Here is a 60948-nt window from a genome sequence, read left to right as displayed (position 1 = left end):
TGTCTCTGCGTCAAGGCTGTTCCAGAGGTTCATGGCTCTATACACAGTACTATGTTTGCCAACGTTTGATATGATCCTGTTTGGTCTATTAGTGAAGAATAGATTGTTTTAAGTGATTTGGTATGTAGGATTTGTTGAAGCTTCCATAGGATGTAACTGCTTTTGGCAACTTTGTTTTTAACTATTTGTATATGTTTTTTCCAGGTCAGCTTGTCGTCCATCCACACTCCTAGTGCCCTATATTCTTTTACTTGTTCTATTGTTTCCATGTTTAGTTTCAGTCTTATATCTCCTGTTTTTTTTCTCTTTCCAAAGTTAATGAATTTTGTTTTACTGACATTTAGGGCTAGTTTATTTACATCTAACCATGTTTGAATTTTTAATAGTTCTTCATTTGTTGACTCTATTAGAGTTTTAATGTCTTTGCATCTGCAAACAACGTTAGTTTGAGGCAGTTTGTGACTTTGAAAATGTCGTTTATGTATAGAATGAACAGTTTTGGCCCTAAAATTGAACCCTGTGGAACACCACATTGTATGGTTTGGCATTTTGATGTGTGTTCTTCAAAGTCAACATATTGTCTCCTATTTGTCATATAGCTTTTAATCCATTTTAAGGCGTTGCGCTTTATTCCGTAATTTTGAAGTTTTTCTTGTAGGATATCATGATTAATTGTGTCAAAGGCTTTTTTTAGGTCCAGAAAAATTCCGAATACAAATAGTTTTTTTTCTAATGCTTCTCTTATATTCTCCGTGATGTCAATTATAGCAAATCTATACAAAGTAGAGATGTAATCCTTAATGTCTTCAAAATTTGCATACATACTGCGACAATTACAGTGAACAAGTGACAGACCTTTTTCCTTCTTATTTTCCACTTTGAAGTCATTCTCTGTGTAGTAATGGCTGTTCGTGTATTGTTTCCAATGTGAAAAGTTGTTTGGGTCCACTTCGTCTACTTGATTAATCTCCCGTTGTTGATGTTGATGATGTTGCGGATGATTTTTAGTGATTCTGTCCATATCCATGACTTTTATCAGTCTTCTTGACTTTTAGGCACCTCATTCGTATTTTTCCAGGTCTTCCATCCTTTGGACTAGAACGGGTTTTCCATTTTCTCCTCCTGGGGGTGTGATGTAAATCCTGCAGCCTCTGGTCCAGTTTTTCACAATTTTCCCTCCTTTCTTCAGTTGGCGTGCTTTCCATGCGATGCTTGCATTCTGCTTCGTCAGGTTCTCGTTCATAAACACCATCGTTCCCACAAGTTTTCTGCCTTGTCTTTATATTTCACGTTGGTGAATGTAATTTTCACATCTCTGGTGTCTTTGCGTTTTGGCAGCAGCTGGCAGTAGTTGATGTTGTCTGGGTTCACTTCAATGCCTTTCGAGTCCAGGTAATCAATCACCTGTTCTTCAATCGATTTTTCGTCTTCGCTGGTCGGATCCTCTGTTTGTCTTGTTGCACTGTAGATTTTTAAAATATCCCAAATTGTAATGCTTTTAAATGTTATTGAAAACATTACAAAACAGAAGTGCTATTAGATTGTCATATTTTAATTTTAATTTTTGTTTAGTTTTTTTTGCTGTTTGGATTTGATGGGGTTGGATTTTCATTATTGATGCCTGATTGTTTTTTTGGTTTTTTTTTTAGATCTACACTGGTGTGATAGTTGTATATGAATGTTAAAATTCTTGTTTGTCAATAAAGTATTAAAAACAGTATCTAATCCTTTAACAGGACTGATCCTTTCAGATCCTTTTCAACACGTTCACGTAGACTACGTCACTTCTTTTACTCAAAATCTTTACGACAGAGCTCCTGGGACGTGATATTTGAATGTAAACTGACCATACAATGTTTATTAAATATTTTAATAGTACACATGTATATATGTGACTGTTTTGTGGTGTTTTCAATTTTTAATAATAAAAAAACTGATAAAAACACAATACACAACATTTACAGTCAAAAACCAAACATAAATAAAATCAAAACCAAAATAAATCAGAATTCACTCAAACATACATTTATACTTATTTTTAAATAGCAGTTTCAACATTTTAAATAGTACACAAAATGTCCAGAGTCGTTTAGAAAGCGTAGTGACAACTCCGTTTACTCCAATGGATCGTTTTTTTACAGAAATGGCGGCTCATTGAGCCTCAATAGTTCTGGGAAGTGATCAGTTTACTATTGCAGCCAATGGTGCTAGAGCGGATTAGACGGTTTGTGATTCACTTTTGATTGGCAAGACGTTTAAATAATCATATTGGATATTATTATTGATTTTATTATGAATTTCCAACAATAAATGATGAGTCGATGCAATTTTTGGTTGTCAACATTCTCAATTATGTTAATGATTTTTGCATTATTGTTTATGTTACACACATTGTGGTCGGTGCAAATCTCTAAACACTCTATATTTAATTCTATTTTTTTGAATATATGTATTCCAGTAAAAATAAATCACGTTTAAAAGTATTTTCTCTAGTTCCACATTTTTGGATGAAATGAGATTAATAAATTTGAACCTTATGGTTAACGCTGTGTTGCTATTTTTATCCAGTTATGTTAGCATATCCTCATCTGTTATCTGCTAGTGATGCCTTAATCTACTATTTTAGCGGGGAATAATCCACTAACACTAATGGGGTTAGACACACTGATAATAATAATAATAATAATAATAATAATAATAATAATAATAATAATAATAATAATAATAATAATAATAAATGAGAGAGTGAGTGGTTGTCTGTGTCGCCCTTCAATGGACTGGCGCCCTGTCCAGGGTGTACCCCCGCCCACTGCCCAATGAGAGCCGGAGATTGGCACCGGCAAACCCCCGTGACCCTGATAAACGGAAATTAGCGGGTCTGAAAATGGATGGATGGATGGATGGATAATAATAATTTTTAAATAAGGCAAACAATACAGTGGATTTAATGTGATCTACAGTGACTTTACTTTCACCGCACAAATTTCCTCTGAAATCCATTAAATAAGCCACAGATTAAATCCTTCAGGCTGTAAGTACTTTATTCATTTTTAAATCACCATTAAACACATTTGCTCTCACTGGTTTGTCATTAAGTTTATAAAAAAGTTGGTTGTGACGTCAGCGCAAAAGTTAGGAGTGGTTGCCAGGTTGAATATTTTCCCGCTGATTGTGAGATTATAAAAGAACTGATTTTTAGTGATCAAACAGTTTAACATTGGTTAAAAGTTATATTTATGTTTTATTTGAATGATGAACGGATGGTTTTTGGGGCATTTCTGTGGATATTCAACATATTTCATGCGGGGAATCATCTACTTTATCTGGCAACCAGCTAGTGTCAGGAACAAAGCAGTGAAATGGCGGACGGACAGAGCTGGATGATGACTACCGTCAAACTAGAAAAAGAAGAAGAGGAACAAATATTATGGAGGGAAGTGAAGCTGAGTATGAGTAAGACGGACAGTGATGATGATGATGAGGATGATGATGATGATGAAGGCTGCAGGAGGAAAGCTGTGCTGGAGGAGCTTCGTCATCCCGACCATGTGTGGGACGGAATGTTTGCTCCAAAGATGGAGAAAAGCGGAGAAGAAGAAACGGAGGAGTTTTCAGATGTGTGCTCTGTGAAGGAAGAGGTTAGAACACTCCTTGTGTTTCCATTCATTCACTCACTCACTCACCACATTCATCCGCTGTTACACACACACTGGAGACTAGTTTAACTGGTGACCCACTTCATTCACACTCACATTTCTCTATCAATATGTGACGATGTAAAGGTGGAACAACCTGTGTGTACTCAGTGGAACACAGAGAACAAACTACAGAAAAACACACTTTATGTTAATGAGCTAAGGAGTGGGCAGGGACCGTCTACAAAGTCACACCCCCAAAGGAAGCGTCGACAATAACACCAATAACCCTGTGGACAGTCTTTATTAGGGCTCTCTATTTACTACAGCAATTATAGTTAAGAAGATACTTTATCTGATTTATGTTTTCATAAATATCCAGTATTAACGTCATTAATTAGCAATAACTTAAAAAATAACTGTAGTACCCTGAGAGTAACTGACAGTCTTTGTTGGGTCTGCCCTTTTAAATATATTTAAATTAGAGATGTAACGATTAATTGTAAGGCAGTTAAATTTGATTCATAGGTATCACAATTGACATCGAGACTTTGAAAATTGAATCGCAGTACTTTTTTTAAACAGCTGAGGGCGCTATATATATTTCATCCCTTCTCTTGTCCAGCAGTGTACACGTCGAGCGGAATCTGCTACTACTTTCTTTCTGGCTGCCTTCTACTCTTAAACATGTTCATAAATGATTCCTTACCCCTTTAACACCGAAAGAATATCTGTAATATTACGTGAATATCTGTAAAAGTCAAGTTTTTCTATTACCTCTGTCTGCTAGCATAGCATTTCTTTTTCACTGCTAGATATCTGCATGCCAACTGACCACTGGGTTACCAGCGCCCTCTTTGTCCAAACAAATATCTGACGTAAATCAGTGCAATGACATTTTTTTTTTTTCAAGTCCAATTGCTAAGGCACAAAATACATTTTCAGTTGCACTTTTAAAAAGAAAAAAAACAATTATGCAGTTTTGCATTGTTTACTATACAACTAGAATTTAAATTAATAGGCTTCTTCTTCATTTGTATTATTTTTTTATTTATTTCATTCAAGATTAATTTTTAGTTAAATTGCATTGTTTTGAATAGTTTATCAAGGGATTCTTTTGACAATGAAAAATAAAAGGAAAATAGTACAGTATTTTCTATTTTTTTTCCCAAAAAAAATAAAGGAATATTTTTCAGTCATTATTTGTCTACAGTCCCATTTTGTAAAATAAATCATGAGAGAATTGTATCGTGAATCCAGTATCGTGAATCGAATCGTATTGGGAGTTGAGTGAACCATTACATCCCTAATATAAATATATGAAACGTGACTTTCTACCATTTTGATAAACTCTGAAAACCACAGGCAATCGTTAATATATCTTTTGTAGCACTTAGAGGGGAAAATATTAACACAAATACTGTTTATTCATTTTATTTTGTTATTATTATTATTATTATTATTATTATTATTATTATTATTTTACCCTGCCCAGTGAGAGCTGGAGATTGGCACCGGCAGACTCCTGCGACCCTGAACAGGAATAAGTGTGTCTGAAAATTAAAATTATTATTTTATTTAAAGTTTGTAAATAACCAATACTGTAATTAAATAGTAATTTAATCTATTATCCTGTAAACCAGGGGTTCTCAACTGGTCTCACCCTTAGGGCTTTTCCACCAAGAGCACGGGCTTTTCGTTCGGCATTATAGTTGGAGCAAGAGCTACTTCAGAGGTAGTCCTATTTGGTTTTCCACCGCAGCAGCGGCAAGTTGGAGCCACGTCCTTGCGTCACCATAATAAGTACGTCACTGATTACGTAGCAGTTTAACCTTGAGCACTTGAGCCATAATGAAGCCCATGTTTTGACTGTTGACATCGTATGAATACTATCTCATCCTATGTAGATTTTCAGCTGAACAACTTTAACCGTCTTCATCAGAGTCACAGGAATCTGCGACAACATTTGTGAACACATGTAATTATCAAAGACGTTTTATTGCTTAACAATGACCGTGTTAGTGTTAGCTTTTACACTTGAATAAGTACAGCAAAAAAAGCAATAAGTTGATTTTGATGTTTATCATTATAGATGCTCTTAATTAGGGATGTAACGATTCACTCAACTCCCGATACGATTTGATTCACGATACTGGGTTCACGATACGATTCTCTCACAATTTATTTTACAAAATGGGACTGTAGACAAATTTTTTTTTTGGGAAAAAAACTAGAAAATACTGTATTATTTTTCTTTTATGTTTCATTGTCAAAAGAATCGATGATAAACTATTCAAAACAATGCAATTTAACTAAAAATACATCTTGAATGAAATAAATAAAGGAATAATAGAAATAAAAATGAAGCCTATTAATTTAAATTCTGGTTCTATAATAAACAATGCAAAACTGCATAATAGTTCTTTTTCTTTTTAAAAGTGCAACTGAAAATGTATTTTGTGCCTTAACATTTGGACTTTAAAAAAAAAAAAAACGTGATTACACTGATTTACGTCATATTTGTTTGGACCAGCAGAGGGCGCTGGTAACACAGTGGTCTCGGTTGGCATGCAGATATTCTTGCAGTGAAGAAGAGAAGCTATGCTAGCAGACAGAGCTAATAGAAAAACGTGACTTTTACAGATATTCAAGTAATATTACAGATATTCTTTCGGTGCTAAAGGGGCAATGAATCATTTATTAACATATTTAAGAGTAGAAGGCGGCCAGAAAGAAAGTATTAGCAGACTCCGCCCGCCGCCTACACTTGTGGATAGTGCCCTCTGCTGGTTAAAGAAAGTACTGCGATTCAATTTTCAGAAAATCGATATCAACCGTGATACCTATGAATCGATTTTTAACTGCCTTACGATTAATCGTTACATCCCTACTCTTAATGCTGACTGTGCGCGTCCGTGATCGCACTGCTGTGACTCAATACGACCAGAATCAGCACAAGTTTGTGTCAAACTAACGTGTCCTGATGTCATTTATTCATCTATATTTTGACCGAGGACCTAATGTGTGTGTGACTGAAGGGATGCTGTATTTAAATGTGTGTGTCCTCATCATGTTGTTCAACTTGTGTTAATAATGATCAATGACACCTTATTTATCCACATTTGTTTTATACATATTGCTGCTGTTTGATTTGTTTCAATACATTTTGAATTGAGGAAATCTTAATTGCATTGTATTTAAATGTCCTACTCATTAGGTGAGTTTTGTATGAACTTTTCAATTCTATAATGTATCAAAATAAAAAAAGTACAAACCTAATAGTGTGTGCTACAGCAGGTTATGTCTATCTTACAAAAAGTGGATGTAAAGAGCAATTAAATTATCTGAATAAAAATAAAATACACTTGTGTGCTTACAAGTAGGCAACAAACTATGAACAAAGTCCTTGTAGAATACAAAATAAGTAACTTTATTTACACAAAGTAAAAATAGATTTACAAACCAACTCAATATATCTTAACATTTATTTAAAAAATGATTGCGGGTTTTCTATTAGAAAGGACCAAAGTCTGCCTCTATCTGCTCCAGAATCAACACCAGTCCAACCAGTGCTGTGGAGTTCATCATGAGCTGGAGGTTATGGACCATGGACGTAGTCCTGGTCCTGGTTCTGGTCCATGAACCGTGTCCCTGACTGCTCCATGGAAGAAAATCTGCATTAACATCTTCCTCCTTTTTCCTGCATAGAAGCTGAGCTTTGCCCTGAGTCGGGGGGCAAAGCTCTTAATTTACTATCTATGTTCCTACCCTCACCTATGGTCATGAGATTTGGGTAATGACCGAATGGACAAGATCGCGGATACTGGCGGCCGAAATGAGTTTCCTTCACAGATAGGGTGAGAAGCTCAGTCACTCGGGAGGAGCTCGGAGTAGAGCCGCTGCTCCTTCACATTGAAAGGAGCCAGCTGAGGTGGCTCGGGCATTTGTTTCGGATGCCTCCTGGTCGCCTTCCTTGGGAGGTGTTTCAGGCATGTCCTATTGGGAAGAGGCCTCGTGGTAGGCCCAGGACACGCTGGAGGGACTATGTCTCTAAGCTGGCCTGGTGTCGCCTCGGGGTCCCCCCAGAACAGCTGGAGGAGGTGTGCGTAGATCGGGAGGTCTGGGCATCTCTGCTGAGACTGCTGCCTCCGCGACCCGGCCCCGGATAAAAGCGGAAGAAAATGGATGGATGGAATTTATTATTTATTTCAGCAGTCTCCACAATAAGAAAATACAAAAACAAACAATTGTGTAATCCTTAAGCCAAAGTGTGTAGTTTGAAGCAAAGCTTATACAAACCTACCTTATCACAACAAAACTAAAGAAAACTCTCTAGATCAGTGATCCTCACTATTTTTTTCACAAGAGCCACATTGGCAGTGCAAAATCAAAAGGCGAGCCACTTTTACGACAACATACTAAGTCACCTTTGCAAATGTAAATTGGACATCCCACAAAAAAGAAATAACACGGCCAATACATTTTCATTTAAGACCAGATTTATTTTAATACTGGGATGAGCGGAAGCTGGCATGCATGCCCTTGACTTTATTCATGTTATATTTGTAGTTTGTAGGATAAGCTGCTCCACCTCTCTTGGAGTTCCTTGGCTGGGCCTCTTCTTTGCTCTTTTTCCTTAAAAATAAACAAATACATTATATATATAAATAGCTTATCAAGTCACTGTTACTTAAATAAGATCATAGATATATTTTAATTAAACATTAAATTAGGTAATGATCAACATTGTCATCACTGATATACCAAGCATTTATAGATACATTTTATTTATAACAGAATGCAAAACAACTTCTGTCATGTTCATGTCAGATGGTTTGGCTGCACTTGTTTCTGCAGGAGATGCTGCTGCAGCATCATCATCATCTCCCTGAACACTATCTGTTCCCTGTCCTTCTCCATCACTCATCTGATTGTTTACCTCTGAGTGACAGCAAACAATATATGAAACACATTACTATACATTTTAAATCATTATACTAGATTTAGATCCCCCACTAGAAAAAGCCCTGTGATGCATAAAGGCCTGAATATGGTATATATTTCTACATGTCTGCACTGATAAACAAACCTCCAGTCTCTGATGGTTGACCATACTTTGCAGTCCTGTCTTCCTCAACCCCCTGCCCCATGTTGCTGCTTGTCTCTCGCGGTGAAAGAAAGGGGTCAACAAAGGACATGACAACAGGGTATTTCCACCGTTTGAAAATAGCTGGTGTTAGCGGCTAATGCTATCATTAGCTAATGCTATCCTCGCTCACTGCCGACTTTCAAAGATGAAAACTACAGAGAGAACATTTACCTGCTGCTCCACCTCCTCGCTGATTCTCCTCCACACCAAATCCTTCCTGGTCCTGGTTAAAATAACAGGCCGTGTCATACAGCTCCCTGTGGTCACACACCGCTACAATTAGCTTCTCCTCAATGGTTGAACGGGTGAAAATACTGGTTTCCGTGTTGCCTGCCTGACGTCATTGCCAACAAGGACTCTGATTGGCTTTCGCGCCTGCGCGTCACGCGAAACAGCCGCTGGAGTTCAATATTTTCAACTCAAGCGAACGGCGAATATCACGAAAATCGGGAGCGCGCTTGCAGCAGCCTGCTTTCCACGCGCGAAACAGTCCGCGACGCCCCACCGGCGAATAATTCGCCTCCCAGCGCGTCTAAACCATTGACTTTGCATGTAATCTGTTCGCTTGTGCCGCAGAAACCGCGTTTGGTGTAAACGCAGCAAGTCCATTGTTGCATTGTCGGTAAACAGTGGAGAGGATGCATTCAAAGGCAAATGGGCATTGTGAAACTGTAAGCTACCATGCAAGTTACAGAGGTGAATTTATATTCACATTTTAACTTACTATATGCCTTGCCTCTTTGTAGTTTGAACATAAATTGATGTGATCAACTGGTAAATGACTGACCATCATAATCTACTATTTACACCCATCTCTTCTTAAATCCAGTTTTCAGATGCCAGAATGGTGTGTGTGAAGGGGAAAGATGTTCCCATGGCAACAGTTACTATGCTAGAGGTAAGTTTCTCTTTGTAATGCAGCTCATCATTTATTGATACAAAAAACAAACTTTAGATGATACACGCAGTCATTCTATCAGCACACAGTACAGTATTCAGTCATTTCTACATAGAATGTATGTTCCACATGCAGTATGTTCTACACACACTTTACTGTGTGTTCTCTATTCATTAAACACAATGTGTATGTATACATGTTCCACATGAGGTCTCCTATAGGGAACATACAGTAGTCATAGTTAAACCTGAGAAGTCCCAGCAGTGTTAAAGTACAACTCGGCACATTTATTTGTGTAGCACATTTCATACACAAGGCAATTTATTGTGGTTTACGTGATTAAAAAGTGCAACAGAAAACAGTTTAAAAATCAATACAACTACACACTTTTAGCACCTCACATGACTTGTATATTATTTTCTTTATTGTTGTGTTGACATGTTCTGCTCCTCTATAGGACACTCACCATGTGACCGTTGTGCTGTGGAGGCAGGCAGCTGTTCTTCCTATAACGATGAATACTAAGATTTGTCTCACACACCTAAAAGGCTCCAACTATGGCTTTTAGCTGCACTACAGCGACCTGACTGCTTTATAGGTGATTTTAAACCTTTTTCTAATCTTTTCCAGACAATTCTAACCAATGACAGAATGAGCCCATTAATAACAAGCCTGATATCAGTCAACATTAGCACATTACCAGCAGCACTGACAAAAACATCAGGTGCATGTTTATAGATGGTAAAGATGAAGCTTTTCTGCTCTACACTGTAGATTGAGCCACATTATTAATGTATCACATTATTATAAGATGGAGTTGTCAGGGAGTCAGGCTCTGTGTTCTGTAGCTGATTTAGACTTAAATGGCAGACAGACACACACACAGTGACACACAGACAGAGACACAGACAGACACACACAGTGACACACAGACAGATACACAGACAGACACACACAGACAGATACACAGACAGACACACACAGTCAGATACACACAGTGACACACAGACAGATACACACAGTGACACAGACACACACAGTGACATAGATAGACAGACACACACAGTGACACAGACAGTGTAACCCCATAGACATCAGCGCCAACTGTTGAAGTCTCACGGTATTTTGGTGCCGTATCTTGATATTTTGTAGGTTACATCATGTGATTTAAACATGGCTGATCAGCTAATCAGGACAGCATTGGCGAAGCCTACAAACGGGCTGCAGCAGGTCAGTGACCATAACACACTCTTTTAGAGAGTTCTTCTGTGTGTATATCCTTTTACATGTTGCCATACCTTTGTAGATAACAATCAGTGATGAACTGAACTGGATCAAAGCGGGTAAAGTGTACAAACAAGTCACTTAAAATCAGTGAGGGATATGCTAAGCTAGCGCTAGCTGAAAACCATTGGTATCAATGTGTAGCTTAGCATCAGTGGTTTGTGACACTTCCTCTGTGGTCATGCAGCACTAGTACTATGACATGGTGTTTTATGATCATTTCTTAACAGTTAAAATGCAATATATATTCTCTACTTTAATGTGATTAATATGCAAAGGAAATAGAAGCTTTTGTTACAGTGCACTGTGGTTGATGTGTTATAATTGCATCTACAGAATTATTGATGGGGAACTACCCAGAACCTGGATTTAACAAACGATTTGCTTCTGATCTACTCCTGTACTTCAGCAGTGCAGTAGGAGACTTTACAGCCCATCCATCAATCACACACACACTGGACTACGTTATGTGAGACACACAGCCCACACTTTAAAAACACACTTTTGACTCCTGGATTCAAGATCTTCATCCTCTCTCATTCCTCCAAGATGAGGGTTTAGATCCCATGAACCTTTGGGGAACTGTGAACTATGGATGATGAATTATGAACTATGAATTATGTACTACAAATTATGGACAATGACCTACAAACTATGAATAATTGATTATTGATGAACTACTGTAATGTTATTTTTTTGTATTATTATTATATATTTCACAGTCATTACCAAATAATGTACACCTCACTGATTGTTGCACTAAACACTGTATAATACATTTTCACTTGCATACACTAGTTTTGCGTTGCGATTAATATACTGGTCCTCAAGCTCCATGTGTGAATTTATCAGAGCTTCTGATTCTAGCCTGGGATTATTACACTTTACTGATTACATTATTATTGCAGCTGTAATTTGGGATGAGCAGTGTTTCATTAGACAGACACAGTGACACAGACAGACAATGAGATGTAGACAGACACAGTGACACAGACAGACAAATGTCCTTTGATTGTTCAATTTTACATTCTTCACTCTGTTCTCTGTTCACATGTTTGTTTTGGTTGCACTGTTTAAATTAGTGCTCTATTCCAAAATGTGTTAATATAAATAAATTGTATATTTCTGACTCTGGCATTTTTAATAAGGTGGGTTACCTTATCTGAAATCAGAAATATTTTATTGGCCAAGTACAGTTTTTAGGACAGTACAAGGAATTTGACTTGGTAGTTTAGTAATATGATAATATATAGTCGACCCTGGGCTACAGTTTCACCTGGGGGAGTGCCCTACTTTTTTAGTTTTACTTTTATTTGGCAATTAGGTTTAGTTTAGGGTGTCTAAATATTTCAATTTTTTTATAATTTATTGTTGGTTTTCATCAAAGGTAGTCGCCCCAACTAAAACTTACTAAAACAAACAGATGAGGATGACTCACCTGGGGGAGGAAAGATGTGTGTGTGCGTGCCTAACCCTAATACCCTCACCCCAAAAATGAATGCCATATCAAGGAAAATGTTTACCTGGGCACCTGTGTCCAGCTTGAATGGTATTATGGTGTCATTCACTTCAATTGGCACAATCCATTCTGCTTTTTCAGGGGCAGCAGCCTGCACAACAACAAAAAACTGTTATCATCCTCATCACCCTCTTCAAATGTGTGAATGTTCTGTTTTGAAGCTGCTTTGCATAATGATTGATTTGATTCCAGCGGTACATGTGACTGACCGTTCCCCAATTCGACGACCTGCTGGGTCGGATTGGCCCACGGATGTCCCGGGAGGATACCAACTACCGGAGCTCCATCTCTGCAGCCGAACGACTGTCTGTCTGTCCCCGGTAATAACCGAAGAAGCCATTTCCATGATTCATCAGACATATCTCTCAAATATGTACACAATAAAGATAGATACTTAATTAAAAGCATAATTATTAAAATGTTTGTCCTCTTTAGACACCTATAAGGCCTGCCTCATTAATATTATTTATTGTTTATAATTCATATTTTATTTAAGTAATAATTCATAAATCATTTATTTACTATGTTTAATTATTGTCCTCTGGAGACGCTTATTGCGGGAGATAAGACTTGTTCTCTCTCTCATCTCTCCCTCTTTTATGCACACACATGCACACACCCACATTATGTATATTTGATCATCAATCGATCTAATCTTTTCTGTGTTGTTCGCTGTGCAGGTATCTGGCCACAGGTGACTCCTTCAGGACCATAGCGAACAGCTTCCGTGTTGGGGTCTCCACCGTCTGCATCATTGTGCCTGAGGTTGCAGCTGCTATTTGGGGACTGCCTCGTGGAGGAGTTCATGGCTGTTCCCACCACAGAGGAGTGGAAGTCCTTTGCTGAGACCTTTGAGGCAAAGCGGAATTTCCCTCTCTGCTGTGGAGCACTTGATGGCAAACATGTTGTCCTTAAAGCCCCCCCAAGTCAGGATCTATGTTCTACAACTACAAGAGAACACATTCTTTAGTTCTCCTTGCAGTTGTAGATGCAAATTCTTATTTCAGGGTGATTGATGTCGGGGGCTATGGGAGAACAAGTGATGGAGGAATCCTCGCCAACTCCACGTTTGGTCAGGCCCTCTGGGCCAGCACCCTCCCCCTGCCTGCAGACCAGACACTGCCAGGAGCAGAAGTGTTTGTTACTGATGAGGATTTTCCACTCCGGATAAACCTCATGAGGTAATTCCCTGGTCGCATCCTCCCAAGAGAGCGGAGGATATTCAATTACCATCCATTGGTGGAAGATTGGAACAAGGTGGGCTACTGGAGCAAGACTGAAATGGGTGAGGTGCGATAACAGGGCTCTGTTGGAATGCTACTACTCCAGCAACCCTAGCCAGAGGCCTTCAGCACAGGGGAAATGATATTGCCTAAGTTGATTAATTGGCCATTTGCATGTAATTGTAATGGACGCTGTAAGAAAAGAAGAACCTCGTGGGAGAGACGAAAAGTTAGTAAAAAACACCTAAAATATGTTTAGAATTACAAATGAACTTTCTTCTGTTGATTGTTTATTTTCTTTATTTTGCCATTGAAAGAAGTCATTAAGTCTCAAAATAACTTCAATAATCAATCAATCTTTATTTGTATAGCACCATTTCATAATACGTGTTATCACAAGACACTTCACAGAAAGCAGGTAAAAGACCTTACGGTTTGTAATCTAATTACTTCACCACTTTGATGCTTTAGACCAGAGGGAGGCAACTTTTGTCACAGCGGTGCCATAAAAATGTGTTTGTTTGATCGGAGGGTCACATGATCAACATTCATGTCAGCATTTAGAATAATGACCAATCTGATCATTAATACAGGAAAGAACAAAACGTTATATAGTAATTTAGTTTGTTTTTCTGTCATTCTGTGTATGTTTGTTGTTGACTTACTCGTTGTGAGGCATTTTATGCATTTCTGTAGTCCTTTTGTGTATTTTTCGTTTTTTGCAGTCACATTGTGTATTTGTGCTGCCATTTTGTGTTTTTTGAAGTAATTTTTGTGTATTTCTATTGTTGTTTTGCTTGTTTGTTAGTACTGTGGGTTTTGCAGAGTCATTTTTTGTGTTTTTCTTGTCTATTGTATACTTTTTTTGTCATTTTCTGTAATTTTTTAGATTTTTCTGGGTAATTTTGTGTGTTACTGTTGTTGTTTTGTTGATTTTTGTAGTAGCTGTGTGTTTTTGGAGTATTTTCTGTGTTTTTTTTCTTGTCTTTTACTGTATTTTCCTGCAATGCTAAAACGTCTGTTAGTTTTTAAGTTTTTTAATATATATATTTTGTTTATTATTATTTTTTATTAATATTTATTCATTTTAATTTTACTTTATCTATACATTTGTATTTTATTTTTTGTGGGGGGGGGGGGTGTTTGCTGGGTTTTTTTTTTTTTTTTGTTTAGTTTGCCTTTAGTTATGGATTAAATGCAAAATATTTTGGCTTCAACACAAACTTATTTTAAGCTTCAGCTTTTCAATCTCAAAAGAAGTTTGTGTTAAACATGATATTTTAAACATTTGCTCTTGTTTGAGTCACAGTTTATGAAGCCTGAGCAGGGGGCGGCAAATCATCAAAAAGATAGATGTTTAACATCCACAAAAGAAGAATGTTCACTCCGTTTTAAAATAATAAATAGTCTTTACTCTTGTGATAATTATTTTTACATCATACAATTAGATTTAACTTAAATGTGAGCGTGTTCTTTTTGTGATTATGATTGTAAATGTACTTACTTTAAATTTGTATAACATTGCATTTGTAAATTAAAAACATTGTTTCCTACATTTAAAAAATAAAATAAAAACTTTTTAAATAACTAATATTAAGATTAATAATGTCAAGTTTATCAGGTCTGAACCTTGTGTCAAGATTTCCCAAACTATTGACATTTTGTTTCCTGAATTGATTGTTTATCTTATTTTATTTAGTTTTATTTGCAGATATTACTCAAAGTATTTTAGATCAGCCTTTGTATATTTGTTTATGCTGTTGTCACATTATTTTGTGGCTGTGGATGTTTTTATTATAATATGAACAAAATAAGAAAAGAGAAAGTGAAATATGCTGCTCGTCCGCTAGGAGGCAGTAAAGCGCGCTTTGAGCACCAGTAAAAACCACCAAAGAAGAAGAAATAACCGTTTCTACGTGTGTTTGTAAAGAGCAGTTTAAAGAGTTCAGATAAACCGAGCACACATCTGTGCTGTACAATAGAGTGTTTAATGAACCATTCTTCATTGGAGGGAAAAGACGTAAACGAAGGTCGTTCACAAGCTAACACGGTTACCAGATTGACCGCGACACCGTCCAGTCTTTAGCTTAGCTTTAGCAACATGATGACAGACTCTTCATCTGAACAACACTCTGCAGGTTTGGACTTTTTTTTTTTTTTTTTTTAACTTTTATCATCAGATAATACTCGGTTAGTCCCACAATGGGACATCTGATCTGGTGATATTGAATAAATGTGCCCCCGTATTGTATTACAGGTATTGGACCGGTTGTTAGAGCAACTATCTTTACCAGGGACAACATATTTATTCCTGATTATTGGTTTCAGGAGGTTATTGGCTTTTATTTACCAGTGATTCGTTTCTAATGCATTCCACCAGGCATCAGCACCGCTCAGAAACACTGGAAACCATCGGTCTCGGACCCATTGAGTTAGAACCCTACTGTTCTTTCATCACAGCACCAACTACAAACCGGTGTCATGGTCTGAGTTTACCTCGTGCTGGATTATACTGATTTTAAAAAATTAAGTTACATGAGGTTAACTGTTATTTACTGCAATGTATATTATAATCATGTTTTTTTGGAAAATAAATTATTTATTTTCGTATGGAGTTTTATTTTAATCATGTTTTTTCCGACATGTGCTTTATTTGTATCCAAACAGAATACAAGCAATAAAAAAACTGCATTGAATAAATTATAAAACACGTTTTTTTTAATACAAAATTAATACATGTAATAACAAAAAAAACAGCATAGAATGAATTCTATAACATATTTCGCCTGACTCGTATATTGAATAGTTGTACATTTTTCCCCAAGAAAAGGAGCCGTTCAGCACTCGTCTAATAACATTAGCTTTGAAATTACATTTTCAATCTCAGCACAGCGGAAATAGAAAAAAGCTAAGCGGAAGTAGCATAAATTCATTTATCGGTAGTGCGCATGCTCATAATCGATCTCAGCACAAGTTAAACTCAGACCGTGACACCGGATGTCTGAGCCGGTGGCTTGAGGTCTGGGACCCATTGGCTTAGGACCGTGATATTTTCACCTAAATTAAAGTTTTAAACAATTTTTTTTATTATTCTTGAAAATAATATGTTTGGTACGTGTGGCATTTAGTTATTAGCCTTATACATAACTCTAAAACCTACCAAATATGTGTTGTCTAAATATAATCTATTTATTTCACACTGTTAGAGCTGTTATTGTATAGAATAATCAAATAAATAAATACATGAAAATACCTTCTTTTTTTATTGTGAACCCAAATCAACATATTAAAACCACAACACTTTGATGTTCACACGCACGCACACTAACATATATACATGTTTCACTAACAATGTAGTTAATCAGTTCACCAAACAATGTCATTATTTCATAAGCAGATTGATTTTATATAAATGGCAAATGATTATTAAAGCACTACGCCAGGTGCAATGTTATTGCATGGGGAGCTAATAATTTTAATGCTTTAATGACAAAAAATTCTGACCATTGCATTAACAGTTCTATTTTTAATTAACCACGAGTTTTTTTTTTTGTTTTTTTTTCACATGGTTAAATGCTGAGTAGTCTGCATCAGAGCTGAACAGTCTGAGTCCCTGAACGTCACCGAAACTGGCCACTGAGGGGCGCTGCGTATCAATACAAATACAATCTATTCATACGTTTCCGTATGAATAGCCACAGCCTTTTTTGTTTGTTTTTTGTTAAATGCCTTAATTTTTTTTTCACATTCAATTAAAAAAAATGTAATTGTACATTTATTTGACCTTTATTGGATGTAATTATTTTGTTAATTGCCTCATTTTTTTTTCAAATATTGTTTTTCTAATAATTAAATTATTATCAGCTGGTTAGATAACGTTAATATTAATAATAATAATTAATACCCAAAGACACTTTACAATATAAAACAGAATTTTTTTAAAAAAAGAACAATGTAGGAGAAATTATGAAATGAGATGAAACATTGAATTACGGAGAATATGCAGATCATGTGAATTAGTATGTACTATGATTTCAATAACAATAATTAAAAAACTGGTTTCCAAGTGTTTCTGAGCAGTGCTGCTGCCTGGTGGAATACAGTAGGAACTACTATCTGGTAAAGAAAGCCTAATGAAACACTGCAAAACAATAACCATAAATAAATATTTTCTCCCTGGTAAAGATATATGAGCTCTAACAACTGGTACAACGATAAACTTGGTGATATTACAGCCTGTGCATGCAATACAGGGCCGCATTTACTCCATCTCTGGTATCCAGAGAGTAATAATCAATAAATTTTTATTAGACACAGAGCTAAGCTACAATGGCCTCATGTAAAGGATTATCAATTCTCACGAGTGGTGAAATAACCCAATGTAAAATTGAGGAAGTCGCATGAAGAAAAATGGTTTTACATCCCAAGGAATAATAACCGTCATACTATAAATTAAAACTGAAATACAGTAGTCCCTCATTTATTGCGTGGGCTACGTTCTAAAAATAACCTGCAATAGGCGAAAGTGCACAGGATCAAAAAATGTCCCCATCAGTGACACATCCAACTGCTGAAGCGAGGAGCTGTGCTCCTTTTTCTCCTCTCATAAACATAAACCACTAGTGAAAAAAAAACGGTGTGATTAGCGGCTAATGCTATCCTAGCTCAGTGCTACAGAGAGAACTTATACCTGCTACTACAACCTCCTCGCTGATTCTCCTCCACACCTAATCCTTCTTAGTCCAGTCCTGGTTATAAAGGCCGTGTCATACAGCTCCAGGTGGTCACAGACAGCTTCTACTCCATGGTTGAATGGGTGAACAGATCGGTGTTGACTTTGTATGTAATCTGGACGTATTTCCAGAGCGTGTGAGCCAAGAACCAAGGAATATCTGTGACTAATCATTAGGGATGCACCGAAATGTAAATTTGTGGCGGAAGCCGATCAAAATATAAATGCTTGGCCGAATATCGAATGCGGTTAAGTTTATCACTATTTTTTTTAACTCACTCAGTGCCATTGACAAGATAACTCGTCATTTCAAATCCAAACGCTCAGTGCCTTTAACTTGTCATTTGTGTTTTTCCACGGGGATTACTAGAAAACACCCTGGCGGAGGTCTCTCATCAATATCTAAGCTGTGGGGTGTTGTAGTGACCAACTGTGTCCTGAAGATGGCAGGGTCTTTAGATGAGAGATTAGCCACTGATGCTACCCACAAAGGAGGAAGAAGCCTGAACGAGTGAGATTATGGCGCCACAGAGTGATATTGTGATGTATCCAGCAGCTCACAGCTCCACATACTAACACACAACATGTGTGGACCTGAGTAGATTATTGATAGATTATTTTCTTCTTCTCAACTCAGACAAGACTGAGGTCATTGTACTGGGCCCGCGACACCTTAGAGAAACCTATGCTAGCCTAACTGCCCTAGATGGCATTACTCTGGCACAAAGCACAACTGTTAGAAACCTTGGGGTTCTATTTGATCAGGACTTATCCTTCAACTCTCACATAAAACAAACTTCAAGAACTGCCTTCTTTCATCTCCGTAACATTGCTAAAATCAGATCTATCCTGTCTCAGGGCGACGCCGAAAAACTAGTCCATGCTTTTGTTACCTCTAGACTGGATTATTGTAATTCTCTTTTAGCAGGCTGCCCGAGCAAGTCGCTTAAGACACTTCAGCTGGTTCAAAATGCTGCAGCACGTGTACTGACTAAAACTAGGAGAAGAGATCACATTACTCCTGTATTAGCCTCTCTGCATTGGCTTCCCATAAAATATAGAATAGAATTCAAGATTCTTCTTCTCACTTATAAAGCCCTAAATGGACAGGCACCAGTCTATCTCAAGGAGCTTGTAGTGCCATACAATCCCCCCAGAACACTACGCTCTCAAAATGCTGGACTACTCGTTGTTCCATTCGTCTCTAAAAGTAGTATAGGAGGAAGAGCTTTCAGTTATCAGGCCCCACTTCTCTGGAACCATCTACCAACCACGGTTCGGGGGGCAGACACCCTCTCTACCTTTAAGGTTAGGCTCAAAACATTCCTCTTTGATAAAGCTTTTAGTTAGGAACCAGCTCATAGCTCATAATTAAGATGCAATAGGCATAGACTGCCGGGGGGGGGGGGGTCTGGCATGCTCGGTTGGAGAGAGGTTGGAGAGGGCGTTAGGAGAGAGGTCATTTAGGTTAGAGAGGGACCGGAGAGGGTCCCATTCCTCTTTCAAACACTCCCTCTATGTCTGCTTCTTCCCTTGTGTGTTTGCTCCTGTACTCCTTCTGGCTTTTGTCTTGCAGGTCCGTGGGATCCTCAGTGTGGAGTTACAGAGACTCAGCGGCTCTGTCTCCACCCTTTTCTCTGCACACACCCAACACAGCATAACGTGGATGGCTGTTCATCATAGGAATGGGATCCACACAAGGTTCCTGCTGCTTAACAGAAGGTTTTCCTTGCCGCCATGATGAATTCATGTTGGGTGTGGGATACATATGTATGTGTATATACGTATATATGCATATGTGTGTATCCATAAAATGAAGAGTCCGTCCTTAAGACTGCTCTACTGTAAAGTGCCTTGAGATACCATTGGTTATGATTTGGCGCTATACAAATAAAGATTGATTGATTGATTGATTGATTGATAATGTTGTGATCGTGAGATAAAATCATCAACTAACCGGGCCAAACGGGTCATCGCTGCATGTCGGGAGGAGGGGTAGTACAAAATACCCCCAGCCTGTGAGCCAGATAGCAAAATAATAGGTGATATGTAGGAGGTAGCAGCACACCTTTGGATGAGAGATCATCCATGCTCAGCAGAGCTAAGAGGGAGAGGAGGAAAGGCGTTTACGAGACAGAAAATGGCACCACGTACGAGAGTTGACGTTCCCAGCAGGCACACTCGACCAGAGCATGTGTGGAACTCATGGATAGTGTGGCGATGGTGAAATAAAACAATAAAAAAAGATTGAAAAACGGGGAACGCAGTGACACTGCATGTTCGGGAGGAAGAGGAAGTTGCGTGTGTGCAGACTGATGGGAAAGAAACTTGGAGGAACGCCAAAATACAGTAAGAAATCCATTCAACTCTGACCCAGATAGCAAAATAATAATACTTTTGTCATCAAAAGCCCTGTCTCATAGTTTTTTTTTTTTTTTTTTTTATTGTTTTATATAAGGAAGCAATGTGCAGATGTTAGAGTTGTCACTAAAGCAAAAAAAAAATTGCTTTAAAGTCTGACAGGGTTTTTTTTTTTCGAAAAAGGCTGTTTTCTCAGCTTTTTGCTCTGAAACTGAAGATTTATGTAAAACTTGCTCTATTCAATGGCTGATTATGGGAGAACAAACCAAGCCAGAAACAAATTATATTTTTTTGATGAAAGTAGAGGCTTCAATCTTTCAGAATCTGGTGTCAGATAGTCATACTAGAAAATATTTTGTGGGTCTTTAAAGTCAGTCAAAATGCTCAAAAACGGCTGGCACTGAGGGGGGTTGAAAATCTGAAAATGGCTGGCTCTGAATGAGTTAATAGTGCATAAATAGCCTAGAATATATTTTTAGACATATTTTTTTTTTTTTCTTTTTTAAAAAGAAAATGAATGTTTATTGAATTTTATGACATTTTTTAAATATCCCAGTAGCCTTTGCTTTTCAAAAAAAGCACAACAAAGTTTTTCATTTATATTAGCCCTTCAAATAAAACAAATCAGGCATTCCAAAAAAAAAAAAAAACTAAAGTGCATTAAAGGGGAGGTATGATGAAAAAAATCTTTAGCCTCCCTTGTTATTCCACATTTTGTAAAAGTCAGATTTAAACGGGCGAGTTGGATTTTGCCCACGTTGGCAGGTGACGTCAAATAACATGCCTCCTAGAATGTGAGCTCCTCCCTCTCCAACTATCTTACAGCTATAACAACACTGTGGTTTAATATAGAATATATATTATACTTTATTGCCATATATGTAAATGCAAAACTGCACTACTATTTCTGCTGCCGATCGTGTTGGGAGTCACTGCTTTGCGCCACGGACCCATTGTTCACACATATAAGCTGTTAGCACTCCGTGCTAATGCTACACCAGCCTATGTAGCGAGACCTGGTTTAGTGTAAGGAGGAAACAATGGGGATTTGTGGCTAACAACGAACTCGGCTGTGGAACCAAAGCAGCAGCAGCCGTCCAGGCTTCCAACTTTTACTTGGTGACGGACGACGGAGAGCGGTAAGCGGAAAGGAGATAGTCTGGCTGTGTTTGTGTACGTAAAAGAGGAGCTGCTGCTGCTTCTGCAGCAACGCGCACATACTTTTCTGACTCTAAATCACTGCACGTTGTTTGATTGCGTCACATGCTACTATTCGGCCTTGCTTTTAACTCACCAAATCGAAGGCCGAATGTTGCCTTTTTTGCAATATTCGGCTGAATATATTTGGTGGCTGAATATTCGGTGCATCCTACTGACCAAACTCTTTTTTTTGTATTTCAAAATATGAATCCATATTTTTTCCTCTTAAATTTGAGCAAAATGAGAATTCTGGCGTCACTGGAGCAAAAAGCAACACAGGCTCTTCTACAGCAATATTAGCATATGACCTAATTTAGTGTGTCTGTGTGTAGCTCAGCCTCCACTATTTAAGCTTTTCTGTCTGAAATTTGGAGCTAAAGAGTTGTATTTGTATAAGTCAGTTTTATAGTAATTCAAAAATACATTCTCAACAAGTTTATATTTTTAAGCGTAAAAAGGGTATCGGTTTGTTATCGGTATCGGCAGATAGTCAAAGTTGTTGCATCGGGATCTGTATCAGAAACTAAAAAGTAGTATCGTGCCATCCCTAGTCACCAGGTTTTATGTGCTGTTTGTTCATAATCAGAATAGATGCTAAAGCAGCCATGTGTTTTACTTCAACCTGCAGTTTATTGGGCTGAACCAAAAACAAAAGCATTGTGAATAGCTGAAGAAAGCTTTTATGTTCATCAGATGTGGATTCTCCTCCTCTGAAACACGGAAGCTGCTCGGCCCCAAAACAAGACAAAGTTTACCGTTTTAAAACATCCAGTACTGTTATTTGAAGCATGGAGTGCTTTCTTTATGACTTCAACTAGCATATTTAGCACAAAATAAAATTAAAATATCACTGATTTCTCATAAATCTAAAGTGTTTGTGCTTGTTTTGACGTGGAGCGTTGCAAATATTAGTACACAAATCAATTAACTCATACACATATTATAAATGTTATTTATAATAATTATTACATAATTAGACTGATATGTAAAGTAGAGCTGAGTGTAATGATGTGAATTATGAGTGTAGAGACGTCTCTGATGGTCCTGGTTGTGTTCAGGGTTTCCTGCAGATGTTCCTGATGGTGTTTCCTGTAAACATGGACTGAAGCTCCAGGATCATATCCACATAAAGAAGGAAGAGGAAGAACTGTGGGAAAGACTGGAGGAAAAGCAGGAGACGGATATCACGGTTGTTACTGTGAAGAGTGAAGAAGAAGAGGAGGAAGCTCAGTGTTCTCTGCTACACTGGAGACTGAGTGAGGAGAACATCAAAGGAGAACCTGCAACCTGCAGCTCAACTAAACTCATGAAAGTAGAACCAAATGGAGACATCAGTGAAGGCCCAGAAGCAGCAAACACATGTAGACAACAAGACAGTGATGGAGAGGAAACGGACTGCTCTGACACTGAAGACAGTGAGAATTGGAGGGAACCTTTGTCCCAGTCTGAAGCTCAGAGTGAACACATGGACATGAGCTGTGAGGGCTTTCAAACATCTGAGAACAACACCAAAGGGACACCACACAACAGAGAGAAACCCCATGGTTGTGACGTGTGTGGGAAACGATTTGGCAACAAAGCACATTTGAAGATCCACATGAGAATTCACACAGGAGAGAAACCCTATGGTTGTGAGATTTGTGGTAAAACATTTATTGAAAAAAAAAAACTGAAGCGACACATGATGGTTCACACAGGGGAGAAACCCTATGGTTGTGATGTTTGTGGTAAACAATTTAGGCACAAGACTTATCTGAAGTCTCACATGTTTATCCACTCAGGAGAGAAACCCTACAAATGTGATGTTTGTCAGAAAAGATTTATTACCAAGCATGAAGTGATTAATCACATGAGAATCCACACAGGAGAGAAACCTTTTACTTGTGATGTTTGTGGGCAAAGTTTTTCTTATAAGAGAAGTCTTTCCTATCACATGAGTGACCACACAGGAGAGAAACCCTATAAATGTGATGTTTGCGGTAAAGATTTTAATAGCAAGTCTGACCGGAATCGACACATGAAAATCCACACAGGAGAGAAACCTTTTAGTTGTGATGTTTGTCAGAGACAATTTTCTCGCAAGTCGTATCTGAAGATGCACATGTTAACCCACACACAGGAGAAACCATATGTTTGTGACGTTTGTCAGAAAAGATTTATTCAAAAGAGGGTCCTGAATCGACACATGAGAATTCATTAAAGAACAGGAGGCACCAAATGGTGGACCCTGGTGCAGGTCCAGACCTTTATGGGGCGCCATGTGGACTCGAACCCACAGTTTGAACAGTATCATGAATGAAAACTTAATTCAGGTCTTCTATATTTTGTCTGTGCAGCTATTGCAGTCTTTAAGATAGAGTTCTGGCGACAAGGAAACTCTCAAACCAATGACATGCGACTTCTCCATAACAAGTGACATGGCTAAACCAATCAGGTTTGTGTATTGTCGTTGGTAAACTTTGTAAGTCAGAGCAGAGACGTACAGGAGAGTATCACACAAGAAAGTGGGAAAAAGAAATATCACATCATGGAGTAAGGGTGTGCAATATGACGATATTAGATCATTAAGGATTAAAACATGACGACGATCTCCCAAATCACGGAGATCGTAGAACCGTCTGTAGTTCACATTCTAACCATTGCGGTGCCGTCTGTGGTCCTTACACATCATATCCAAAGGTTTTTTTCTCTGCCAAATCACACCATTTGCTAGTCAGTAGTGGTGCAACGGTTCATCATTGATCCGTGATCGGCACGCATGTGGTCCACGGATTGGTTGACGGAAGAAAAAATTTTTTTTTTTTAATGATTCTCGCATCATTAGTCATGCCTCGATGAAGCCTTTTCTTTTTGCGACGTCTGTGTGTGTGTGCTTGTGCGTGTCTGTGTGCGCGCGCATGTATCGCTTTTTTTTTTTCTATGTCCCTTTTTTATTTTTTTTGAACTGATATTCACATTTCAATGCAAATTATTTTCTCCTCCAATATTTTTATTTGCTGTATCTAGATTATTTCAGAATGAGTTGTTGATTTTACCACGTTTTATTTTTTCTTTACATTTATTAACTTTTGCTGAAATTAACTTGAAGTCTTTAAAAAATCTAAAAGATGTAAAAGCACAATAAAAATATGATTTTCTAAAATGTCCCACTGAATTAGAGCCAGAATTGATTTGAGTTTCCCCTTGTGTCAAGGATTGCCTAGAACTTTATTTTTATTCTTCTTTATTTTAAATGAATGACATGATTGATATTTGCTTACTATTCTTTAATTTTCTGTGATTTTATTTTTTTTTTTTTGCATAATGCATAAACTATATTTCCTGTTTTGTTTTATTGATTTATTTGGTCTTCTATGATTGCTATATTACTGTTTAATCTTGAGTGAATTGAACAAATTATAAGTTGCTGTTTATTGTTAAGTTCTTAATTTTGGTATTTTGTTGTAGATTGTAAAATACCAGATTTGTTTATTCTTGTTCGTATTTTTCAATAAAATAAATAAATGAAACAAAATAAAAGGAAAAAAAAGTTGACTTCCTGCTTAACATTCCGGAACAGAAGGTGGCGGTAGTGCACCGATATGGATGTTACCCACCGTTAAACACGAACAAGAAATAGAACCAGAAGAAGAAGTAAAAACAGAACAGCTTCGTATCCTTTCCTCAGTTTAAAGAAAATTCAAACGCTCTTTAATCATGCCCACTACTTTAACACTACTGGGGTTTAAAGAACACTGGATAGGAAAGAACCAGAAAGATCCAGCGTCGTCAGAGTGGCTCAAATCAGGAGGTAATACCACTTTATTTCAGACTATTTCATTCATCTAAGAGGACAAAACACCGCGAGTAGAGTTTTAAAATCCACTATACTGTTTATTTGGCGTGATGTGATGTTTTTACCTCGATTTTGGTTTCTGCTCTGAGCCTCTCACGTAATGACGGAAACTAAGTAACGACATTAACAACCATGCAGCTTTTTATTGATGTTTAACATCCGGCATTGCTAACGGCTAATAGCAACACTTTTAGGTCCCCGTCACCAGGTAACACGGACACCAGAATTACCGCAACATGCAAGTTGCTGTTTCTGTCTGATGCCCAAATCACGTTTGTTCTCTTTAATGTCACTTTACGGTTTTATTTTATTTTAAATAACTTGTAAAGCCCTAGGACTGAGGAAAAGGAAACTATTCAAGCTATCCAAAGATCACTTTGATATATGTGATCATGATTAATGGTGAAAATAAAAATCAACGAGTACATGTTGCTTCAGTATTTTCCTTTTATTGCAGGACAAAAAAAAGATTTGGGCAGCAATGTAATTGTATGTTTGACTATGGAGGTAGATTTGTCTCTTCATTATTAATTTAAAAATACCTGTGAATTAAAAAATATTTTCAATTTAAAAAAAACAAAAAAAAAACACGTTTGAACATAAAACACTTTACCTATATATATATGTTGTAAACCTTTTCAATATTTTTGATTGAATGAAAAGTGATTTGTTTTTTACACCCCAAATATTGAATTTGAACTAGGGGTGGGCGATATGGAAAAAATATCACACCACATTTTTTTATTTGTAAAACCACGATCAAGATTTTATTATGATTTTTTTCATTCAAAATCATTTAGACTATTTTAAAATTATTTACTAATAAAACAAACCATTTCACCTACTTAAAATCATGGAAAAAAGAAATAAAAGATAATTTAAGACAAGTTAAAATTGTATGTAAGCAATTTATCAAACTGGTTCCTAGTACAATTAACTTGATTTAACTTAATTCATTATTTTAGTCACACAGTCTTTTTACTTTGTTTAACTAAAGTGGTGAAGCATTAGCAACACTTGCTACATAACAATGCAGTATATTAGTCTGCTGATTTCTATTTGTTATTGAGTTAACACACGCATATTAATAAAATCCTATTTTAAACAGTGTTTGAATGCCTCATTTCACATAGTTTAGACAATCATATCCTTTACAAGATAAAACGTTACTGCTTTGGTTACATTACAGGCGTGCAGGAAAGATTGTGGCCGACCCCTCCCACCCCAGTCATAAACTGTTTCAATCTCTCCCTTCTGGAAGGAGGTTTCGGTCCATCAGGACCAGAACCTCCAGACACAAAAACAGCTTCTTTCCCTCTGCCACCATCCACATAAACACACCCCAAGTCACCCACTGAACCCCCCCCCCCCCCCCCCCCCCCCACCCGATCACCACCTCCATGATGACATTATCTGCTGCACTATATATATATATATATATACATTTATTTATCCTTTATTCTCTATCTATCCTTTATTTATCCCTCATCCTTTATATTTATCATTATTATTATTGTTGCTGGGTTGTTCTTTGTTTATTTTATTTTATTTTATTTTTATTGTTTGTTTTGTGCACCAACTACCTAGACAAATTCCTTGTACTGTCCTTAAAACTGTACATGGCCATTAAAAACATTTCTGATTTTGATTAGGCCTGGGTGATATGGGCCAATGTTCATATCTCTATATTTTTCCTCTAAATGGCAATGGGTGATATAAACTCCATTTTTTATTATTTTTTTCAATAATTTTACAAGAAAAACAATAATGGGTCAAAGTCAGTGGAGCCACAGAGACCCTTTTATTAATCACTAGCAGAACAATAACAACATTTGTGTCACTTTTGACTTTTTCCTTCATTAAGGCTGAAATGTGATTAAATTATGTAGTGTTGCTTTTTTAGGGCAGTTCTGAGTCGTTGAAAGTTGGTGTTAAAGTAAATCCCATTCAGGACAATGTGAACTGCAGACGGTTCTACGATATCTGTGATTTGGGAGATCATTGTCATGTTTTAATCCTTAATGATCTAATATCATCAGATCGCACACCCTCAATTTGAACACACACAATAAAGTGTTCAGATGCCATTACTTGGGGGGTGGGGTTTCAAATATCTGGTGTTTCTTCAATGGTTCAGAGTCCAAGCGATGGGGGGTGACCCTTCATGCTTCTGATTCTTGTGATGACAACAACATGATGGGTGTGACTTCCTGGGGTTTTTGTTTTGTCATTTTCTTCATTGACCTGTCGTCGACTCCTTTTTATGATGCTGTGAGTGTTTAAACATCTAAATTAGACTACGTCTGATCTAAAATGATCCTAAACTAGCAAGCAGGTTACATATAATCTTCAATACTTCAATCAATGTCCATCATCTGACATCATTTATTTCTGATTTTTTAAGACCTTTCTTTGCAGACGACCACCAAACATCACGACTTTGGGGTGAATTTGGGACACTTCCACAAGCTGTTGTTTGATTCCTTTACTCCACAAAGCTCCGTTAAGCTCCTGGAATGAGCTCCAGCTCTTTCTGAAGACGGACTTTAATGTGTGAACACTACCAGTCAGCTAACCAGCCAACCAGTCATGTCTCCACCACGTCGCTCGTGCATCTTTCCTGGATGCCACAGTGTGCAGGGTAACGGCTTTGTTAGCTTATTTAGGTTTCCTTTGGACAACAACGTAAGGAAACGGTGGATCAATTTTGTCAAGAGGAGCTACTGTGGAGAGTTCAAGATCACCAACAACACCCGTCTCTGCCATGTCCACTTTACCCCCGATAGCTACAGCAACTATCACCAGGTAAAGTCTAGATTCCTGAAGAGTCCGTTGACGCTGGTCAGTATGGCTGAACCGACTCTCTCCGTCCCTGGCTTGCATCCTACCGTCCCGCTGACAGCGGGTGCCCCCATCACAGCCACCGGCATTATGTGCCCGCCAGAGAGTGTAAGTGTGTTCTTATTTTATAAATATTGTAAATAAATGTGGGCAAATAAATGCATTTCACTGAAGGTGCAAATCCTCAAAGTGATTTTGCATCCTGTCATTCCCATCTAATGTTAGCAAATGTTATTACATGACAGCACAATGATAATCCACGGTAGAGTTTAGATTCTCATTTTCCCTCTCAGCTGTCGGGTCAGGCTTCATTTTAAAAAAAAATCTCTATTACATTAATATTATTTTCTTTTTTTTAACACATTAATGTTATTTCCAATAAACACAAAAACGCTTCTATATTGTTGTGGTATCATTTCTAAAGTGATTTCTGCTAGTAGTGAGACAGGATATTGATGTGTTGTGTTATTTGCTGATTTTGCTCATTCCTCACTTGCTGCTGGAGCGCAGGGAACAAATATGATTGGTGCTTCAGTCAGGTCTGTGCTCCACGCACGGGCCGCCCGGTCTGGTCTGCATACTGTAACGGACTGGGTTCTATGTTCTGGGTATGTTCCACTTGTGTGTATTCAGTGGTTAACTGATGCTGAGATTTCCCATGGCCGAGAAGGCATCATGGTTACGTGCAGCTTTCTCTGCCAATGTGTTTCTTTGTTTACATGTGTTCTGAATGTTGATTGGCTGGGAGGCTGGCGAAAGGGCGGGGGCATAAGCGGGGTAAAGAGGGAACACTTCTGTTCCCACGGTAGTGTGAGTGTATGATGGTGTTAGACCAGGGGTGTCCAATTCCGGTCCTCGAGGGCCACTATCTAGCATGTTTTAGATGTTTCCCTCTTCCAACACACCTGATTCAAATGATCAACTCCTCATCCAGCTCTGCAGAAGCCTGATAACGATCCTAATCATTTGAATCAGGTGTGTTGGAAGAGGGAAACATCTAAAACATGCTGGATAGTGGCCCTCGAGGACCGGAATTGGACACCCCTGTGTTAGACGGTTCTTTGTGTGTTTGTTCATTTTTGGCGTTACTACGACCTCAATTAAAGCCTGTAAAACTGTGATAACGACTCGAGTCATGTCATTAAAATATCTTTTGGGCTGTGGTGCCTTTGTGTGTGCGCCCCCCCTCGCTCCCCGAAGCACCGGCTACAATACGTTCAATAAAATAATAATTAAGTCGGGTTTGCTTCGGGCTCTGGGCCTACAATTTAAGTTAATGGGTCAAGCTCAGGTTGGGCTTTATGCCCGCGAGCTCGGGTCGGGCTGGAGTTTTTGAGCCCGATCCAAACTCTAATCCACGGGTAATATTTTATGTGCACCAATATAGCTATGACAAGAGATTATATGTAGACTGGGGTTTGTGTGTAATGACATTCCGTTACTGCAAGATTTATTAGACAAGTAATTTTTACTGTTATCTGTTTTGACAAAGCAGTCTCCTCCAACCAGCAGAGAGGCAGCGTGCCAGTGTGGAGACGTGAAGAAAAACACCAGGGAAATTGGATGTCAAACAGACCGCGTTGTGGGGAAAAGGACTGTGGCAACACAACTGTCCAAAATAATACTGGTCAACAGATACAGTACAGGTATGTGTAGCTATCAAGTTCTTAGTGCGTTTGATGACGCTGCTAGCGCTAGCTTCCATTGTTTCTGTAGGTTACGTCCTCGTACAGTACACAGAGGCGGCGCACTTCCCGTGCGTGGGCGTGGTTCCAGCGCCTCTAACTGACACGCCCCCAGCATTTTTGAGCAGAGAGAAGTGCTTGTTTTAACATGATTTTGAGACCTAATTTTATATACTTAGCAATTTTTTTCATATTTCAAATTTGGCTCAGTGGTCAATGTCACATTTCTGTGATGTGACAAACTCATAACACACCTTTATTTCTGCTTTACACTGACTTTAACTCTATAATCAATATGTTGTTTGTGATATTTACCAGGGTGACCACGGGTCCTTAAAATGTCTTAAAAAGTCTGAAATATATATATGTTTTTTTTTTTTTTTACAACTTAAAGGCCTTAAAACGTATTAAACTCATAGGCAGAGTTTGAGATTCTTGCCGGGGGCAGTAAAAAAAAAAATTATGTATATATATATATATATATATATATAGAACATCTCGAGTTTTGCTTCCCAAATAAGGTATGAAAACAAATGCACCAATCTAACTGTTATTATTATTCTTATTAATTTTGTTAGTTTCTAAAGCTGTATTATGAACCTGCCAAAATAAATCCCAAATGCAGCTTGACATGTTCAGAAACCTCTTGTAACTTAAAGAATGAGAGAGTAAAGTAGCTGAAATTAAGCAGTATTATTATTTATGATGTTCTACATGATATATCATACAACACTGGATACATGGGCTTTAATATGGGAGATACACTTTAACATGGAGGGAGAGAATTGCTGTCAGTTGTAAATCACTAAGTTAAACAACAGGTAGGAGGGTTAGGGTTAAACTGTGAGCTACTTCAAAATTACTAAATAATCCAAAGGGCTACCAGTTTGATACACAGAAATACTGCTACAATTACCAGTTTAACTTTAATTAGAAGGAAAGATAATTAAGGAAAAATTTTCATCATGCAACACTGTATTTCTTTAAATTTATATCATTGTTTCATTTTCAAACAACCACTTTCATAGGGAATCATCATGTTCCTATTTTACTAGCCATTAACTGCTCTTTTACCAACCAAAACATGTAATTACAATGCAAAACGATGTAAGATTTTATTAAACTCCACTTTCTTATTTAATTTAATTGTATCATTATTATTAGAATAAAACATCACAATCTAAAAACAAATCTGCAGCATCTTTAATTAAGTCCTATCTGCAATACTTGAACACATTTGTCTCAGAAATGTTTCAGTGAAAATAAACATTTAAAGATGGTAAATTTTTTTTCATTTTATTTTTTACTTATCAGGTCCAATTTAACTGCACTTTTTGACGATGTAAACCACATTGAGTTACTTTGTGTATGAAATGCGCTATACAAATACATTTGCCTCTAAATATTTTATCTGTGTCTCCAGTTAATAGGTCAACATGTACTAAATCATATTTGGAGTTTCTGATCAAAAGTTTCAAGTGGATTTAATCTTATACAATACAATGGACATGATGTCCACATTATTTATGTTTATATTTTTTAGGCAGATTATCCAATCAGGGAGCAGAATGAGTCTCATTTGGGTTGCCAGTTTTTTTTTCTTAGTTAAAATCAAGCCTCATTGGGCCCTATCCTTTTTTTTTTAATTTTTTTTTATTAAATAACACAATTCACAAACAAAAAAATAGCACCACACATTTGTTTAAAGGAAAGTCAGTACAAAAATAACTTGTCATACCTAATACAAAGAGTTTGTACCATTCCAACCTAAACCCCAGCAGGTGGATTGCATGAGTAATCACTGCTGAGGAGCTATAATATAATAGGCAGTGGCTATCAGTACGTAATACAGTATGTGTCAATTTACTGGCATTCTATCCATACGCAACGCCCCTCATTGGCCAGTTTAGGTAACATGATAGGTGCACCACGTGACTTAAAGTTCCGTCAGTTTTATTTTAGCTCATATTTATTTTTAGCTACCCTGCTAACCCTTTTATTTTAGCCCTAACCCAGGAAATACTCTAAAATGTTTTGATTTTTTCTTTTATGTATTTTTAAAGGTGGAATTTGCCGTGTTCAGTATGTTGAGATGAGAAAACATATATTTCAAAAGTGGGATTCGAACCCACAGCAGCAGAAGGGAGAATCCTTAAGTCAGGCGCCTTTCACCACTCGGCCATCCTGACACTGTGAAAACACAGGCACATTCCGCTTTTTGTAGAAAAGGTCCGGCAAGGTCATCTTTGATACGGATAGACTGCCAGTATATAGATACCTATTACGTACTAGGAGACACTTCCAATATAATAGAAGCTTTTCAGGGGTCTTCAGGTGGGCACCCTCCTTCATTGGTGTTTCATTGAAAGGCCCACGACACCTCCAAATAGCTCAACAGCGACACCTGGCATTCTAGGTGTCCCCCCTCTGCCCCCTATACCAGCTTGGAGAGGTTGAATGCTCAGCTAACAGTTTGAGGCCACATTATTGGATTTTATTGTTGGAGACCAAAGACTCAAGGCTACCGAATCTGTGCCAGCCTGAATCGAAAACAAATCTTATATCACCATTGGCCTCCCCACACACGCCAGCCAAGGTTGTGTCTTGTGACTTCTGCTTTTGACTGTGTTTTGTTCATTTGGTGCCACGGTGTTTTTTCCCCGAGTGTTAAACTGTAATCCTCATATGGAATTCAGTCTAAGACCTGCCTTCTTTCTGTGTCTCAGTGTTGCAGGGGTTTGACAGTGCACAAAATGGATATTCTCCAAACTATTGGTTAAGGTTCGTGGGTGTGGGAAGAACATCATAGGTGGCTATAATGATGAAGCTGATTTGGTTTCCTTCCATCTCCCGATGTTCCTTCCATTTGAGCTTATGATTCTCCAGGAATTCCTAGCTAGTCCATTGGCCCTGTTTGGACTGCAAGACTGCCTTTGCGCATCTGTCTGTCTCTTCTTGTTGCCACACCTGAGCAACCATCAGTTTTCTCCTTTGGGTCAATGTTGCCTTGTGCCATGTGGGTCTACTTGTCCCAAGTCCAAACCCACCTCTTCCATGCTGCACCAGTCCCACAATGTCTGCATGCCTGAGAGCAGATTTTGCTTGCTGTACGGCCCCAGATGGGATCCCTTTCCTCCCAATTACCAATCTGGGAACAGCCACTCGGGTCATGACATCTTGCGACTCGGTCAGGGTCATGGTCAGCCTCGTTTTGGTGCATTTAAACTCCTCTGTGAGGCTAGAGACAGGCAATTCCAGGGCAAAGTTATTATTATTTAAAGACATCACAGCTTGTGGGAGGAAGTTCCTAGAATGGTGAACAGTAGAACATTTGATAGAGCCATTTCTAAAAAAGAAAGAAAAACAAGGAGTTAGAATTAAACTTGAATTCAAATCAATACAATGAAATGTACTTAAATGAAATATTAATGTGGTTGAATAAATAAATTAGGTAAACTCCTTGACTTGTTTGCCCACATATTTGTAATATGCAAGATGTGAAACATCTTGGTCGAAACCGAAAATTATAAAACCAAGGCTGAAAACTGAAAGAAATTATGCTATTTATCAGTACTGTTGCATTTATGGCTCTGAATGTTACTAACTTCACTAAAATTAAAGCATTAATTGTGCATTAATTAATATTAATGCTTCAAAAAATAAATTAGGAAGTATGCTTTCATATAGTTGGGGCTTAAAGGTCCCTTGTCATGCTATTTTTCACCCATTTCCATTTGTTCTAAGAACCCTAAAAACATAGTATTTGAGGTTTATTTTCCCAAACTCGTCTGTTTTCCAGAGTTTTAGGCTCTGAAAATTCACTTTCTGAGCAACTCTACACAAACAGGCTAATTTGTGGCCTACTTTTTATGCATATTCATGAGTGGGCGTGTCTATAGACAGGATACTGACCTCCTCCTCCCCGCACGGTGACGTAGGGCCAGAGGACGGCCCACCCTCCTCCCACCCACCCTGTAGTCGAGCTCATGCTGCTTTATAAACACAAGACAGAGCGCGGGAGCCGGGCGTTCACCGGTACATACGTTGACTGTAGAAAATACATACATAGCACTGCGTGAAGGACGCTGAAATGTACACCTTTGTGGGCGTGTATGTTCACATGTCAATCGCGACAGAGCGCTTCCTGGAGGTGTGGCTTCTTCAGCTCAGTGCCGCGTCAAATTTGTCATCAAAGTGGGAATGCATCATCAAATTGTAGTGAGGTGTTTGGGCTCACCCTGCTGCAAGAAAGGAGCAAATCACCCTCTAACGATTGAGGGAATCAATGAAATAAACACTTAGGGCATGTGTATCGTGTGTGTGATTTCCCTGGTTTAATTTTATGGGACAGGTGCATGATGTGTTTATTGTTGTTTTTTTTAACTCATTTTTATATTTTTTTTGTTTGGTGTATTTTACTGTATTGTATGTTTTTTGTAGTCATGATATGTATTTTTGTATCTTTCGGTTGTATTTTTGTGCATTTTTTGTATGATTATAGTTTTTTGTTGCCATTGTAGTGTGATTCAGAGAGGTATTTCATAAAGCGGGTTATGTTCAAACTATCAGTATCCCATTCCTAACCGCGAGGCATGTTCTCTGAGTCTGTTACCATGGTAACACTGTCCGTGAACTAAACCTGGTCGCTGGCAAGTTTTGTCAAAGAAACCCTGGGTTTCTACCTGGCTCCGCCCACCTGAAAACCGCTTTAATGTACCTTGACGCTCTTATCTGACCACACATTTAACATTACACACCACAGACGTGCTCACATCATTACTAATGTAATTTTTTGTATAACATTGTAGATTCAGATCACCTAGGGAAAGACACTGAGAGGTTGATCTGCATTAAAACGCCGTGCGTGCGTGCATGACATGAGGAAACAGGACTCTCCATCTCCTCCGTGGGTTCTCTCACGCACGCGCATCAGCCGCGCGCATGCACATACTTCATCACAGGTTGTTGAAATGCGTGTGTAGAAAAAAACAAACAGACCCGAGAAAACAATTTGAAACTTCCGGGAAGTCTTCCGTTGTCGCAACTCTCTCTCTAAATGGCTCTGTGTGCATTCAGTATCTACATCCAAGGTGCACATTTGGTTATATAGCACGTGGTGAAAATATCAGCTTTTATAATGCAGTATCCGCGGAGAAATTAGCATTTTTCACTGTTCAATTTCAACACAGCCGCGCTCATTGCCCGGCAATAACTTCCGGATCCCGTCATAACCTCCGGGTCCTCCAGTCTAAACAGCAAACGGTCAAACAAACATGAAAATAAACATTTTGAAACGTAATCACCAAATAAGGAACAGTCAAAAAATGTTTCTTCAAAAGAGAAGTCCACAGGAGCTCTGGCATGCACCAGAGTGGAGCTGTGCAGTGAAATAGATATAGATGGTACGCTCGCGCCCCCTCACACTGAGGTCAAAAGCTGAAAAGGGTTTCACTTCTGGGTGAACATGAATGTGCCGTCTGGCCGAAATAAAGTTAAAATAAATGTTTTGAAATGACCAAATTACTCCAAAATAATGGATGCACAAACTTAGGGTACTTGGAAGCCGTTGACAAAGTTTCAGGTCGAACACATATCGCTTCGGGGAGATATTCAGGCCACACATACACAGACAGACCATCTTTGATTTATTACCGTATTTTTCGGACTATAAGGCGCACTTAAAATCCTTTAATTTTCTCAAAAATCGACAGTGTGCCTTATAATCAGGTGTATGAAAATAATGTCAAAATGTTTTAGTACAACTTTGGTAAACTATGAAGCTGCACCGTTTGATGGATTTTTGGCGCTTTAGGGCTACCGTAGTCAGGTGCCTCATGGAGTGATATGTACTGGTACTGTGCTTTAACATACTGAACTGAAAAAGTGAGTGTAATGTTCTGCATTTTATGTGTTAAACCTGAACAATGTTGAGAGTTATTGTTAATGAGTTGAATAAAGTTTGACTTATCTGACTATTTTGTTTCGCTTAACGCGTCTTAATAATAATAATAATAATAACAAACTGGTGCGCCTTATGTATGAAAATAGACCCAGTCAGACCCATACATTGATGGTGCGCCTTATAATCCGGTGCGCCTTATAGTCCGAAAAATACGGTAGATAGACTAGTACAGTACCTGTCGGAAGTATGTATTCATATAGTAGGAGGAGCTTAGGTAGAGTTGTCAATTATGGTCAAATGAGTATGTGTTTGAAAGTTGGATGTACAAAGAGGTGTACATACTCTGTACTCTGTAGTGTTATAAAGGGGTTTATTTGTGGGTACAAAGTAAAATAGCGTGTGATTTCCCTGGTTTAATTCTATGGGACATGCGCATGATATATAGATAAAGGTTGCACCAATGTTTGCTGGACTTAGCTAAATGGATAATAAATGTACCAGAGCATCCCCTGTCTTTAGACCCTACCTCGGCAAAGAAAAACACAAAATTAATGACACATTTCATGTACGTCCAACATACGACCATAGAGAAGAGACACAGAAAACTGGTGGGTTTTACACTAAAGGTGCCCCTCTCCATTTATCCAGGCTTGGGACTGGCACACAGGAACACACTGACTGAGTTCTTTTGCAGTTGGATTCCCACCACCACACCATGTTAGTAGTTAGTTTGTTAGTGGGATAGTTCTTAGTAGTAATAGTACGTAGTATCAGTGGGCGTGCTGCTCAGACGCTCCTCCCTCTCATGTCTTGTTTGGTCTAATTGTGTTGATTTTAAAATCAAAATAAATGTTTTGAAACGTAATTACTAAATAAGTTAAAAATAAGATTCTCGTAAATATATGATAAAAAACTATATTATTAATAAACAATATTAAATAGTGATAAAGTAATATAATGATAATATAGCAATACTAATATTACAATGAGAATACCATTAACTATAATATAAAACAATAAAGAATATGAGATTACAATGGTGATTATAAGAATAGCAATAACATACAGTAATACAATTAAACAATAATAATGATAATATTAGCAATAACAAAACATAGTGACAATCTAGTAACTATAATACAATAATCAACAATGTTGTATTTTTGTGCATTTTTTTGTATAAGTATAGTTTTTTGTTATTTGTATTTTTCTGTAATATATGTTTTTTGGAGTCATTTTGTGTGTTTTTGGAGCCTTTTTGTATATTTTTGTGCATTTCTGTTGTTGTTTTGTGTACTTCCTCTATAAATATTGTTTAGTTTTTTGTTTTACGTCATTTGTGAATTTTTTGTATAATTATTGTTTTCTGTTGCATTTGTAGTGTGATTCTGGAGTCATCTTGTATCTTTTTTTAGTGTAGTTTTTTGCATTTCTGTTGTCTTTTGTGTATTTTTTGTATAAATATTTAGTTTTGTGTATTTTGAGTCATTTTCATATTTTTGTTGTCGTGTTTGTTGTGTTTGTGGGTGGGGGTGAATTCATTCTTTGTAGCACCGCCTACGTAACATGTAAACACTTCGATCTGACTCAGAGCGTAACACTACAGTCACTACCACCCTATGGACAGGTGTCGTGACACAGACTGTAACCGGACTAAATGGTCGTCTGTTATACACTCAACACTTACATACCTGCTCGCATGTCATGTAGGCGGTGATCAATAGTGAAGCGTGTGTGTGTGTGTGTGTGTGTGTGTGTGTGTGTGTGTGTGTGTGTGTGTGTGTGTGTGTGTGTGTGTGTGTGTGTGTGTGTGTGTGTGTGTGTGTGTGTGTGTGTGTGTGTGTGTGTGTGTGTGTGTGTGTGTGTGTGTGTGTGTGTGTGTGTGTGTGTGTGTGTGAACACACATGCTGCAGAGAAATGTACAGCTTTCAACACAGCAGCCATTGCTGTCAATAACTTACGGGTGAGGTCTGTCCGGTCTAAATAGCGTTTTTAATATTGACCTTTTTTTTTTCTTTAACCCAAACAAACTGCGACACTGTGACAACATGAACCCCGAAACGGAAGTAGCGCGCTCAATACCGCGCTCTTACCAAGGGAGCCGTAATAATAAAATTAATGTTTTGACCGTTATGCTACACCAAATTGCTCCAAAATAACAGATACACACACTCGGGGTATTTGGAAGCTGTTGACTAAGTTTCAGGTCAAACTCACACCGCGTCGGGGAGATATTTGCTCCACACACACACACACACACACACACACACACACACACAGACATTTCTGTCATTATAGTATATATAGATAGATATATGTATACAGTATATACAGTATATTTAGCATTGACATTCCAACAATGCACAATATAATATAAAATAATAAATATGTTTACCTTGACCCATTCATGTATACATTAAATTATATAAGCAACTGGACTGCTGAAAGAGTCAGTTTAAATCAGTTGTGATGAACGTGTGCTGACAGACTGACCCTGGATTTCCACTCCGCTGCATTCTGTTTTTGCACTGCTTCCTGTCCCGCACAAGCTTATCTTTGTCAAATTTATGCAGCACAGTTCTGGCGTCCGGCAAAAATAGAAGAAAAAATAAATGTAGATGATGAGTATGACAAATATCAGAAAATTTAATTGGTGTTTTCTGTGTTTTAACATAAACGTGTCTGTAGCTTTCAATAAAATACTGACAGCTTTAAAACAGATTAAAAAATAGAAGGACTGCAGAGGACTCAGCATGATGCAGCAGTTACTGAGCTGTGATGTAGCAGATTCTGAAAATGTTGCATGTTTTCTGTGGTGTAAATTGTACCACTTATCTACTAAAGCATTGCTAGACATAAAATAAAAATTAAAAAAATAAATAGCATGTGGTAATAAAGTGAAAACTACATTTTTACAGATTCTGGGTTATTCTATTAGGGTTAGGGTTATTCTAACCCTAACCCTTGGAAAAACATAAAGTTTACTCCTTTTTTTTGTAGATTTAAATCTTCATAATTATTACATAATTAGACTGACATGTAAAGTAGAGCTGAGTGTAATGATGTGAATAATGAGTGTAGAGATGTCTCTGATGGTCCTGGTTGTGTTCAGGGTTTCCTGCAGATGTTCCTGATCCAGTTTCCTGTAAACATGGACTGAAGCTCCAGGATCATATCCACATAAAGAAGGAAGAGGAAGAACTGTGGGAAAGACTGGAGGAAAAGCAGGAGACGGATATCACGGTTGTTACTGTGAAGAGTGAAGAAGAAGAGAAGGAAGCTCAGTGTTCTCTGCTACACTGGAGACTGAGTGAGGAGAACATCAAAGGAGAACCTGCAACCTGCAGCTCAACTAAACTCATGAAAGTAGAACCAAATGGAGACATCAGTGAAGGCCCAGAAGCAGCAAACACATGTAGACAACAAGACAGTGATGGAGAGGAAACGGACTGCTCTGACACTGAAGACAGTGAGGATTGGAGGGAACCTTTGTCCCAGTCTGAAGCTCAGAGTGAACACATGGACATGAGCTGTGAGGGCTTTCAAACATCTGAGAACAACACCAAAGGAACACCACACAACAGAGAGAAACCCCATGGTTGTGACATGTGTGGGAAACGATTTGGCAACAAAGCAGATTTGAAGATCCACAGGAGAATTCACACAGGAGAGAAACCCTATGGTTGTGAGATTTGTGGTAAAACATTTATTGAAAAAAAAAAACTGAAGCGACACATGATGGTTCACACAGGAGAGAAACCTTTTAGCTGTGACGTCTGTGGTAGACAATTCCCCCACAATGCCAATTTGAAGAAGCACATGAGAGTTCACACAGGAGAGAAACCTTTTAGCTGTGACATTTGTAGCAAACGTTTCAGGCAGAAGGTACATCTTAAGAGTCACATGATCGTTCACACTAAGTAGAAATCCTTTAGTTGTGAGATTTATTGGAAATGCAGAATATTCAGGACACACACCCCGGAAAAATACCTAAAACGGTCAAGTGTAACGTTTGGAATAAAACATTTACAAGTAATCTACAACTAATATTACACAGCAGAGGACACACAATTTCATGTCATGTATTGTTATTTTAACAGGCAAATTGTGCAATAGTCAATTGTACTGGAGTTAGCAAATAGCTAATTTACATTTGCACTTCCTGGGCAGGTAAACAAGATAGAAATACAAGGTAGACAACAGGACAGTTTATTGTAACAATTGACAAAGAATAAAACACAAATAAGACAGCATAATAAAATCAAATTAATCAATAACACCATTTGTATAAATACTAATGCAGTCTAACTAACAGGATAATAAATGTAATCTGTGCAACATAGTGATAGGATAGGGAAGTGGTTTAGGCCCAATTTTGATTGAGAAAATAATTTTGGGTGAATAAAGAATTAAAATGAGATTATAATTGAAATAAACTCAAAATACAATATTGTGATGAAAGTCAAAGTTATGCCAATGAAGTCAAATCTATGGGAACTGACTTGGGCCAATTCACCATATGACAACAGTCTCTATCAAAACTGGCAAAAAAAAACTTTAAAGAAATTACAGCTCAAAGTTAATGAGCTAAAAGAGAGAATCTCTTTGTTGTTAAAGTATAATTTAACATAATCATCAATACACAACCACAGTCTGCTGTTTGTTGTGGCCCTAGTCTAAGTCTTAAGTTTAAGTCGTTTTTTTGTTGTCAGACCCTCTGATATCAGCAGGGAGGGAATTCCACTTCCCCAAAACATTTACAGAGAAAGCAGATTTAGCCAAAGTTGTTTTCTTTAACTTTGACACCCAGTCTCCCCTTATGGATGTGCATTGTGTATATTGGTTAAAATGTTAGTTTGTTGGCTTTTCTTTGTTCTTTATTTTTATTGAACGTTATTAATATTTCAATGCAAATTATTTTCTCTTCCTCTTTTATTTTACTGTATCTAGATTATTCTAGCATTAGTTGTTGATTTTACCACATGTAGTATTTTTTTTCTTTACATTTAATCATTTTTGTAGCAATTCCAATAAAATGTAATCAAAGAAAATAATTTTCTGATTATTCCATGAGTGAGGGGAATTTTATACCAAGGTCAAGCTCTCATGAAGTTTAGATATCTTTAGTTGATTCACAAGATCTGGAAAAAGGCAGTTACTGAGTGTTTAAAAATGTCCTTTTAAATTGTTGAAAGAACACGGCTTTTAGATGTACAGGTGGATGGCGGTAGTTTTATTTTTATTTATTTTTTTATTTAACCTTTATTTAACCAGGAAAAAAAATCCCATTGAGATTAAAAACCTCTTTTTCAAGGGAGTCCTGGCCAAGAGGCAGCAAAGTTACAACACTGAACAGAAATACATTTACATTACATTAAAATGTAAAATGTAGTCTCAGGTAGTGAGACTGAGAGTCGCTCACATGCTACCAGTGAAACCTAGAAGAAAAATTTGTTGTTATAGAGGGTTTTCACTGCGCGTCATCAACCCGAAAGTTGCCATCTTGGAGATAAGCAGCAGGTTTACAAACAGTACACAGACGAGCAAACCCCGAATTTTGAGAGAAAATGGGGAATTATTGCCATGTTTTAGGCTGTACTAATCAGTCAGACTGTGAAAAACATGTAGTTTTATAGACTGCCAAAAGTTAGAACAGATCAGGGATAATGATGTCTGCATTTTATAGTCAGTAGTTCTACATCAGGAGAGCAGTGACAGGAGACTAGCTCACCGTTGATCCAGCTCCAGGTTGTCCAGTTTGTTCTCCAGGGAGCAGACAGAACACTGAATGGAAGGAAGCGGCGTTCTCTGAGGATTAGCTTTTAGCTTGGTTGCTAGCCCGCTCCTGCTTCTGATCGCACTGTTTACGTCTCCTCCATTGGCGGACAATAAAATATAATTTATTTTCAAAGGAAGAAGAAAAACATTATGGTTCAATGCCTGCTTAAGTAATTTATTTCTCTTTTTTAATAAACATTTTTTTTCAAATAAAGTAAAAACAACTGTGGATTTAATGTGATCTACGGTGACTTTACTCTCAATAAATATTTATTCGTTAGATCTTTTTTTTTTACTGTTTCAGAGAACAAACCATCATAATTTAATTATAAATTCATTTCTACTCAACAAATTTCCACTGAAATCCATTAAATCATCCACAGACCAAATCCTTCAGGCTGTAATTACTTTATTTACTTTTAAATCACCATTAAACAAATTTATTCTGACTGTTTTGTCAATAAAGTTTATAAAAAGTTAATTGTGACGTCAGCGCAAAAGTTGAATGGTTGCCATGTTGAGCTTTTTCCCGCTGATTATGAGATTAGAAAATAACTAACTCAGTGATCATACCGTTTAACGTTGGTTAAAGGTGATATTCATGTTTCATTTGGATGATGAACGGATGTTTTTTGGAGAAATTCTGTGGATAGTCAACATATTTCATGCGGGAAATCGTCGGTTGTATCTGGCAACCAGCTAGGGTCACGAGCAAAGCAGTGAAATGGAGGACGGACAGAGCTGGATCAAGTCAAGTCAAGTCAAAGTCAAAGTGTTTATTGTCATCTGTACAGTTAGAAACACGTTTCCCTGTACAATGAAATTCTTGCTTTGCCAACCGCCAGTGAATGCCTACGCAATAAAGGAATAAATAATAAAGGAATAAATCGAGATAAAAGAACTATAATAAATACAGTGGCATGCAACACTGTTATTCAACAAAACCAGAACATTAAATACAAAACACCTGTACAATTAAAAATACAAATATATTAGCTATACAGAGGAGAGGTGATATATACAATGGTATGTGCATAAAAGCTGTTTCATAATAGAGAGACATGGTGTTAGCTGTGCATGGGCGCATCTAAAGTGCGAATGCAGGTGGTGTGCAAAGTACAGTGGAGAAGGGGGGGGGGGGGGGGGTGAATGAATAGTTCATTAGACTCCAATCACTTATTTAGGAGTCTAATGGCCGAGGGGAAGAAGGAGTTTTTGAGTCTGCTGGTCCTGCATTTCACACTTCTGTACCGCCGGCCTGAGGGTAGAAGTGTGAACAGTCCGTGTTGGGGGTGAGTGGAGTCCTTGATGATGGCGGCAGCTCTCCTGTGGACTCTGCGCTTGTAGATGCTCTGCAGAGAGGGCAGCGGAGACCTGGTGATCTTCGTAGCAGTCTTCACTACTCTCTGCAAGCGTTTGCGGTCCATGACAGTGGTGTTGCCGTACCACACGGTGATGCAGCTGGTCAGGATGGGCTCAACAATGCAGCTGTAGAAGTTGCTGAGGATCTTTGAGGACATCCCAAATGATGACTACCGTTAAACTAGAAGAAGAAAATGAACAAATATTATGGAGGGAAGTGAAACTGAGTATGAGTAAGACGGACAGTGATGATGATGATGATGATGATGATGATGATGATGATGATGATGATGATGATGATGAAGGCTGCAGGAGGAAAGCTGTGCTGGAGGAGCTTCGTCATCCCGACCATGTGTGGGACGGAATGTTTGCTCCAAAGATGGAGAAAAGCGGAGAAGAAGAAACGGAGGAGTTTTCAGATGTGTGCTCTGTGAAGGAAGAGGTTAGAACACTCCGTGTGTTTCCATTCATTCACTCACTCACTCACTCACCACATTCATCTGCTGTTACACACACACTGGAGACTAGTTTAACTGGTGACCCACTTCATTCACACTCACATTTCTCTATCAATATGTGACGATGTAAAGGTGGAACAACCTGTGTGTACTCAGTGGAACACAGAGAACAAACTACAGAAAAACACACTTTATGTTAATGAGCTAAGGAGTGGGCAGGGACCGTCTACAAAGTCACACCCCCAAAGGAAGCGTCAACAATAACACCAATAACCCTGTGGACAGTCTTTATTAGGGCTCTCTATTTACTACAGAAATTATAGTTAATACAGTTACTTTATCTGATTTATGTTTTCATAAATATCTAGTATTGATGTCATTAATTAACAATCTGTTCTTCAAAAATAACAGTGGTACACTGAAAACAACTGATGGTCTTTGTTGGGCCCTTTAAAATATATATAAATAACTTAAACATGTGACTTTCTAGATTTTGATAAACATTCATTAATTATGATTAATACTGTCATGAAATGTATTTGATTGGGACAGTGCATGTTAATGTAAACACACCGGACTGTAGCCAAAGGCTAATTTCTATCCGTAGCAATAACGTCTTCATAAATCACTAGAACTCTGAAAACCACAGTCAATCATTAATATTTTCACCTCTAAGTAAGTACAACAGAAGAGATATCAACAGAAATACTGTTCATTCATTTTTAATGATTTTTTTTTTTTTTTTAAAGATTGCAAATAACCATTAATACTGTCATTAAATAGCAAAAACTTAGTGAAAACATCTTCTAGTATCCTGTAAACAACTGACAGTCTGTAGTAGGTCTCCATCTACAACACCAAAGAAATTTAAACCAAAAACTTTTTCACTGTCATTTTTGACATTATTATTTATCATTAACTTCAAATATCATACTACTACATTGAAAACAGCAGACCATCACTATTAAGTCCCTTTCTAACTACTACAGATGAGATGGTAAGAAAAGAGAATTTTCTATTTTTTTTATTTGTAAATAATCATTAAAAATAGAATAATTCATCAATGACTTCTTTAACAGTTACTGTAGTTGCCCGAAAACAACTGACAGCCATTATTATATCTTTTTCTATCCACTACAGCAATTATATTAATAAAAACGACTATTTTCTGACTTTTTTTGAGGATATTATTGAGTAAATAACCATAAATACTGTCTTTAATCAGCAACGACTTTAAAAAAAAAAAAAAAAATCACTCTTGTAGCATAGTTTTTATTTATTTTTTTGAGTACATGATAGTTTATTTTCTTTTCTTTTTTTTTAGGAAAGTGCTAGTTTAGCGGCTACAATAACAACTAGCTTGGTAACTAGCTGCTTACAATACACCACAAACATATCTGCATCATTTTATTTTTCTCAACAGACTTTGCACTGTTAGTTAAGTTAACTTTTTGTGCTATAAGTTTCATAATGATTGACTTCATTTGATTTAGTTGATGTTCAGACAAGAAGATTCTGGTCTTATTTTGATGCCAATTTATATTTTGACTCTGTCATGGTGATGAGAAAGTTTTGTTTGTGTTGAAATCAGCACTTTTATTGACCATTTATTTTTGTACAACAAACACCATTTTGTTTTCATTTTAATTTCAGTCATTTATTTTGGTGCTCTTTTATGTTGCTACAAAAGTGCAATATAACCTGCCACTGTGCAATAAACTTTTTTAGATTCAGAATTGTATTTGTTTAATTTCAGATACATTTTGAACATACATGAATATATCTGCTAATTATAGCCATATCATACCACCATTAAGAGAGTTTAACACTACAATTTAAGAAATAGAAGAATATAAGAAATAGAAAGAAATAAAAAATTTTTTATTGGGGACCCACTGAATTTCCCGTGGACCCACTCATATCACCACCTGTGGGTCACGGGGACTCATTACATTGAAAACCTATCAACATCACTGCATATATGATATATATCTGGATATTTTGCCCTTGCCTTGAAATGCTTTGATGCAGACAATCAAACCAGAATGGAAAAACTCAATGTATATTGATGTTTTCTCTGTGATGTAATGAGGTTTTCGCCTAACTATTATAGAATAGCGTACCTGTTAGTTTCTTTTTCAGAGGTAAACCCCATAGTAAGTCTTAAAAACCATTAATTTTTTTAAACATTAAACCATTATGTTACAATATTTCAGGTAAGTCAGTTAAAGCCTCATGCCAAATGTCACACAGGGACCTTTATTAACATAAGAACAATATCATCATCTATAAAACTAATTATGTGCATTTATGCACTTTTAACAACTTCAGCTGACCAAAGTGTTGTACAGTTTTTTTTTAATTATTGCAATTACCTATGTTATGGTCATTTTTATATTCATCATCATATCCTCAAATGTATGTTCATGTGTACAATTTGTCATGTTTTAATACATGACGACTCCATTAATCTTTACACTTTTGAACAGCTGAATCATGATTAAACAGTACAGATCGTATTATTCTCAGTGCAGCACAGTCTCTGCCAAGCCAGAATCTCTGCTCACATGCAGACATACACTGACGCACACACTTATCAAGACAGATAAAGACTGGAGCAGAACCTTCTCATAACATCTTCATCATCCTCCAACAATTCCACTATGGGCATCTGACTCCCTCCCTTTTGTCTCTCACTGTTGGGACCTTTTCTTATCTGTATAAAAAGCTTAAGCTTTGAAACTGTTGGAGCGGGGCGCGGCACTTCCTTCGGACGTCCGCCTGGACGGACGCTAATTTTGTTTCACTTTGTTCCATCTTGTACCTTTTTACTTAGCAATAGAATAAACTTTTTATATAAAATCATCAATGCTTCTCCTGGATTCCATCATTCAACCAGAGCAATGAATCATGTCACTAAATGAGGTCAACCGTAAATTCTGCCGTAACAATTGGCGTCGACGAACTGAATCCATCTTCTGCTCTGTGGGGCGTCGATCGTGGACCAGCACTGGGTCGACACATTTGAAGCCCCGGGGCTGGCCCGCGGTGGTCCGCCCTCGGACAGAGACTGGAGCACGAACCATCGGTTGAACCTCAAACACCAATTCGGACTAAGGTAAAGCTGCCTTTATAAACATATATGTATAAATTTTCATTTACATATATATATATTCGCTCTGTGTTGATTTTTTTTTTTTTTTTTTTTTGGAACCAGTCAAGCATTGTATTGATTTTCAGCTTTGAGCTTTGATTTTGATCCTCAGCTGTTCTGTGTTTTGACGCAGTGAATAGCCATGAGAAGGGCTCAAATGGTTGCTTTTTAATGCTGTAGGTTCTCTCTGGTTTTCTTCGGGCTCGGATATTTTGTTTAGGCATAAAATACGGCTGGTCATTATTTACTTTGGTTTTGTTCGGACACCCACAGCCTGTGAGGTCCTGACCATAGATAGACGGGCAACAAGGTTTCCAAAACATCCCAGCGGTGCCATGATCTGAGTTCACCTCTGTACCGAAAGATTAAAACCCCAAATCTAACCTAAATTGTGTTTCTGTGAATCAAACAGATGAACAACCCAATAAACAAATAATATATGCATACGCATATACAATCTTGGTATGATGTGAACTCAGATCATGCTTTCAGGCGAGTTTTACTTTTTTTTATCTTTGTTTTTATTTTGTTTAAACGTGGAATCAGATTTCTCCCTTTGGCTTGGCTTTAATGCTTTCATTTGGACGAGTGTCAGCTTTTGTTTTTTTTTCTCTCTCAAACACACACACACACACAAGAGAGAGAAAGGGAGAGAAAGACAGAGAGCTGTGTTTTTTTCTTTTTTTTTGGACGTGTGACCACACACACACACACACACACACACACACACACACACACACACACACTCACACACACACACACACACACACACACGTACAGAGAGAGAGAAAGGGAGAGAGAGAGAGCACACACACAGGCACGCGCACGGGCGCACGCACACGCACAGCCACACCCATCCCAAGAGAGAGGTGGCGCCCCTCACTGGCCAGTTTAGTGCACTACACACTTGTGACACAACATTGTGATTTCTCACCTCTCCTGCGCCTACAGAATAGTGCCATTACACACAGACACTATTTTTATTTTATTTTGATTTCATGTTTGATGGGCAACACACACTCAAACACACACACACAGATGAATACAGTATTTCATTTTATTTTATTTTAATATTACTGTTACCATCATTATCATTTTTTATTATTTAAATTGTTAGTTTCTGTTGGCTTTGTGGTTGCCCCCTGAAGAAACGACATCTTCAATGAAAGAATGAAATCACCTTCAACTCTTATGCTAATGAAATGTCAACATCATTCAAAGGACCAAGCATCAGAAGGAAATGGACAATCAAAGGTCGGTGACCTTTCAGGACTCAAGGACTCAACTCCCATTCAGCAAAGCAATGCTGAAATAACTCGCTCAGTCCCAAGTCAACTCTTCATCGTCTATGAATGGGCCGCATGCCAATGCCCCATCATCAAAGACTGAGAACCTGTGGGCGTCGGAGTGGACACTCCCCCCACCAATGAGTTGCGAGTTAAACGCCACGACTACTGCCTGAATGATGGGCAGCAACTGCAGACTGGTCACACGTCTGCTGGAAATCTTCACCAAAAAGACACTGTTTCAAAAGCCACAAGGATACCAAGCAACAAGAAGTCCACCACAGCCTTTGGTGGTAGTGCTAAATCACTTTAGCCTTGAACTTTGGCATGGAGGGGGACAACTAGCAAATAGCCAACAAGCTTCTCCTTCGCACAATACTAACCCCTCTATCTTCTGACTGTGCACTAGATTATTTTGTTTTCATTTATTCTCTCACACGCAGACAGACCAGGCATACAGTCACACACCCACATTCATAACTATGAGAAACACAGAACTTCACACAGAACCCTTCTGTTTGCCACATGAGATCAAGTGTGCCCATCATTTATCTTTGCTTTTATTCATTATGTTGCTCATTTATTTACACTGCTTTGGCCTTTATGAGAAAACAACAAACAAAGGGGAAATAGATTGAAATAGACACGTGACAATATGACATATTGTGGATGTTCTAACATAATATCTATTCCAGAGACTACAGAGACTTCCAATCCAACTGCAAAAGTGGGGACAGATCTTCAAATTTCCAAAAGGAGCGTACAGTTGACCCTGGCTTTGACCTTTATGGCTGAGGAGAAGGAGGTCGAGGAGGTTGGAGGGCACAAAGGCAGGCGGACACAAGAGAGAGGAAAACGGAGACACATCCAAAATGATCAGATAAGTGATTTTCCAATGATATTTACCATATGGTTTTAAGAATCCAAATGTATTCTTATGTAAAAAAGGGAAGGGAGGGGCCAACGCCCTCTGATTTTTGATTTATATTTTATCATAGGAAAATAATATACCCCAAAACCCTCCAACCATTTTCTTCTTGTTCCAACAGCACTTAGCGTGCAAGACCATAAAACACCTTCACTGGGTTTAGACACGTTTAAGGGAAAAATTAAGTGTTCTCAACATTGGGTTGGTGGCCCAATCTGGGTCGCCTGAGATTTAAAAAGGGTCCTCCTGAAATTCTTGATAATTGATTGAAATAAGAGATAGTTTAAAGTTAAGTAACTTCCAAGCATTTAAGGAAGCTCTCCAAACCGTGCTGGGGCTCGTCACCCCTACGAATGGGATAAATACAGAGAGCAAAAGACAATATGATTGTTCGACTCAACTTAACTTTAATTCTGTCTAACCTTAAAGGGCCAATAATCTCGCTGAACTCTGGTTCAGACACAGAATAGGAGACACTTTTGCCACCAATTGACCTTCAAAATTAAGTAAATTACATCTCAAATAATAATTATGAGGGAAATGAATGAAATTAATGAACTGACAAATTCAGCTCTATAAAAGAATTAGGCTATGTGAATAGGTGTGGAGTGTTAACATTATTCAGAATAAATAAAGGATAGAATAAGATTTCTCCTTCACAAATAAGAGATAGCAACGAAAAATGAAACAAACAATTTAAATAAATAAATAACATTATTTATTTATTTGGTTAAACTCATTTAGCTTTCTCACATCTCCATGTCTCCCAATTGTATGTATTCATCTTGAGAAGACATGTAATCACACTCCACACTTCTCCGTCTGACTTGCATGTCCTTCTCCGTCCGACTTGCATGTCCTTGTAAACAGTGGTTCTCAAATTGTTGCTTCTCACCAGGTAAGTAGATGTACCACAGATAATCACTGCAACTCCAGCTATGCTTCTTCTTACTCCAGGAAAAGAAAATCGAATTAATACTTCCTGCTTTTCTTTCAGCCTCATATTTTCCCACTCGCGTGCGAATGCTACAGATAACATTGAGCTAGCATGGCTAAAAGCTCACTAACCCACACCTAACCATTGTGTGATTGTGCAGCAGCACCTTTTAGGATCTGAAAAGCTCTCAGATCCTGACCTCTGACCTGTCTCTGCCTTCCTGGCCATACTAACTATTCATTTAGTTAGTTAACTAAACCTAACACCCCTAAACTTCTATTCTATTCTATTCTATTCTATTCTATTCTATTCTATTTTATTCTATTTTATTTTATTTTATTTTATTTTATTTTATTTTATTTTATTTTATTTTATTTCATTTCGTTTTATTTTATTTTGTTTTGTTTTGTTCTGTTTTGTTTTTTTTCCCCCCCCTTTTTTCTGTCCAGGTACCAGCTAAAGCCTACCAGGTACCAGGTACCAGCTAAAGCCTCAGTAGTGGGATCGCGCCTGTGTTCAGGTACCAGCCAATCCCAAGAGTTCTGTTTCGGTGTTTTTCCCCCTCTTCTGTTCAGGTACCTTCCGATCCCAAGAGAGGTTGCCAGGTGTGTGGAGACTACCCTTCCTCAGACAACAACCAATCATCTACAACGCCGACCGGAAACGAACGACCCACACGGCAGTGAAGGTCGCGGAGCAGGCAACATGGATCCAAGATGATTGCCGACACCAGCTGATGCTGAGACGGAGGCTGACCGAACAATGAAGGGGGAACCGACAAGGCCACTGAGACACACACAAGAAAACGCTCTAGAACAAGGGCCTAGCTTTGTTTATAAGCCACACCAAATGCTCATAGCTAGGTTGAGGGAGGACAACCCCACACCTAGCTGCAGGAATACAGTCATAAACCCTTCTGCTACGATTGAGGAAAATACTCAAGGTTCTTCACTCATGATGCTATTGGTTACCCCAGTTACCACTGAACTCAGCCGATGAAGACGAGTGATGTCCTTGATGCAAATGATGATTTTTGCTTATCTAGATGTAACAAAGGATGATTTTTGATGATTCATGCCATTGATAATAATGATGAAGTTTTTTTTAAGGTTTATTTCCACATTTTTCTTGATATATCTGTGCCTCACAAAAGAAGAATATATCCAATGTATGACAATAACGATGCTAATGGTTAACCCTGACAGACAGCAAAGGTGGAATATAATAATTTTGTTTCTTGATTTGGTCGTTGAGGCGACCAAAAGTGGGGAATGTTATGGTCATTTTTATATTCATCATCATATCCTCAAATGTATGTTCATGTGTACAATTTGTCATGTTTTAATACATGACGACTCCATTAATCTTTACACTTTTGAACAGCTGAATCATGATTAAACAGTACAGATCGTATTATTCTCAGTGCAGCACAGTCTCTGCCAAGCCAGAATCTCTGCTCACATGCAGACATACACTGACGCACACACTTATCAAGACAGATAAAGACTGGAGCAGAACCTTCTCATAACATCTTCATCATCCTCCAACAATTCCACTATGGGCATCTGACTCCCTCCCTTTTGTCTCTCACTGTTGGGACCTTTTCTTATCTGTATAAAAAGCTTAAGCTTTGAAACTGTTGGAGCGGGGCGCGGCACTTCCTTCGGACGTCCGCCTGGACGGACGCTAATTTTGTTTCACTTTGTTCCATCTTGTACCTTTTTACTTAGCAATAGAATAAACTTTTTATATAAAATCATCAATGCTTCTCCTGGATTCCATCATTCAACCAGAGCAATGAATCATGTCACTAAATGAGGTCAACCGTAAATTCTGCCGTAACACCTATCAATTATGTATTTATTATTACTGACAGTTGTGAATTTATCAGATACTATTATCCAAAGTATTATAATATAACAGTTACCACTCAGGGCTCGAGACTGCGTCCAAATTTGTCTCATATGTGACTATTTTTTCAGGTTGTGCGAGTGAAAATTTTATTTGGTCGCATCTGTGCGAGTGCGTATTGCTGACCTTTTAGACGGAGTGGCTGAGCACCTCATCACGTCCCACAGTGTGCAGTCCTCTCTTTCTCTCGCTCCGCGCTGTGGGTGAGGAGACGGTGCGCGCTCACACAACTTGGCTGCGGGTAATGCAACGGTGAATGCGCCAAGTATAAACAACAACGAGCTCCTTTGGAGTAAGCGCGGAGTCAGGCGCAACGAGTCCTTCACTGAGTGCGCGCTCACATTGAGGGTAGCAGTGAAAAGGAAGAAAGTGCCGAGCGCAGTGATAAAGCGTACACACTCATCAGAATCATCATGGAGGTACCAGAACTGATGGACTATGATACCAGGCCAGATGTTCAGCTGTGGTTCTCCCAGGGCAGGGGTCGGTTTGGGAGCCAAATGTGGCTCTTTGACTCTTTTGCAATGGCTCCCTATAGCTTTAAAAAACTATTGAAATCAAGAGTCATTTTTTTTACAGAGGCTATTAATGATTAAAGGGCCTGTGTTACGCTAAATCAACTTTTCTGTGGTTTATCAATATTAAAGTGCTGTTTGGGCTTCATACACATAGCCAAAGTGTTTTTTCCATTGATTCCATCAATCGTTAGTTAGAGGGTGATTTGCTCCTTTCTTACTGCAGGGTGAGCCCAAAGACCTCGCTCCAATTTGATGACGCATTCCCACTTTGATGACGAATTTGACTCGGCACTGAGGTGGAGAAGCCACGCCTCCAGGAAGCTCTCTGCAGTGATTGACATATAAACAGACACGCCCACAAAGGTGAGCATTTCAGCGTCCTTCGCGCAGTGCTACGGAGTGGGTGGGAGGAGGGCGGGCCGTCCTCAGGCCATACGTCACCGTGCGTGGAGGAGGAAGTCAGTGTCCTGTCTATAGACACGCCCACTCATGAATATGCATAAGCAGGCTGCAAATCAGCCTGTTTGTGTAGAGTTGCTCAGAAAGTGAATTTTCAGAGGCTAAAACTTTGGAAAACAGACGAGGTTGGGAAAATAAACCTCAAATACTATGTTTTTGGGGTTCTTAGAACAAATGGAGATGTTTGAAAAATAGCATGACATCGGACCTTTTAACTCATTCAGTGCCAGATGGTTTCAGAATTTCTACCCCCTCAATGCCAACCATTTTTGAGCATTTGGACTGATTTTTAAAAACCTACAGAATTTTTTGTACTATAACAATCTGAATTCTGAAACCAGATTCTCAAAGATTAAAGTCCCTATTTTTATCAGAAAAAATAATTTTGTTTCTATCTTGTTTCGTTCTTCTGTAATCAGCAGTTGAATAGAGGCAAGTTTCACACAAATCACCAGTTTGTGCCAAAAAGCTGAGAAAAATGGCTTTTTCTGAAAAAAATCTATTAGTGACTTAATAGCCAATTATTTTGGCTTTAGGGACACCTCAACATTGGTTTCCTTCAATAAAACTACAAAAACAACACTGAGAATTATTATTATTATTTTACTATCTGGGTCAGAGTTGAAAGGATTTCTTACTGCATTTAGGCGTTCCTCCAAGTCTCTCCCCCGTCATTCTGCACACAGATGTAACGTCCTCTTCCTCCCGACACGCAGAGATGATTGCTTGGCCCGGTTAGTTGATGATTTTATCTCACGATTGCAACATTATCAATAATCTACTCAGGTCCACACTAGGGCTGCAACTAACAACTATTTTAATAGTCTACTAGTCATCGATTATTGAAACGATTAGTCGACTAGTCGAATGACAAATCATGCAATTATTTGCTCTATGTTGCTCCAATCTTTTAAATTTGGCATAGGTCAAATTATGACAAATTAAAACAATAAATGACTCCATTAGAGTTATTGTATATAATTTATTTATTTCCTCATTTATAGTGAAATTATTTTCTAAAAAAAAAAAAAAAAGTACATGAAAAGGAAAATTAACCGCAAAAGTGTTTTTACTGTTTAACTCATTCAGTGCCAGCAATTTTCAGATTTTCTCCCCCCTCAGTGCCAGCTGTTTTTGAGCATTTTGACTGATGTTTAAAGACCCACAGAATATTTTCCCCTATGAATAACTGAAATCTGACACCAGATTCTGAAAGATTGAAGCCTCAACATTAGTTTCTGGCTTGTTTTGTTCTTTTGTAATCAGCCATTGAATAGAGCAAGTTTTACACAAATCTTCAGTTTCAGAGCAAAAACCTGAGAAAACAAGCTTTTTCTAAAAAAAAAAAAACTCTGTCAGTGACTTTAAAGCTATTTTTTGCTTTATTGACAACTATAACATCTGAACATTGTTTCCTTATATAAAAAAAAAAAACTAAGACTGGGCTTTTGATGGCAAAATTATTATTATTTTGCTATCTGGGTCAGAGTTGAATGGATTTCTTACTGTATTTTGGCGTTCCTCCAAGTTTCTCTCCCGTTAGTCTGCACACACGCAAGTTCCTCTTCCTCCCGGACATGCAGGGTGTCACTGCGTTCCCCGTTTTTTTAAAATTGTTTTATCTCACCATCGCCACACTATCCATGAGTTCCACACATGCTCTGGTCGAGTGTGCGCTGCTGGGAACGTCAACCCTTGTACGTAGCGCCATTTTCTCTCTTATAAATGCCTTTCCTCCTCTCTCTCTGAGCTTTGATGAGCACAGATGATATCTCATGTGCCACCTATTATTTTGCTATCTGGCTCACAGGCTGGGTGTATTTTTGATGCTTGTGTCCCCGTGGAGGAAGAGGACAAAGAGGATGTTCAGCCGCTGAGAGGATGATAAAACATTGTTTGTCTAACTCAAAATCACAATAACCGCTTAAATATCCATGTGTTTTAATGTAATGTAGTTTTTTTGGCTGAAAACAATAACAAGAGTGTGTGGATAGAAAAAGATAATCGCTAGTGATAGCGTCTACAGGCACACCCACTCATGAATATGCATAAGTAGGCCTCAGATCAGCCCTTTTTGAGAATTGCTCTGAAAGTGACTTTTCAGAGGCTAAAACTCCAGAAAACAGGTAAGTTTGGAGAAAACAAACTCAAATACTATGTTGTTGGGGTTCTTAAAACACATGGAAATAGCATAGCATAATACTGGATAGGGATGTAAAGATTAATCGAGAGGCAGTTAAAAATTGATTCAAAGGTATCAAGGTTCACATCGATAGACTGAAAATAGAATCACAGGACTTTTTTAAACAGCAGAGGGCGCTATCTATTTATGCTTCTCTTGTTTAAACTGAGTGACATGAGCGGAGAGCCAAGAGGGGCACAGAAAGGAAAGGGAGAAACAAGAGAGAGAATGAAAGCCATAGCTTGTTTATTTATATTATTTATTTGATATGGGATTTGTTTTAAAGTCCAATCAGGGCTCAAGATTATGTTATGGAGTTGAACATTGTGGCTCATCTCACCTTCTATATATCTGTGCTCACCGGGAGCTAAGGCTGGGTGATATATCAAGTTTTTGATAAACTAGTACAGTGCCAGTCGGAAGTATGCATTCATGTGGGAGCATAAGGGGTATATTTGCAGGTGCAACATGTGGGTGCAATTTTCCTGGTTTAATTCTATGGGACATGTGCATGATAAATGTGTTTGTTGCTGCTTTTTTTTTTTTTTTTTTTACTCACTTTTATATTTTTTTGTTTGGTGTGTTTTTCTGTAATGTGTGTTTTTTGGAGTCGTGTATTTTTGTATCTTTCTGTTTTGTTTTTATGCATTTTTTGTATAATTGTTTTTGTTGCTATTGTAATGTGATTCAGGAGTCATTTTGTGTATTTTTTGTGTAAATATTTAGTTTTGTGTATTTTGAGTCAGTTTCATTTTTTTGTTGTATTTTTCTGTAATGTATGTTTTTTGGAGTTGTGTATTTTTTATTCTTTCCGTTGTCTTTTTGTGCATTTTTTGCATTTTATTTTACTCATTTAGTATATTTTTTTATTATAAATAAATACCGTGTGTGTGTTCCATGAAATGTTTGACACGCTGATAACCAAACTCCATAGGGATTGTAGCGCCAATCAGTAAAACAACAAAAATGCGTGAAGCTCCAAACTACATGACTGAGTAAGTAAATTAAAGTATTATCTGCAATTCGGGTGTCTTTTTTTTTTTTTAAAACAAAAATCATTGTTTACCTTCAAACCGAGTTTGTTCGCACAGCACCACAGAGAATCTGCAGTTTTCCAGATGGAGTATTGAACGGGTTGAGTTCAATACCAACTCGAGTGAAACAGCGTGTTAGTGAGCAATTACACAGACAGTTATATGGTTTAAACAATGGTAAACTTGTCTGCAAAAGACTCACCAGTGGCTGATGGTTTCAAATGATCTATTCAGAGAGCTCCTGTGTTTGAGATGCTAACGATAGCATGGCACAGGAGAAAGTGGAGTCAGCCGTGGCTCACACACATGCACATCATTGACTCACATCAGGCCCAATAAGTGAGACTTACGAGCTTTGCTCGTTTATCAGTGCCAGCGCGGCTGCTCAGACGCCCCTGCCCCCTCTTCGGTATAAAACTATCTTCCTCTCTTTCATTCGTGTGTTTACAGTCCGTGTCTGCTTTGCTGTGTGCGCAGCGATTGGCTCTGGCTGCACACGTGACTCTTGCTCGGGTGAGGAACTGTGCAGTGAAATAGAAATTTTTTGACCTCACACCCTGAGGTCAAAAGCTGAATAGGTTTCATTTGCCGTGCCGTCCAGAAGTGAAATAAAATTAAAATAAACATTTGGAAATGACCAAATTACTCCAAAATTACAGATACACACAATCGGAGGGATTTGGAAGCCGTTGACCAAGTTTCAGGTCGAACTCGCACTGTGTTGGGGAGATATTCACTCCACACACACAGGCACACAGACTGTCCCGCCTTTTAGAGATAGATATCGATATATTTATTTAGGAGATATAGCATAGGACTGTATCGTGATATCAATATAATTCACGTAACATTAAAATTTTCTTTGCAGAGCCGCCAACATGCCTTTTTCTCCTCTGTCTATCTTAACCCCACCTCTCTCTCACTCTGTTCCTGAGTGAAACTCAATGAAACACACACACGTGCTGACCAAACACCCCTCTCCTCCTCCTCCAGTCACCTCTGCAGCTGCAGCGACAACATTAGAGACAGAGTGTCACGGCAAATTTGCGGTTGACCTCATTTGGAGACATGATTTATTGCTCTGGTTGAATGATGGAGTCCAGGCGAGGCATTGATGATTTTATAAAAAAGGTTTATTATAAAATTAAATAAAAAAGGAGTAAAAAAGAAGCTTCCATCCTGAAAGAATGAAAGGCAAAAGGCTCATGGCAGAGCAAAAAGGCAAGACCCACTCTAACTAACAGTTTCACAGCTTAAGCTTTTATACAGATAACAGAAAAAGTTCCACCCTGAGGTGAGGAGAAGGAGGGAGTCAGATGCCCAACAGTGGAAACATTTGAGGATGATGAAGACGTGTATATTATGAGGAAGATTGGGCGCCACTCTTATCTATCCTTGATAGTGTGTGTGTTCGTGTGTATGGCCTTCAGCAGAGACTCTGTGTTGCACTGAGTACAATACGATCTGTACTGTTTAATCTAACATGATTCAGCTGTTAAAAAGTGCAAAGAGTAATGGAGTCATCATGTATTAAAACATGACAAATTGTACACATGAACATACATTTGACGATATGATGATGAATATAAAAATTGCCATAACACAGAGTCAAACCAATAATTAGTTAGCAAAAAAAAAAGAATAATAGTTAAATAATTTGGAAATGGTTTGGCTTCAGAATGTCACTGTGTGCGAGTGAGTGCGTGCGGGAGTGTGTGCGCGCTGTAGAGATCCAGAGGTCTCTGCGAGTCCATAACGTTATAAACACAACTCAAAACAACTGGTTATCATCACACTGCACGTTTATTGTAAGCAGGGGAGATCAAACACTGCTTATATGTCGTTTCAGACTGGACGGTAACAGAAAAATAACATAAAACTCAAATCAGCAACTTGGCAGGTCTGATTCAACTCTGACCTTACGTCCCTTCCAGGAACCTTAAAGGGACAGTCTACAGAAGGCGATCGTTACAGCGTGTGCTTGTTTTAATACTGGCGGGGCTCTACACTAACTTTTCCAGTGGTGGCACAGAAATTAGTCGCACCCTCTTTTCTGTTTTTTTGAGCAGGGGTGGAGAGTGTACAGCATAGCCATGCATGCTAATGAATAGTTGACTTAACTGGCATATCATAGTTTTGTATGAAGTAAAGATTGACAATGACTCGAGATATATTTGATAAATGTTTTAATGTTTTAGTGCCAATATTAAGTTTTTCTGCAACAAGCAGTGGCTGAAATAACTTTAAACGTATCCAGCAGCTCACAGCTCCACATACTAACACAGAACATGTGTGGACATGAGTGGATTATTGATAATGTTGCGATGGTGAGATAAAACCATCAACTAAATCAATTTTTATTTTCACACCCCCAGCAGTTTGCATGTACATATATGGCAATGAAGTGTATATATATATATTCTATTTTAAACCACAGTCTGTTTTAGCTGTTAGATAGTTTGTGAGGGAGGAGCTCAGGATTGTCAGGAGGAGGAGTTTCCTGCTGGTGATGTCAGATGCCGGGCAAAATCTAACTGTGGAATAACAAGGGTGGGCGGAAACAGAACTTTTTTTTTTACCTTTGGCCCTCTGAATGAGGCTAAAGGGATGTTTATCACTGTAGCAAAACCATTATAAAGTGATTTTTTTCCTTATTATTATTCCTCCCCTTTAAATATTATACGAGTAAACAGTTAAAGGGGACATATTATGAAAAATCCAGTCTTTTGGAACACATGAGGTAAATTGAGTGTCCACCCTCACTCAAAATGTGAAATAAACCCATCCAGTCTTTTGTTTGTGGTCTGTGTAAGTTTTACAACACAGATAAAAGTGCTCCGTTTCAAATTTTCTGTGTTTGTGACATCACAAATGTCTGAACCGCCCCCTCCAGGAAGCGCCTGCTGCCGGTGCCGCGCCTCCACAGTGAACGTGCACTGTAGTGAGTGCACTATTTGTTCACGTGGAGGTGTACTCCGCTCTTGTGGTTTCCAGCGCATCTTGTGGCTCGGCACATTGGCGCAGTGATATGTGTTCAGGCACCTCTGTGTAACCTGCCGCTCTAGTGAAAAGAAATGTATATTGTACTTTATTGTTATATATGTAAAGCTACATACATGAAATGTATTCTCTGTATTTAACCTCTCCTGAGGAGCAGTGGGCAGCCATGGTGTAGAACCCAGAGAGAAGTTCCATTTTTAGTACCTGTTATATCGCCTCGTATCGCTGATCTGACGTGTGTTGTGACGCATTGCAATGCAGCGTTTGGAAAAAATAAATTATCACATTAAATGCTCTATTCCTGTAGTTAGAACAGCAGAGGAGGAGGAGGAGAAAGTGAAGCCATGTGTTTTACTGTAATGTGCAGTTTTTTTTTTTTTAGCTGAAAACAATAACTGTGTGTGGACAGCAAAATAAAATGGCTTTTGTGATCACTGATTTCCCTCGTAAGAGCGAGACATTAAGTGAGTGAGCGTCTATAGACACACCCACTCATGAATATGCACAAGTAGACCCCAAAACACCCCAATTTTAGACCTGTTCAGAAAGTGACTTTTCAGAGGCTGAAACTCTAGAAAACAGGAGAGTTTGGGAAATTACACCATTTACAAATCAGGCTCATGTTAGTAATACAGACAGACCCAAGTATTATGGTAATCCAGGGCTCTACACTAACTTTCTCAGTTGGTCGCACCAGCACAGAATTTGGTGGCGCCTTTTTCCTTTTTTTGAGCTGGGGTGGAGAGCGTGTACAGCATAGCCATGCATGCTAATGAATAATTGCCTTAACTAGCATACCGTAGTTTTGTATGAAGTAAAGATTGACAGTGACTACAGATATATTTGCTAAATGTTTTAATGTTTTATTATCAATATTAAGTTTTTCTGCAACAAGCATTGGCTGAAATAACAGGTCATTTATTTTATATAATTTTAAAAGAAGAATGAATCAAACAGCAAAGCATAACAACAGGTTACATGTATTCTGATTTATTTTATTTTTTTTTGCAGAAATTCTGTACTTGAATTAAGTTAACAGTAGCATAACCTACTTAAATTCAGAGGGTCCAGCTCTGATAGTGGGGTCTCCTAACCCTCTTCCCCTGGTCAGGGGTTTGTAACCTTTACTCTACAAGGAACCATTTAACCTCATCTCACCTGGATTAAAGTCCTCCTGGAGCCAAAAATACCTTCTCAAGGAAGACAATACACTGTATTACATTATATACAGTTAAAATAATATAATATATATAATTGATGTTATTTATATTGATCACTTAAAAACAGTTTAAAAAAAAAAAAATTGACTTCAAGAAATAAAACAGTATCTTATATCCTTACACATCTCAGTTTACATGAACACAATGGTAAATAAAAAGATTTTTTTAGTTAATGTATTTGAAAGACTATAAAAAGTAACTTGAATTTGATAACACATGATCATGTGATCAACACATGCTAATTACTCATTTCTTGCCACACATAAAACATGCATATTTAACCTGCACATTGGTGGTTAAATGAATCTGTTCCCACAAAATAAAAAAAATCTCTTTTTTCTTCCAGAATAGTGTTTTTGTTGGTTTAGTTATCTTACCAGGGATTTAAAACTTAAGGTTTGTCACAGGTGAAGGAAAGTTGATGGTCTGTAGATGTTGCAGGCGGTGAAGTAGGAAG

General features: G+C 38.0%; 2 protein-coding genes and 1 long non-coding RNA gene across 7 annotated transcripts; all 3 read left to right on the top strand.

The window, feature by feature from the left end:
• The first annotated feature begins 3579 nt into the window (after positions 1-3579).
• Positions 3580-14296, top strand: LOC114480424 (uncharacterized). 2 transcript variants are annotated; one of them, XR_003676104.1, is made up of 5 exons: positions 3580-3638; positions 9614-9682; positions 10140-10912; positions 12678-12805; positions 13166-14296. It is a non-coding gene; the product is annotated as an uncharacterized LOC114480424 (long non-coding RNA). The 2 variants fall into 2 exon arrangements; XR_003676103.1 differs by having other exon boundaries at positions 10140-12805.
• Positions 14297-14894: 598 nt separating this feature from the next.
• Positions 14895-24554, top strand: LOC114480407 (gastrula zinc finger protein XlCGF8.2DB-like). 2 transcript variants are annotated; one of them, XM_028474537.1, is made up of 2 exons: positions 14895-15846; positions 23072-24554. In XM_028474537.1, exons 1-2 carry the CDS (start codon positions 15810-15812, stop codon positions 24199-24201), a joined length of 1167 nt encoding a protein of 388 aa, XP_028330338.1. In that variant the 5' UTR covers positions 14895-15809; the 3' UTR covers positions 24202-24554. The 2 variants fall into 2 exon arrangements, with proteins under 2 accessions (XP_028330338.1, XP_028330336.1); XM_028474535.1 differs by having other exon boundaries at positions 23060-24554.
• A 1067-nt stretch (positions 24555-25621) lies between these two features.
• Positions 25622-41238, top strand: LOC114480406 (zinc finger and SCAN domain-containing protein 21-like). Of its 3 annotated transcripts, none has more exons than XM_028474534.1 (4): positions 25622-25791; positions 28255-28785; positions 30173-30323; positions 39377-41238. In XM_028474534.1, the coding sequence occupies exons 2-4, from the start codon at positions 28426-28428 to the stop codon at positions 40186-40188; spliced, it is 1323 nt and encodes a 440-aa protein (XP_028330335.1). In that variant the 5' UTR covers positions 25622-25791; positions 28255-28425; the 3' UTR covers positions 40189-41238. The 3 variants fall into 3 exon arrangements, with proteins under 3 accessions (XP_028330335.1, XP_028330333.1, XP_028330334.1); XM_028474532.1 differs by having other exon boundaries at positions 30170-30323; XM_028474533.1 differs by having other exon boundaries at positions 28241-28785; positions 30170-30323.
• The last annotated feature ends 19710 nt before the right edge of the window (positions 41239-60948 follow it).

The sequence above is a fragment of the Gouania willdenowi genome, chromosome 18 (genome assembly GCF_900634775.1).
Source record: "Gouania willdenowi chromosome 18, fGouWil2.1, whole genome shotgun sequence".
NCBI lineage: Eukaryota > Metazoa > Chordata > Actinopteri > Blenniiformes > Gobiesocidae > Gouania > Gouania willdenowi.
This window is presented reverse-complemented; position numbering and strand designations above follow the sequence as displayed.

Bases quoted from the DNA above. Each gene is read 5' to 3' on its own strand.
- LOC114480407 (XM_028474535.1), top strand. From the start codon at position 15,810: ATGATGACAGACTCTTCATCTGAACAACACTCTGCAG. The intron at 15,847-23,059 runs GTTTGGACTTTT...GGTTGTGTTCAG, and splicing joins ATCTGAACAACACTCTGCAG to GGTTTCCTGCAGATGTTCCT.
- LOC114480406 (XM_028474532.1), top strand. From the start codon at position 28,426: ATGTCTCCACCACGTCGCTCGTGCATCTTTCCTGGATGCCACAGTGTG. The intron at 28,786-30,169 runs GTAAGTGTGTTC...GTTTTGACAAAG, and splicing joins TTATGTGCCCGCCAGAGAGT to CAGTCTCCTCCAACCAGCAG. The intron at 30,324-39,376 runs GTATGTGTAGCT...GGTTGTGTTCAG, and splicing joins GGTCAACAGATACAGTACAG to GGTTTCCTGCAGATGTTCCT.